At 38.5% G+C, this 72,089-nt stretch overlaps 1 protein-coding gene across 6 annotated transcripts; it reads right to left on the reverse strand.

The window, feature by feature from the left end:
* Positions 1-3,660: 3,660 nt before the first annotated feature.
* Positions 3,661-33,753, reverse strand: MGST1 (microsomal glutathione S-transferase 1). Of its 6 annotated transcripts, none has more exons than XM_021690495.2 (5): positions 25,495-25,547; positions 25,323-25,383; positions 18,957-19,104; positions 16,500-16,594; positions 3,661-4,266 (listed from the first exon to the last, which is right to left on the reverse strand). In XM_021690495.2, the coding sequence occupies exons 3-5, from the start codon at positions 19,080-19,082 to the stop codon at positions 4,020-4,022; spliced, it is 468 nt and encodes a 155-aa protein (XP_021546170.1). In that variant the 5' UTR covers positions 19,083-19,104; positions 25,323-25,383; positions 25,495-25,547; the 3' UTR covers positions 3,661-4,019. The 6 variants fall into 6 exon arrangements, with proteins under 6 accessions (XP_021546170.1, XP_021546169.1, XP_021546168.1 ...); XM_021690494.2 differs by having other exon boundaries at positions 25,319-25,383; positions 25,495-25,546; XM_021690493.2 differs by lacking the exons at positions 25,323-25,383; positions 25,495-25,547 and adding an exon at positions 33,697-33,753.
* Positions 33,754-72,089: the final 38,336 nt, after the last annotated feature.

The following is a 72,089-nucleotide window of genomic DNA, read 5'->3' on the forward strand; positions in this document are numbered from 1 at the left end:
CAAAGGCAGTCCTAAGAGGAAAGTATATAGCAATACAAGCCTTTCTCAAGAAGCAAGAAAGGTCTCAAGTATACAACCTAACCCTAAACCTAAAGGAGCTGGAGAAAGAACAGCAAATAAAGCCTAAACCCAGCAGGAGAAGAGAAATAATAAAGATCAGAGCAGAAATCAATGAAATAGAAACTAAAAGAACAGTAGAACAGATCAACGAAACTAGGAGCTGGTTCCTTGAAAGAATTAACAAGATTGATAAATCCCTGGCCAGACTTATCAAAAAGAGAAGAGAAATGACCCACATCAACAAAATCATGAATGAAAGAGGAGAGATCACAACCAACACCAAAGAAATACAAACAATTATAAGAACATATTATGAGCAACTCTATGCCATCAAATTAAATAACCTGGAAGAAATGGATGCTTTCCTAGAGATGTACCAACTACCAAAACTGAACCAGGATGAAATAGAAAACCTGAACAGACCTATAACCACTAAGGAAATTGAAGCAGTCATCAAAAATCTCCCAAAAAACAAAAGCCCAGGGCCAGATGGCTTCCCAGGGGAATTCTACCAAACATTTCAAGAAGAATTAATACCTATTCTTCTGAAACTGTTCCAAAAAATAGAAATGGAAGGAAAACTTCCCAACTCATTTTATGAGGCCAGCATTACCTTGATCCCAAAACCAGACAAAGACCCCATCAAAAAGGAGAATTACAGACCAATATCCCTGATGAACATGGATGCAAAAATTCTCACCAAAATACTAGCCAATAGGATCCAACAGTACATTAAAAGGATTATTCACCATGACCAAGTGGGATTTATCCCTGGGCTGCAAGGTTGGTTCAACATCCACAAATCAATCAATGTGATACAATACATTAACAAAAGAAAGAACAAGAATCATATGATCCTCTCAATAGATGCAGAAAAAGCATTTGACAAAGTACAGCATCCTTTCTTGATCAAAACTCTTCAGAGTATAGGGATAGAGGGTACATACCTCAATATCATAAAAGCCATCTATGAAAAACCTACAGCGAATATCATTCTCAATGGGGAAAAACTGAGAGCTTTCCCCCTAAGGTCAGGAACGCGGCAGGGATGTCCACTATCACCACTGCTATTCAACATAGTATTGGAAGTCCTAGCCACAGCAATCAGACAACAAAAAGAAATCAAAGGCATCCAAATTGGCAAGGAAGAAGTCAAACTCTCACTCTTTGCAGATGATATGATACTTTATGTGGAAAACCCAAAAGACTCCACCCCAAAACTGCTAGAACTCATACAGGAACTCAGTCAAGTGGCAGGATATAAAATCAATGCACAGAAGTCAGTGGCATTCCTATACACCAACAACAAGACAGAAGAAAGAAAAATTAAGGAGTCGATCCCATTTACAATTGCACCCAAAACCATAAGATACCTAGGAATAAATCTAACCAAAGAGACAAAGGATCTGTACTCAGAAAACTATAAAATACTCATGAAAGAAATTTAGGAAGACACAAAGAAATGGAAAAACGTTCCATGCTCATGGATTGGAAGAACAAATATTGTGAAGATGTGAATGCTACCTAGAGCAATCTACACATTCAATGCAATCCCCATCAAAATACCATCCACTTTTTTCAAAGAAATGGAACAAATAATCCTAAAATTTGTATGGAACCAGAAAAGACCCCGCATAGCCAGAGGAATGTTGAAAAAGAAAAGCAAAGCCGGCGGCATCACAATTCCGGACTTCCAGCTCTATTACAAAGCTGTCATCTTCAAGACAGCATGGTACTGGCACAAAAACAGACACATAGATCAATGGAACAGAATAGAGAGCCCAGAAATGGACCCTCAACTCTATGGTCAACTCATCTTTGACAAAGCAGGAAAGAATGTCCAATGGAACAAAGACAGTCTCTTCAACAAATGGTGTTGGGAAAATTGGATAGCCACATGCAGAAGAATGAAACTGGACCATTTCCTTACACCACACACAAAAATAGACTCCAAATGGTTGAAAGACCTCAATGTGAGACAGGAGTCCATCAACATCCTAAAGGAGAACACAGGCAGCAACCTCTTTGACCTCAGCCAAAGCAACTTCTTCCTAGAAACATCGCCAAAGGCAAGGGAGGCAAGGGCAAAAATGAACTATTGGGACTTCATCAAGATAAAAAGCTTTTGCAAAGCAAAGGAAACAGTCAACAAAACCAAAAGACAACCGACAGAATGGGAGAAGATATTTGCAAATGACATATCAGATAAAGGGCTAGTATCCAAAATCTATAAAGAACTCATCAAACTCAACACCCAAAGAACAAAGAATCCAATCAAGAAATGGGCAGAAGACATGAACAGACATTTTTCCAAAGAAGACATCCAAATGGCCAACAGACACATGAAAAAGTGCTCAATATCGCTCGGCATCAGGGAAATCCAAATCAAAACCTCAATGAGATACCACCTCACACCAGTCAGAATGGCTAAAATTAACAAGTCAGGAAAGGACAGATGTTGGCGGGGATGCGGAGAAAGGGGAACCCTCCTACACTGTTGGTGGGAATGCAAGCTGGTGCAGCCACTCTGGAAAACTGTATGGAGGTTCCTCAAAAAGTTGAAAATAGAGCTACCATATGATCCAGCAATTGCACTACTGGGTATTTACCCCAAAGATACAAAAGTAGGGATCCGAAGGGGTACGTGCACCCCGATGTTTATAGCAGCAATGTCCACAATAGCCAAACTGTGGAAAGAGCCAAGATGTCCATTGACAGATGAATGGATAAAGAAGAAGTGGTATATATATACAATGGAATATTATGCAGCCATCAAAAGGAATGAGATCTTGCCATTTGCAACGACATGGATGGAACTGGAGGGTATTATGTTGAGTGAAATAAGTCAAACAGAGAAAGACATGTATCATATGATCTCACTGATATGAGGAATTCTTAATCTCAGGAAACAAACTGAGGGTTGCTGGAGTGGGGGGTGGGGTGGGAAGGATGGGGTGACTGGGTGATAGACACTGGGGAGGGTATGTGCTCTGGTAAGCGCTGTGAATTGTGCAAGACTGTTGAATCTCAGATCTGTACCTCTGAAACAAATAATGCAATATATGTTAAGAAAAAAAAAAAGAAGAAGGAGGTAGAGGGAGGGGAAGAATGAAGCGGGGGAAATCGGAGGGGTAGACGAACCATGAGAGACGATGGACTCTGAAAAACAAACTGAGGGTTCTGGGGGGGAGGGGGGGGGAGGATGGGTTAGCCTGGTGGTGGGTATTGAGGAGGGCACGTTCTGCATGGAGCACTGGGTGTTATGCACAAACAATGAATCATGGAACACTTCATCTAAAACTAATGATGTAATGTATGGGGATTAACATAAGAATAAAAAAAATAATAATGAAGATTGTCTTATTCACAGGAGATACATGTTGAAGTATTCAGAAGTGAAATATCATGATATCTGCAACTTACTTTCAAATTAATCTGAAAAAACATTGAGTGATAGAGCAAAAGCAAATATGCAAAAATGTCAACAATTGGTAAATCTAGAAGAAAGATATATAAAGGTTCATTGTATTACTTTTCCACTTTTTTGTAGGTTTAAAACTTTTGAAAATATAAGTTGGGAAAAATTGAACCAAATAAAACTATTCTTTAAATTCTTTATTTCATGTGTCCGATTCAGCAATATTGCAATATAGGTTTATCACACATGCATTCACCCTTTTTGTAGATTTCAAATATTAAATGTTGAATGAATGTTACAAATTATAATCAGAATTTACAACAAGGCACTTAAAGAAGAAGTCAAAAGATTTAAGAATTATGTGAAATTTTGAGTACAAATATAGAACAAGAATAAATGATATTGGTGATGTTAACATTCAGATTGTTTGCCCCATCTTAATTTCTCTGCTCTCCTCCCACTTAGAATCTAAAAAAGCATTCATTATAAATTGGAGGTACAGAATTCTTAGAAAATAATTGGATGAGTTGTATGATTCTCTTTACAAGTACAATTGGCTTTTCAGCAACCTGTAAGCCATTGAAAAAGTAACTCCATATCCAACAAAGAAAGCCAACGCCCGATTTGGCTGGGGAAGGGGTGTCAAATACGCGATCGTGTGGTAGATCCGTGCTCCAACAAAGAGTCTGAAGTGCAGGAGGGCCGTAGAGAGATCTGGACCACTCAAGGAATACAGAAGGCCAATACCAAGAAATGGCACAATATTTTCAAGGTCATTCAGGTGAGCTCTGTAGGAAAAGATGATTAGAAAAACACTGATTTCAAAATCCGTAGAAATCCATTCATTTTTCCCTTTCTTCTAAAACTAAATATAATGTTAGTGGATCTTAAAAATGCAGATTTATTTTCTTTTTCAAATTGCCTTGTTTCTTTAACCATTTGGCTTTTATTTAAAATGTCTTATTATTTTTGGTTCTATCTTTAGCGTATCTCAACATATAACAGAGAAGACACTTTTCACTTTGAAGAACATCAAAATTGCATCTGTGTCATAAAACTCATTTCAGTTTTGTAGATATGAAATATTTTTTCTTCTGAGGTTCATACAATAGCAATTCAAGGGTCTTCTTAAAACTCTTCTTTCCAAAAGAAAGAACTTTTGGTTATAATCTTTCATAAGACTACTCCCTCACTTCTGCCAGTCTACAGAATGGTTACTCAGACAATCCTTGCCCATTCACCCCAACTACTAGGTTGCCAACAATTAATTTACCAATTCAATACCAAGAATCTTATGCTCTCAACTTCAAATAACAGAATACATAAGTAGCCTTTCAAATATAGGTAAAATTTTAGCCAATCTATCCTCAAATTACAAAAAGAATTAGCTAACCAAGGGAGCAAAGTACAAAGAATACACAAAAATTATAGACCATAGAAAGATATGTTTCCTAAATTTTATCTTTATACCATAGCTAGATGATTTCCTCCAGTTCATGGCATCTTGGGTTTCTCTGGCTAGGGTTGTGAACAGAAGGCCCATCTATTATTGACTTGATTTTTTTTGAAGTGTTTAATTTTAAAATCTAATGTCCCTGTTTAAGTAGCCAGATTTAAAACTGCTTTAGAATCTAGACTAGAAATTAAGATTTTTGAGAGAGCTTATCAGCTATTGATAGGTATTTTAAAACAAAAAAAAATTAGTTTTATGTCACTTTCTTTTCTTCTACCAAAAAATGATTACATATTGCCTGCTCAATAATCACAATTGTCTCCCCCTCCTTTCCTTTCTCCTGGTTTCCATAGGTTCCTGACAAAGATGGTGACAACATAAAGGTTTGGAGAAGGTGACAGTCACCTAGATAAGTAATGGTTTTGAAAGATTTATATAAAGAATGACCTGTTTCTAAGTAAAAGCAAAAGACAGAAAGATATGAGTGTTCCCATCCCCACTCCATCATGGAACAGGCTACTGAGAGCAAGGTGGGCAAGAAGGGACAGGAATACTATTTCTTACTAAGGAAGGGTCCAGTTCACCAATTACACCAAGGCTATTTGTTTTGGTCCTTTGAATTCTCCTGCCGGACTACAGATACAACTTCACTTCCAATCTTGGCCATGTTAGTTTTCTCCCTCACAACTTTCTAAAAGGACAGACATTTTAAAGTTGGGGAAGAAGTTTTAAAAGGGAGACCCCATGGAAAACAATATCTACTTCTTTTTTTTTTTTTTTTTTTTTTGCGAGAGAGAGAATGAGAGAGAGCACGAGAGGGAGGAGGGTCAGAGGGAGAAGCAGACTCCCTGCTGAGCAGGGAGCCCGATGTGGGACTCGATCCTGGGACTCCAGGATCATGACCTGAGCCGAAGGCAGTCGCTTAACCAACTGAGCCACCCAGGCGCCCAACAATGTCTACTTCTAAGCCTACTTAAGCAATTGGCAAACAGAATGCAGTTTTAAAACAGAGAAGAAAGTCAAGGACAGTAAGAAGTAATGTGGTTCACTGGGGGTTGAGGGAAGGAAGGTCGGAGGAGGGCTTCTTTTGACCTTACTAGCCCCTCATTTTTTTTTGGCTTCCCTCTATCTTATTTCTCCTCTTCAACTCTCTTTCCCTGTCCTCAGTCCTCCAAATGATCTTACAGATAACACTGCTCCTCGTCCTAGGAAGGCCTGTTTTCAACAGACCCTCATCTTCAATGCTAATTCATGACATATTCAGTGCTAATTCACACCATCTTTTTAGACCCTGGCCAGGGCATTCGGTTTCCCAGCTCTCCCAGTGAGCACCTGCTGTAGTTCAGTATCACCTGTCCACTGGAACCCTTTCTCTGCTCAAACGACAGAGTTCATCTTATGATGGCACAGCTTCTTTCATCTTTCAGTCCTTTCTAGACTGCTTTCAAAATCTATTAGCAGGTGCTAATTTCAGTTTTCACAACCACTTTCTATCTGGGTCTATCCCTTTCCCCCCGTGATGATTCCTGCTCCCATTTTCCTTTCTCTTTTAGACAGATGCCCCTTTGTATAGGCTTGTTCCGTGGTTGACCGTCCCACCAACCCTTCTCTGTGCTCATGATGCTCCAGTCACACCTCCCTGCCTCAGATCAGAACCACCTGGATTTCAGCATCATCCACCTGACCTGGACCAGTGTTGCTACGCATCTTTGAGAATTGTCTGGGGGTGGCCAAGTACAAAAGGAACCTCATACCAGACTCTTCCAGACCCCCTTATCTCAGCCAAAGCTCTTCACGCTCAACATAGAGCAGTGTGCCCAAATTCCCACAAAGAAATTGTTCCAAATTGCCATGATCTCTCTCCTCTTCCTCTTCTCAAATCCTAATATCCTTCAAGCTCTTCCTTCATGCAATATTCCTAAATATTTTAAGAACTTATACCTTGTCCCCCACAACTTAACATCTAATAAGAGGCTGCCTTATATCATTCTCTAATTACTACATGTGTGTTGGTCTTATTTTCAAGGGAAAAGTTATAAACCCCTCAAGGGCAGGGAAGTTCTTTTATAGTACCCTAACACAAGAAATGACAGTAATGTCCACACAATGATTTCTCAGTGAATGCTTTATTCAGGCACTGGGGCCAGAAGGGAAGCCATCTAGTTCAGCTCCCAGCCCAAGGCTCAGTCCCTTGACAGAATCCCCAGTGAGTGTCACCTATATTCCATTAAACACTCAGTGAAAAGGTATTATTTGCCTTTGAAGGTAGTATATTCTAAACGTCTCTCCTTTCCCTTATATACCAAACCCAAGCCTGCCTTCTTTTCCTTTTGAATGGTTCTCTTTATTTCTCCAGCTGCCTTGATTACTTTGCAACTTTCTTTTCATCTTGTTTTACTGAATGGATATATGGTCTCATATTCTTTCTAGAACACGGTGAGATGGGATTAAATAAGTACATACGTAAAATGTTTTCTAATCATTTCTGATTTTTGTCTGTCCAGAATGCAAGTCACTTACTTTAAGCCACTTATCTTGATATTTCCACATATATTACTTTATGTTTTTACTTATTTGCCCCATATGTGTATGTATTAATTTTCTCAATATTGCATACCTGAAAGCATACCTGTCACTTCATTTGTAGCCCCATTCAGTCCCTGCCATTGGGATATACTGATAGAAATAGCTTTATATGTGGAAGTAATGGAAAAAAAAATCCAGGTTAAAAATCAAATGAGATTATGGAAACTCGTTATCTGAAAAGTATCTCCAAAAGCGAACTGTTACTAGAAACTTTTTGATGGTGTCGATAAGGTGTCAAAAAATACAACTGGAAACTGGACACCTTGTCTTTCTTGGAGACTCTTCTGTTGCCACACTGAAAAGGCAGTGTCTGATCACCAGGGGGCGCTGTGCACACAGTCGCTGCACCTCTTCGAGGACACGGATTCCTTTCAGAAAGAACTAAGGTAAATTGTTCACAACCTGACTAGCTTCAATAAGGGCTTTCTCCTCTAGAAGTACAGTCAGTCCTATTGGCATGGGGGGGGGGTTGGGATGGGAGGGGAGAATGGGGAAAAATCTAAAATCTCAAAATTAAAATATCTTTTGTTAAGCTTTCACACGTGACACTTGGATGTTCCCTTCAAACTTACCAATGCTATTGAGCATCTAACTGTTATCACTTTCAAGTCCTGGGCAATGTTATGAGTATAGGGTCATGATCAGCATCATGTATGTGATTATCTGCTCTAGAAGGGATGTACAAAAAGGTAAAGACAAAAGTTTTAAACTGCTTAATGTCTCTTTGGTGGTTTTGGCAACTCCACAAAGCTGTACTCACCTTTTCTACTGTTTATTCGTTTTCATCATAACACTTACAATTTTCTGATACTGTTTGAAATTTTCACATTCTTTGTCCTGAAACCATTTTAGATCCACATTCTTGGAATCGTCCATTTTTAAGACTGGCTGATTTACTCAGTAGGACCGTTAATTTAACAAACACATAACTAAGTGAAGCAGAAGTTAACATTTTATTCAAACTACCTAGCACAGACTTCCTCTTAGGAGAAAAACATTCTTGTTTAATAAATAACTTGGAGTTAAATTTTTTGCATAATTTTGGTACTAGAAGAGCAGAAGAGTATATGGAGCCAAAGAAGAACCTGCAAAATGGTGTGATGGTGGGCATTATTTGAGGGGAAGAAGGTACAGTGCAACTTCCCCAGGGACAGGATGCTGAAGGACACTGTCAAAGCTGTCTAACATACAACGTGAAATGTTTGTGTTGCCATAATGTAAACACTGCACCTCAATTTCATCAAGTCTTTTTTATCCACATTTTTAAAGTTGGTTTGTTGAGAGTTGAGGAAAGAGCCAAGTTTACATCAGCCTAACAAAATGTAGACTATGGAAACATGCACACGTGTAGAAACCCAGACTGAGAGTGAATCTTGAGATCATATACCAGAGGGAATCTGCAGAAATCTTGGGAGGGGCTTCAGACTTTCACAGGGAATCAAGAAAAGTGATAATGCAAATATGATCTAGGTCCTAGAGGGTTTAGAAACTCCAGCTGGTTCCTGAATTACAGAAATAAAATTCTTTTATTTCAGTATCCAGTTCACCTATTCATACTCACCAAATTGAAACAGTGCATCAAATATACTCATGATGTTTCCCATCTTAACTATTCACCACAAAACGAAATATCTGTATGTTTAAGTATGGCTATGAAAACACTTCACTGTTTCTTTAATTTTATATAATTTTACTTATTCCTAGAAATGTGCCTAAATTGAACCACGTTTGGATGAGCATTAGAAAATACTATGTGAGAAGATGGTATATAACTTTGATGTTTCAGATGTTAGAAAAAGGTAACTAATAGATTGGTAATAGAATCCCAATATAAAAAATTCTGTGGGGGAAGTGGGTTACCCAAGATGGTGACATAGGAGGCTCCTGAACTCCCTTCCTCCCACAGCCACATCAAATGTACAGCTACACACAAAGTAATTATCTCTGAAAGAAATCCAGAAACCAGCTAAGTGACTGCTACACATTGAGCAAATACCCACATTGAAATGGGTAGGAAAGGCTGAGACACAATCTTGCCATAAACCCCGCCCCCAGCATAGTGCCATACAGTTGAAAGGGAACTCCCAACTCCAAGCTTCTTTCTGAGGAGCAATTGGTTTGGACGCCACATTTAGTGCCCAAACATTTAGGACTCTCACCAAAGGATGGGACCCCAAAATATCTAGCTCTGAAAATCAATGAGGATTGCACTCCCAAGACCCATAAGACTTACAGCAAACAGAAGAGAAATTGTTAAGGGAAGCACAAGACTTGCTGTGTGTCAGCACAGAGGGAGCAGGCAAAATTGTCCATCTCCCAGTCTTTTCTTGAAAGGGATCCAACTGCATACTTTGAAATCTACTGCCTAAGTGTCAGCATGCATGCATCTAGGGTTGGGCTTTGATCCTTCCTAGAAACCAGGGAAGCCAGCAGACATGTCCCCCACCTTCTCCCTCTAGCTTGATCCCAGTGACAAGAATCTCTCTGGAAGGAGCTCATATACCTGTATGCACTCCAGTTTTTATGGCTGCAGCCCTACGGCTCGGTCTCCAGATCACCATGCCCTTATAGCTAATAGCACTACCACTCATGAGTCCCATAAAAATACAGCAAACAAAGAATCATTCTCAAAAAGCCCAAGCAGTCACTACAGCTATCCCTCCCCATGGCTATATCTAGGTCCAGCACAGAGGGAGCAGACAAAAATGCCCAAATCCAGGATCTCCCTAGAAGGGGCTTAACTACATACTTTTCCCACTGCTACCTGAGCATCCAGCTTCCAATCAGCCTATATCTACATCTTGACTGTGTTCCTCCCTTTGGAACATGTGACAAGTCTTGGCACACCCAGAACAATTGGGAGCCAGTAAAAACAAAGAAGGCAGCTTGGACAATCACAAAGGTCTAAGAGACAACCAGAGGCTCAGGCCAGGATGACTGACAAGTTTCATCTCCTACATGAGACCACTCTGTCAAAACCTGGAGAAGTGGTTGTTTTATCTAATGCAGAGAAACCAATGCAGAGCCAAGGAAAATGTAAAAATAGGGGGATATGTTTCAAACCAAAGAACAAGATAAATTTACAGAAACAGATCTTAATGAAATAGAAATAAGTAACCTAATAGAGAGTTCAAAATAATGGTCAAAAGATGCTCACCAAGGTCAGGAGAGAAATGCATGAACAAAGTCAGAATTTCAATAGCAAAAGAAAATATAAAAAAATATCAAAAAGAAATCACAGAGCAGAAGAATATAACTGAATTTAAAAATCCCATAGAGGGGTTCAACACAGGCCAGATCAAGCAAAAGAAAGGATCAGCGAACTTGAAAACAGGGCAATGGAATTCATCTAACTGGAGGCACAAAAAGAAAAAAAAAAGAAAAAGAGTAAATATGGTTTATGGAACTTATGGAATACCATCAAAAAGATGAAAGTACATATTAGGCAGGTCCCAGAAGTAGAAGAGAGTGAAAAGAGGGCAGAAAGCTTAATCAAAAAAATAATGGCTAAAAACTTTCCTAACCCAGAGAAAGAAACAGACATCCAGATGTAGGAACTTCAGAAGTAACAAAAAATGAATCCACAGAGACCCACACTGAAACCCATTATAACTAAATTACCAAAAGTTAAAGACAGGAGAGAATCTTAAAAGCAGCAAGAGAAAAGTAGCTTGTTTCATACAAGGGAACCCCCATAAGACCATCAGCATATTTTTTACCAGAAACTACAAGGCAGAAAAGAGTGGGATGATATATTCTAAGGTCTCAAAATAAATAAATAATAAAAAATTAAAACTGCCAGCAGGAATCCTCCTCCACCTGACAAAGTTGTCCTTCAGAATTGAAGGAGAGAGAAAGAATTCTCCAAACAAAAGCTGAAAGTGTTCATAACCACTACAGCAGCTAGAAATGTTCAAGAATGTTCTTTAAGCTGAAACAGAAGGACACTAATTAGTAAGAAGAAAACACATGAAAGTATAAAACTCACCAGTAAAAGCAAGTATAATTAAATTCAAAATACACTAATGTAATGATGGTGGGTACATCGCATAACTCTAGTATAAAGACTAGAAGACAAAAGTAGCAAAAATAACTGTAACAAAAGACACAGAATGATGGAATGGATTAAAAAACAAGACCCAGGGCGCCTGGGTGGCTCAGTTGGTTAAGCAACTGCCTTCGGCTCAGGTCACGATCCTGGAGTCCCAGGATCGAGTCCCGCATCGGGTTCCCTGCTCAGCAGGGAGTCTGCCTCTCCCTCTGACCCTCCCCTTCTCATGTGCTCTCTCTCTCTCTCAAATAAATAAAATAAATAAAATCTTTTAAAAAATAAATAAATAAAATAAATAAATTAAAAAAATAAAAAACAAGACCCAACTATTTCTGCCTATAAAAGACTCACTTCAGCTTTAAGGATACACGTACTGAAAGTGAAGGGATGGAAAAAGATAGTCCATGGAAATGGAACAGAAAAGAAAGCAGGAAAGCCATACTTACATTAGATAAAACAGACTTCAAGCGAAAGACTGTAATAAAAGACAAAGAAAGCCATTATATAATGGTGAAGGAGGTCAATTCATCAGATGATATAACATTAGTAAATACTTATGCAACTAATACAGGAGCACCTAAATATATAAAGCAAATATTAACAGATCTAAAGGGAGAAGTAACAATACAATAATAATAGTAAGGAACTTTAATACCCCACTTTCAATAACAGATAGATCATCCAGCCAAAAATCAATAAGAAAACATTGGACTTAAACTATACATTAGCTTAGATGAACCCAAAAGACATTTAAAAAACACACCATCCAACAGCAACAATACACATTCTTCTCAAATACACATGGAATATTCTCCAGGACAGATCATATGTTAGGCCAAAAACAAGCCTTAATAAATTTAAGAAGTTTGAAGTTATATCAAGCATCTTTTTCAACCATAACAGTATGAAACTAGAAATCAATTACAAGAATAAAACTGAAAAATTCACAAATATGTGAAGATTAAACAACATGCTACTAAACAACAAATGGGTTAAAGAAGAAATCAAGAGAAATGAAAAAAAATATCTTGAGACAAATGAAGATAGAAACAGAAAATACCAAAACTTACGGGATAAAGCAAAAGCAGTTCTAAGAGGGAAGTTTACAGTGCTAGATACCTACATTAAGAAAAAGAAAGATATCATATAAACAACCTAACTTTAACCCTCGAGAAACTAGAAAAAGGAAAACAAATTAAAACCAGAGTTAGAAAAATAAGGGAAATAACAAAGATTATAGAGCAAATAAACGAAATGTAGCCTAAAGAGAAATAGAAGAGGCCAAAGAAATGAAGAACTGTATTTTTGAAAAGATAAAATAAGATAAATCCTTAGACTTACCAAGAAGAAAAAAAGGAAGAATTCAAATAAATAAAATAATTAGAATGGAAAGTTGAGACATTCCAACTGACACCACAGAAATACGAAGGAGACTAGTATGAACAATTACCAACAAAGTGGACAACCTGGAAGAAATGGACAAATCCCTGTAAACATACAACCTACCAAGACTGAATCATGAAGAAATAGAAAATCTGAGCAGACCAATTACTAGTAATGAGATTGAATCAGTAATCAAAATCCTCCCAATGAAGAAATCCAGGACCATATAGCTTCACTGGTGAATTCTACAAATCATTTAAAGAAGAATTAATACCAATTCTTTTCAAACTCTTCCAAAAAAGTAGAAGAGAATGGAACACTTCTAAACTTATTTTACCAGGCCAGCACTACTCTGATACTAAAGCTACATAAGGACACTACAAGAAAAGAAAATCACAGGTCAATATCCTGATGAACACAGATATGAAAATCCTCAACAAAATATTAGCAAACCAAATTCAACAGTTTAATTAAAAGGACTTAAAGAATCATACACTGTTATCAAATGAGATGTAAGGATGGTTCAACATCTGTAAATCAATACCACATTAACAAAAAGAAGGACAAAAATAGTATAATCATCTCAATAGATACCGAAAAAGCATTTGACAAAATTCAAAATTCCTTCATGCCAAAAACTCTCAATGAATTGGATATAGAGGGAATGTACTTCAACACAGTGAAGGCCATACAGGACAATCCCACAGCTAACAACATACATCATACATCATGAAAAGCTGAAAATGTTTCCTTTAAGATCAGGAATAAGATAAGGATGCCCACTCTCACCACTTTTGTTCAGCATAGTTTGGAAGTCCTAGCCAGAACAATTAAATCAAGAGCAAGAAATAAAAGTCATCCAATTGTAAAGAAAGAAGTAAAATTATCTCTATTTGCAGATGACATATTATATCGGAAACCCTAATTCCACTAAACAACTGTTAGAACTAATAAATGAACTCAGAGAAGTTGCAGGATATGAAATCAGTACACAAAAATCAGTTGCATTTTTTACACTAACAATGAACTATCAGAAAGAGAAAATAAGAATTCAATTTACAATAGCATCAAAAAGAATAAAATACTGAAGAGTAAATTTAACCAAGGAGGTGGAAGATCTATGACTGAAAACTACAAGACACTGACGAAAAAAATTGAAGACACAAATAAATGGAAAGATACTCTGTGTTCACAGATTGGAAGAATTAATATTGTTAAAATGTCCATACTATCCAAAGTGAACTACAGATTCAATGCACCCCCTCTCAATCCCAATGGTATTTTTTTTAGAAAAATAGAAAAAACAACCTTAAAGTTTGTATGAAACCACAAAAGACCCGGAATAATCCAAAGCAATTCTGAGAAAGAAGAATAAGGGCTGGAGGTATCACACTTCCTGATTTCTAACTGCATTACGAAGCTATAGTAATCAAGGCAGTATGGTATTGGCATAAAAGCAGACACACAGATCAATGAAGCAGAATAGAAAACCCAGAAATAAACCCATGCACTTATAGTCAATTAATTTTTTACAAAAGAACCAATAAAATGCAATAGAAAAGGGTAGTCTCTTCAATAAACTGTGTTGGAAAAACTGGATTTCCACATGCAAAAGAATGAAACCTGACCCTATTTTATACTATACACAAAAATTAACTCAAAATAAATTAAAGACTTGAACATAAGATCTGAAACCATAAGATTCCTGGAAGAAAACATAGAAGGTAAGCTCCCTGACATTGGCTTTGGCAATGATTTTTTTGGATTTGACACCAAAATCAAAGACGACAAAAGCAAAAAAAACACATGGGTCTATATCAAACCAAAAAGCCTCTGCTCAGCAAAGGAAACCATCACTAAAATGGAAAAACAATCTACGGAGGAAGTATTCGTAAGCCACATATCTGATAGGCGGTAAATATCCAAAATATACAAGGAACTTATATAGCTCCATAACAATAATAATAATAGTAATAATAATAACCCAATTAATAAATAAGCAAGGACGTGAGTAGTCACTTTTGTCCAAAGAAGACATCCAAAACCATTGATTTTTATTCAAAATCATCCAAAAATCAATGGTTTTGATTAGCCTCCCCTCTCTCAGGATGGTTATTGTCAAAAGGACAAGAGATAATAAATGCTGGCTGGCAAAGATGTGGAGAAAAGGGAACCCTGTTGGTAGGAATGTAAACTCGTATAGCCACTATGGAAAACAGTTTGGAGGGTCCACAAAAAATTAAAAATAGAACTACCAGAGGATCCAGCAATTCCACTTCTGGGTATATATCCAAAAACAAAAAAAAGAAAAGAAAAAGAAAAAGAAACCATTATTCCAAAGAGGTATCTGCACTCCCATGTTCACTGCAGCATTATTCACAATAGCCAAGATCTAGAAACAACTTAAGTGTCCAACAACAGATGAATGGATAAAGAAAATGTGGTATATACGTGCAACAGAACATTATTCACCCTTAAAAAAGTTATGTACAACAACATGGATGAACCTGAAGGGCACTATGCTAAGTAAAATAAAGCAGACGGAGAAAGACAAATGTTGTATGGTATCACTTATATGTGGAATCTAAAAGACAGGGAAAAAAAAAAGTCAAACTCACAGAAACAGTAGAAAGGTGGTTGCCAGGGGCTGCGGGGGGAAATAAGGAGAGGCTGGTAAAAGGGTACAAAATTTCAGTTATAAGATGAAGAGGGTCTGAAGATCTAAAATGTAACATGGTGACTATAGTTAATAACACTGTACTCTATAATTGAAATCTGCTAACAGATTAGAACTTAAATGTTCACATAAAAAACCAAAGGGGGTGGTAAATCTGGAGGTCATGGATGTGTTAATGAACTCGACGGGGATAAACGTTTCACAACATATATGTGTATCAACTCATGATGCTATGTACTTTATATGTCTTACAATTTTATTTGTTGACTATAGTTCAGTAAAGGTGAAAAAGAAAGTTTGCAATTTACATGACTTTATGGCAAGGATTAAGAAGTATACCTTCAGAACTAGAATTCAATTTGCTTTTTTAAAGCAGAGTATTAATTATATTATTAGGAGGCTCTGTGGATGGTATCTTGGTGTATTGCTTTTCATTGTTCATTGAATTCTCAGGACATTAAACATAATACCTATAAAGGAGAGAGAAAAAGGAAGGCAAGATTTCCCACATTCATATTTTGAGTCTTATGCAAAAGTATCTTCAACGTTTCACACAAGCTGACAGTCTCAGCTCTGGAGAAAGATGACAAAACTGCAAAAATCCACCATCCTCATTTTACCTTCTACCTGTAAGCCTTTTTGAAAAATCCCTACAGAGAACAAAGTCATTAACCCCAAGGAAGTAGGAAATTGGCATGTGCAATTGCAGTGAGAGTTGGAGACTTCTAGATCCCTAATTTTCTATAATTATTATATGGACTAGTTAAGATCACTGACTTTTCTCCCTTCTTACGATCCCCAACATCCTCACTGAACTCCTTGACCAAAATTCTTTGATCGAGTAAATAATTTCAGGAGACAGTGGGTTTACCTCCGTACACGTTCCACTCTGTCATCTGTCCGAAGATACTTCTTGGCATTTTCTCCCTTGCCAAAGCCAGCACAGTCTTCTGGGTTGGCAAAAACCTATTCCAAATTCCAAGAAAAAAAATGTATTTCAAATGCCAAATAACATGGGAGTATTCTACCTGATAAGTTACTTGCATTTTAACGGAAGAAATACAGGCATCCAGGTTGGCCCTTATGAAAAGGAAATTTGGAGCTCAAACACGGGGAGGGATCTAGACTTTAAGCTTTTCCTGACAGTGCAAAGCATTTTTTAAAGAAAAGCATAAATAAGAACTTAAATAAAAACTAATGTATAAAAATAGTGAAAAGGAAGCAAAAATGGAAAAGAGAGCCTAATTCCAAGCCATCATTGACTATTATTATGGTGAACTGGCATCTTTTTATAGTGATGTTGATGAAACTTCCCTCAAGAGTATTAGCATTCCCAACTGGTTGGCTCATATGAAAGTCTTTAATTTACTAACCATGGATGTTAGAGAAGTATAGGAATGAGGGGCAGGAAGTATATTTGTATATTTTGTTCTTTATTAGGATATGTGTATCTCTTTTCTTTGGCTGAATTGACAAACACTTTGGGTTGAATAATATAGTGAAACATAAGAAGTTGAACGGCATTCCTAAAAATACCAAGTACGTGTTCTAGGCATATGTTCATTTATTCCTTCCTGCAAATTATTAGGCTGTTTGATATGATCTCCCCATCCCTTGAAACTTGAAAAAGGCATTTAAAAAATATTTAAGTATGTTCCACTGTTTAATAATTTATAATAAAGAAAAACATGAACTACAAAATTAGCCTAATTTAAGCTTAGAAAGCCATAAATATTACATTTTTTTCTGAATATGACATAAGCATTTATTTCAGATAAAGATGTTGAGAACTGATGGGAAGGGACATGATACAGCATCAGCTCTTGAGATCAGCTCTGTCTGTCTTGTTTCTAAATAAATGCTTGGCACATGCTAGATGTTCAATAAATATGTTTCAAATAAGTAAATGAATGTATTACAGTGGAAAGTGTGCATGGGATTTGAGTTTAAAGCAATCCGAATTAGAATCTCAGCTTCACTCTTTATTGGTGTATAACCTTGGGTACGCTATTTAACCTGTCTGACTTTCATTCAGGTCCTCATCTATAAAATGGGGGGACTAATTCTCATTTCACATGATAATACTAACAATTCCATGATTTTGCACATACAAAGACTATCACATGGCTCCTGGCACTCCATGAATTTGAGTTTTCTCCTTTTCTTGTAAGATGGGGTACATTTCTGCTGTGCTTAGTGCTACTCTGTTTCTAGAGGACACTGTGGACCCAGTGGTAGGAAGCCACTTTACAGCCTGCTGCTTTGACACCTGGACCTCTTATATTTAAGAGACTTAAATACGTCTGTAGGTGCCCCCCCATTAAAATGCAAATATCCTTGGGGAGGAATTATACCTCAAGAGAGTAACAGGGAAATACCTTAAGGATGACTATAACCTCTAGATAAAAGGAAGTCTCTGAAGGATAAAAACTCGTGTGTGGGGGCGCACCTGGGGGTGGTTCAGTCAGTTAAGCATCCGACTTTTGATTTCGGCTCAGGTCTTGATCTTGGGGTAGTGAGATTGAGCCCCATGTTGGGCTCTGCACTGGGCGTGAAGCCCGCTTAAGATTCTCTCTCTTCCCTTCCTCTTCCACTCTCTAAATAAATAAATAAACAAATAAATAAAAAAGAGAGAAATAGGTGGTTTCCAGGAAGAAATTGCTGACTAGGGACAAGGACCACACCAATGAAAATAGTTTTAACTTTGTCAAGGTAGCTTTGTTCTACCCCCACTTACTGTGTTATAAACCCTGCTTGAGTATAGGATATAGTTTCCAAAATCTTTCTACTACCTTCCCCAAGGCTCAGTTTAAGAAAAAATCATTCTTATGATGCTGGGCAGAAATAGCATCCACTTAAGAAGTCAGAACTACACAAAATTCAAATGCCTTGCCCCAGTCATAAAAGGCTCTACTGATAATAAGAACTTAATTCTATTCCCAAAGGTGTACCCTTGACCTGTAATAGAACTAAAAACACCAGCTAACTGTCTGGAAAATGACTATTTTCTAAACTCTAGTTGGCAAAATTAACTTCAAAATCACAGAGTTTTCTTGAAAACTTTAACACTCCAAGAATCTCATGTACTAAGTAGCATGACAAAAGGTAAAAGCCACAAGGAAAAAAACCACTTACTAGCTTCCCGGAGAAAGTACCTGTTCCATAAATATATCAGATGCATCTATACCAAATGATGACATAATTCATTTGCAACATTAAACAATGTGCCATTGGGCTTTACCAAAAAAGTTTTTTAAAAAGTAAATTAAGAAAATTGTTTTCCAAAATGCCACACCTTAAAGGAAATTATTGCCTCCAAATGTCTTACCTTTCTTGTCAATCTATAGAATGCAGTTGCAGTACTCATAAACATCATTTTTGAAAGAATAATCGTTGTATAGGAAGCATAGGCCTTGAATACTTCATTTTCCATTAGCTCAGTGAGGTCAACCATTTTTTCAATTTTGGTCTGGAATCTTAAAAAGAGTTTAGACAAGAGAGGAAAGGCAGACATAAATACCTCAAATAACCTGACAGTCACTTGGTGTACTTATATTGCAGCATTAACCATATTGTTCTTAAAAATATCTTGGGTTATTATTGCAGGAGAAATAATCTTTTCTAAAATTTCAAAATAAACAATATATTGTGGTTTTTTTCTGTTCTATAACGTTAAGCTTGAAGATATCAAACAAGCATGGAGTGAAAATGAAAATGTAAGGGTATGAGGAGCAAAAGTAAATGGGCAAAATGCTGTAAAGATAGACTAAAATCCTATTTTTGCATCAAGATGAACCACAAGTTGGACACAAAAGACCAGAGTTTATGGATTGATCTCTTTAGAAACATTAAATTATGTACATAGTGGCACCATTAATGTTTGATTCGAAATGCCTAAGTGTGGGGTGCCTGGGTGGCTCAGTCGTTAAGCGTCTGCCTTCGGCTCAGGTCATGATCTCAGGGTCCTGGGATCCAGCCCTGCATTGGGCTCTCTGCCCGGCGGGGAGTCTGCTTCTCCCTCTCCCACTCCCCCTGCTTGTGTTCCCCCTCTCGCTGTGTCTCTCTCTGTCAAATAAATAAATAAAATCTTAAAAAAAAAAGAGAAAGAAAGAAATGCCTAAGTTCTGGGGCACCTGGGGGGCTCAGTCAGTTAAGCATCTGACTCTTGATTTCAGCTCAGGTCATGTTCTCAGGGTCCTGACATCGAGCCTCGAGTTGGACTCTGCGTTCAGTGTGAAGTCTGCTTGAGATTCTCTCTCTCCCTCTTCTTCTGTCCCTCCCCCCTGCTTGCACTCTCTCTCTCAAATACATAAAGTCTTAAAAAATAAAATAAAATAAGAAACACCTAAGCTCTAATATATGTCCTGCTTTAGAAACCCACCTTACAGCTTTTTGTCATTTCAATAGTATTTAAGATCCCAGGTTACAAGATCTGAATTCCAGTCCCACCTTTTGGTTATTAACTTTGATTGAGAGATTTGGCCTCTCTGAAACTAAATTTCTTCATTTCTAAGATGGGAATAGTAATAGTTCCTAACTTAGCGGTTTGTTGTCAGGATTTAATTGAGATACCATGTGGAATATACTTATATTTAGCACAGCACCTGGCCCGTGAAGAACCCTCGATAAAGTTTATTATATCCTTATGATCATCATTATCACCATGATTATAGTCATCATTCATACCAACACAAGTGAACAAGGAGAAGCAGGATAATGGAAACAAAATGCCGGGCAAATGCAAAGGAAGGAAGTGGCGTTTGTGGGACTCTCATAGAGGGAATAAGGGAAGGAAGGTAGTTTTATGTAACTCTTCACATTACTTCACCTTCCACTGAATGTAACTGTCTGTCTGGAGTTGGAAATATAATTGGGAATGTACCCAGAAGGGAAGCTAAGGTATACTGGTGATACTCAAGTCAAAGTGGGTAGGGATTTCAGGTAAAGCTTAAAATTTAAATTCCCTACCTTACCTGGTAGCCATTCTTTTTAACATCCTCTTGTTCTGTTATCAGCTCTGCTGTCTGTTTCTTCTCTCTTTTCCACATAAACACACATCTTTTCTCACACCCAAGCTTCAACACTATTTAACCTACTTAGCATGGAGTTCGGTTTCTTGGACAAAATGTCCATTCCTGCCTTTGAAACTCAACCCCTGTATGCAACCTTATCAGACTGACATCGATCAAACTCTGATCATTCTATCCATCTACCAATAACCTATAAATCTATATCTCTTTCTCTACTCTGTGACTGGTCATATAGCTGTCTACATATTGCTGTGAATGTGATATAAACAACACACATATACATATATGCTTAATTTTATAATGTCCAACTATGCCCTATACTTTTTGTGTGTTACATAATCTTTGTAACTATTCTAGTATAGTCCTCATAACTATATGCATTTTACAGATGAAGAAAGTGTGAATCAGAGATGTTAAGCAGCCAAGCTAGGACACAAACCCACGTCTCTGACTTCGTATCTTTACACTACACTGCACTGTCTCCTTCAAGAGACTGTAAAGTGCTTAATGCTGATTCAACTAACACTGACTGAATGCCTGCCTGTGGCTGGGGCACCTCACATCTGTTATCTTGCTTCCTCTCCCAGTGATGCTACAGGGTAGATACTATTACTCCCATTTTTCAGATGAAGAAACCAAAACTCCTATTTTTTTCAAAGATTTTATTTATTTATTTGAGAGAGAGAGAGCACGAGCAGGGGGAGGAGCCAAGGGAGAAGCAGACTCCCCACCGAGCAGGGATCCCGACGTGGGACTCGATCCCGGGAGCTCAGGATCATGACGTGAGCGGAAGGCAGATGCTTAACCGACTGAGCCACCCAGGCATCCCAGTAACTCCTATTTTGAAAGGTGGGCTGAATATGTACTTCAGATTTAAGCAAACAGAAACTGTATGTTTCAGTGTAAAAAACAAAACCAAATGCATATGATACATTAATCCACCTCCACAAGTCAGCAGTCTTGAAAGCACAGAATGTGATATAAGCTCTCAGTGCAAGGTAATACTTTTAGTACCATTTAATGTATCTGCTCTTGTTCTGGTAGCGGGGGGGGGGGGGGGTGGGGAGGAAGTCAGGAATAAACTGCGCTATCCTTCAAAGCTCATGTAAAGTAATTAGCTTAATAAGGGATCCTTAAGTCCTATGCCTCTGGACAGAGATCTGAAGAAACACAGCAGGAATGTTAATTTAAAAAAATTAAGAAAAGTTTATCAAGTCGGAACTGTTGTTATTTAACAATAATTTTACAACTAAACAGTTTCTGTAGGTCGCTACAGATGTTTACAGAATGAAATGTATTTAGCAATGGAATATAAGTCCAGAGAATGGTTTTCTTTTGGTTAAAAACTGGTCTTGAAAAAGTAGAGAAAAAGCGGAAGCCTTCCAGAGCTGCTGGTGGGAAAAGAACACAAAGATGTCAGCAGTTGGAGGAAAAGGGCAATGCGGGGTTTTTTTCTTTCAATGTGAATAACACATTGAAAGCGTACCTCACAGCAAGAGTTTTTCCAACACCAAGAATGTAGCTTAACTCCTGGAGTCTGTGGTTTGGGGACATGGGCCAATGCTGAGCCTCTGACTTCACATCCTAAAGGTCCATGAACCATTTCTCAGAGACTAATATCTTCCACTCCCAGCATACCGGAGGGCCAGGTGAGGAGAAGGTAAGGCATTGAGAAACAGAAGTGATTTGGGGAGGGATGTGCTCTGGTGAGCGCTGTGTATTGTGTAAGACTGATGAATCACAGACCTGTACTCCTGAAACAAATAATACATTATATGTTAATTTAAAAAAAAAAGAAAGAAACAGAAGTGATTTACAGCATGGAATAAGATGGTGCTGGCCTAGACTTTTTTTCAAAGCTGATTTGTCAGGACATTGCCTTGAGCCTACATCACGGCAGGGCACTGCAGTCAATACAAAATTAATGGGGCGCCTGGGTGGCTCAGTTGGTTAATAAGCATCTGCCTTCGGCTCAGGTCATGATCTCGGGGTCCTGGGACAGAGCTCCGCTTCTCCCTCTCCTTCTGCCCCTTCCCTTCACTCGTGCTCTCCTACTCTCTCTCAAATAAGTAGATGAAATCTTTAAGAAAAAAAAAAAAAACCCACAAAATTACTGAACGCTTTTTACTAGGGGAGGTCGCCAGGAGGGAGGAGAGCAGTGTAGTAGTGTTAATAATTAAGAGGGTAAATTGTTAAGTGTTTTGAGTATTCTAGGAACGAGGTATGAATAATCTAAGAAAAGACAAAACATGAAACTTGGTTATGAATTAGAGAGAATAAAATGTTACAATGATGAATTACATTTGTCCAGGGTATCGTTCCCTTCATTGTCCATCACTGGTTGGCACAGCAGAGAATACCTCCATCTTTTTCACCAGAGAGCTGGGCTCAGTCCCCTAAGGTGGAGGTGACGCCTCTGAAGGGGCAAAGAGCGAAGTGCGAAGCACACAGAGACTCTGGAGCTAGACTAGAGTCTGGGTAAATTCGGCTCTGCCATTTACTGGTTGTGGTTTAACTTCTCTGGGACCTACTTACCTTACCTGTATAATGAGGTTAATAATACTTCCTATCTCACAAGATTCTTGTGAGTATCAAATGAGCAAAGTCTAAAGACATTAGAAAAGCACTGGGAACTGGTAAATATTATATAAGTATTTGATAAGTAAATTCCCACTTTGGCACTGTTCTAGGCACTGAGGAGATCATTTGAGGGTTTTCAAAAAGCTTACCTATTATCTCACTTGATCTAGAAAATTCTAAGGTAGTCAGAGCAAGCAATATTTGTCTCTGCCTTTAACATGTAAGGAAGCTGGGGCGCCTGGGTGGCTCAGTTGGTTAAGCGACTGCCTTCGGCTCAGGTCATGATCCTGGAGTTCCGGGATCGAGTCCCGCATCGGGCTCCCTGCTCCGCAGGGAGTCTGCTTCTCCCTCTGACCCTCCCCCCTCTCATGTGCTCTCTCTCTCTCTCTCTCATTCTCGCTCTCTCAAATGAATAAATAAATAAATAAAATCTTTAAAAAAAACTAATAATAACATGAAAGGAAGCTGAAGTCTGAAGAGGTAGAGTGAGTAATGTGACCCAAATTCACAGTGGAGGGGCCAAGACTGGAACCCAGTTTTCTCAAGTGTTTAGCTCATGGGCTATCCACCATCAAGGCTAAAAATTCTAGACCACTCTGGTTTCTGGGGGCCTTTTTCTGTCCAATCTCATATTCTTATCTTGCCCTCCTCATCCAAATACAGCACCTACCCCTACTGTATCTATTACAGTTGAGTTTTTTATCTCTCAACCATGGAATATTCCTCTTCTCTTTATAGGCTCTGGGCCAAAAAGGGCAAAGTTCTCTTCTTATTTATGGTGGCCTTGCAACATCAATATTGTGAAACACACAAAAAATCTGGTCACACAACCCCGAGCCATGACTCCTCAATTTCATACCTTCTAAAACAAATGTAATACTACCACAAGATTAAAAAAAAAAAAAAGATAATTCAATTATCTTGGCCTCCTATGCTTCAGAGCCTGGGTGCTGAGGAGAAAATGCTGGGGGCTCTGGGAGAATGTGAGGTAAGGCTGTTCTCAGGGGCCTCTGCTGATCTCCTTTCCCAGCCTCACTGATAAACTCCACTCTAAAACAAACCCTTAGAAAAAATTGTACTTTTCTGCCACCAAGAGCAATATTCAAATTGGGACTGATTTGCCATTTAAAAAAATGACCAAAGTTCTACATAGTCCTCTTATTTGGGGAACAGCAAAGGACAGCAAACCCTATTACTATCTTAACTCCCAGTATGGTAAGCCCCCGGGGGGGGGATGCGAAAAGGGTCTGTAGTTTGTCATTCACCACAAGCTAAGGCCCTGAAGAACTCTAGTCTTAAACTGCAAACAGTGGAAAGGCTGTAAACTGGAGGATCTGGGGAATTTTCCACGTGCCCCTATAACAATGCTTGATTATAAGCCACTTGGCACTCTCTTGGAGAGAAAGCAGACAGAGGGCAAAGGAGAAAACAAAAGGGTGCCCAGAATACTAAGAGGCCTTGGGACTATTTCGAAGAAAGCAAGGAGATGGGAGATTTGCGTGCACCTTCTCTCCACTGCCCCGGGGCCGCCATAACAGTAATATCCGAGGCCTCTCCTCCCAAATAAGAGTTTCCCATGGCTTCCTCCTCCAGACTGGGGGGCTGGCTATAATATCACAAAGTTTAATCTATGTCCTCCTGCACTTTGTTATTGTCGTTATATCATTATCATTAAACTTGCCAATGTTCCTCTTGCCTAGCAAAGTGAACCACGAGGAGCAAATCCTTCTCGTACTTCAGTAGGTGCAAAGGCCAACCTGCCCAGGGCCGCTGCAGGATTCCACACCCTTCGGTTGAACAGAAGTTGCCTAACCTATAGCGACTTCATATATTATACAATTTGCACAAAGAGCGTAGAGCACACAGAGACTCTGGAGCTAGACTAGGGTCAGGGTGAATGCGACTCCACCACTGACAGGTTGTGATTTAACGTCTCTGGGACCCCAGAGTTCCAGGGGGCCCATTCAAGGTGGACGCTCGCGTGGCTTGAGAATAAAAAGTGAGTAACTCACTACGTAAACATAAAGGGACTTATTCTCTTAAGTTTCTTTCCTGGAGTTTGACCACGGGGAAAACTTACCTACCAGGGTACAGGAACTCAACTCCGTTTCAGAGGCGACGGATTGAAAAGCCAGAGCTTAGCAGCTACAGAGAGCAAAGAAGTTTCACGCCGGCAAAGCCCACCCCCTCCACCCACTTCGCTCCTTCCCGCCCACCGCGCACCCTTTCCTTGCGCGTCCCTTCCCGGGCACGTACGGGGAGTCCGAGTAGGGGTGCAGCGGCAGCGAAGCTGTCCCAGCCGGTGGCTCGCGCGGGCACTGCGGTGACTTTTACCGCTCGGGGAGAGGGACGCAGGGCACCGCGCCCACTCTGGCCAATTTCCAGTTAATCCGCTCTCCGGCGCTTCAAGCCTGACTCCCAGCCTCGCCAAGCACCTCCCCTAAATGGCCTGACTTCTTTTTCTTTTTCTTTTTTTTTACAGATTTTATTTATTTATTTGACAGAGAGAGACACAGCCAGAGCAGGAACACAAGCAGGGGGAGTGGGGGAGGGAGAAGCAGGCTTCCCGCGGAGCGGGGAGCCCGATGCCGGTCTCGATCCCAAGACCCTGGGATCATGACCTGAGCGGAAGGCAGATGTTTAACGACTGAGCCACCCAGGCGCCCTTGGCCTGACTTTTTTGTGCAAGAGTAATCACTGCCCACCCGGTTCCTTCTTTGACCCCCTGCGGCGCCTGGTGGAAGCCTTTCTTTCCGGTTCCCCTATTCAGTGGGGAGGAGATGTTGGCAGTTAGTATCAGACCTGTGTGTCCTTGGACTTTGCAAGCACGCGAGTGGGAAAGCAAGGAAAAAGCGGTTAACTTTTATTTAGCTGGAAACAAATTTTTTAAAGGTTTAATGTTGAATTTTGAAAGCTTTAGAAGCTTTATAGAAGATTTAAATCTCTAGGGGGAAAAATGATGAGAAATCATTCATAAAATTACCTTCCATTGAACTTCACTTTCCCTGCATCCGTGGCTGGCAAAGCCTGGCTCGGACACAATGTAATGTTCAGTAAAGATCACCTATAATCTTCCAAACCTGTAATCCCAAGCAGCTTGCTTCCTCACTCTGTCCCCTCATGTTCAGGATCCAAAATGGAAATGGAGGGGATTATATTGGATCAGTTCATTACAGGATCAGCTCAGTATGGTTTTTGCAGGGACATTCAGGGGAGTGTTTTAGGAAAGTATGGTTATTCTAACATCAATATCTAGATTAGGGATATTTCTTTCTTTTTTTTTTTTTAAAGATTTTTTATTTGTTTATTTGACAGAGAGAGACATAGCGAGAGCAGGAACACAAGCAGGGGGAGTGGGAGAGGGAGAAGCAGGCTTCCTGCCGAGCAGGGAGCCCGATGTGGGTGGGACTCGATCCCAGGACCCTGGGATCATGACCTGAGCCGAAGGCAGACGCTTAACGACTGAGCCACCCAGGCGCCCTAGAGTAGGGATATTTCTAAGCTTCCTAGTCCCCACAAAAATATTTATGGATCTAGCTTCCATGGTTTTATCTAAAACTATTTAAGGATTTATGTTTTCAATCTATGTTATTTCTCTCTTGGTACTACTTCTCACATTTACCACCTGCTGTGTAGTATACTTCCTTTTTTTTCTTTCTTTCTTTTTTTTCTTTTTTGTCCTAATTTTATCTCCTTCAGGTTTTAAGGGGTGCCCTCAGGACTAGCTAGCTAAGATTTGATAGACAAGTCTGTATTCTACCAAAAAAGGAAGTAAGACTTACCAGCTTGCTCTGGGAAGCAGAAATTAATCACAAACCTGAGAACAATTTCTATACAAGCCTATCAGTAGAGTACTGGGAAATCTAGCATCAGAAGATAGTAGTGCTTCATTTTCAGGTCTATATCTTTTGAAAATTGTGTTTATTTACTTATCTCAGTAAAGTACTCTGGAACCTGGCCTTAACACTAACTGGAATAGGACAGACTTTGAGATGAGCCTGTTCTGAATTCTCACCACAGGAGTTTAGTATTCTTAATTTATTATGAGGTGACACAGCCCAAACCATAACATTACAGAAAAAGGTACAAAGAGCTATTATTAAATAATTTGATCTACAGAATTCCAGTTGAGCAGTTCTAACATGTTTTTGAAAAGAAGGGAGGACCTGACTCATCTGATGCTCTAATTATAAGATGTATTCAAACTTAACTAATCAATGAATAAATCTTGAGTTCCTGCTGTCAATAAACCATGAGCAGTTATTGCCTGTCTGTTATATGTATGACACTAGCTTTAGTACAACATCAGCACTTAACAGTAATACATTTAAATCAAAAGACATTTATGAAGTGAATACAAGGCATTTGGCTTGATGTTAAAATCTGAAACTAAGATAAATAACATCAAATAACTTTGCTCAAGGAGTTTATAATCTAGTAAACACAAAGGCCAAAAAAGTACAAAGGCCACCAAACTTGAGGAAGAAAATATTTCAATTGAGAAATGAGAATGATAGTCGGGGTAGGAACTAGGACAGTAAAGAATTTACACTTTCTATTCATCTTTGTTATAAGCTCTTAGATGAGTACAGACAGAAAGAGTTTTTATCCAGCTTGTTTTATTTCAGGTAAAGGAAAGGGTTCAGACTTTGAACCCTTCTCCTCACCATCATTTTAAGTCTATAATAAAATCTTTCCGGAAAATTCAACTCAAGCTTTAAGACAAGTAATTCCCTAGTAAATATTAAAACAGTTTAAAAGGTCAATGATTTGGGGTGGGAGAGCAAAGGTCATTCAGCAGAGTAGCTGCCATAACAAAGAAAAGGGGGATCAGATCAGAAAGGTCTAGAAGAATAAAGCATTTACAGCCTAGCAATTCTTGCCTTTTAGAAAACCCACAAAGGAGAAATATCAGAAAGGATTGTCATTACCACAAGACAAGGCTTACTGTAAGTGGGAGGGGATCAGGTGCCCATCATTTCTTGTAATTATCTTAGATCTTTGTTTTTTTCTAAATCCACAGAAAAAGTGCCCCTGTAACCTGAAACTAAGAGTGCATATCCTTCATGAAGATTTGTGTAAACATGCATGAGAACTTTTAAAATTAAGGGAACCAAAAAGTGAAAATAGGCAACATTCTAAGCATACAAAATTTTTTAAAGGTTTTATTTATTTATTTGAGAGAGAGCACAAGCTGGGGTAGTGGGACAGGGAGAAGCAGACTCTCCATTGAGCAGGATCCTGATGTGGGACTCGATCCCAGGACCCTGGGATCATGACCTAAGCCGAAGGCAGACGCCTAACCGATTGAGCCACCCAGGTGCCCCTAAGCATACAAATTTTATTTTAGAATTATAATATGCTTTTTAGGGCACCTGGGTGGCTCAATCTCTCTCTCAGATAAATAAATAAAACCTTTAAAAAATACATAATATGCTTTTTAAAAGGATACCAGATTGTTTATCTCTCCCAACAATCCTATAACAGAGTTCTTATTTTTCCTATTTTACTTATATGCACTCTGAGATCCAGAGTAATTTGGAAGCTTTACCAACTTCAAAAATAAACTCTGAGCCTAATACCTACAGGAGGTAAAAGTAGCCACAATGAGAGGAACAGGACTAAAAAATAATAAAACTCATGAAGCTAGTCAAGAGAATATGGCAAAGCTATAGGATAGACAGGTAGATCAAAAGAACAGAATAGAGTCCAGAAATATAATCACACTTAATTGGTCAATTGATTCCCAACAAGGTGCCAAAGCAATTCAATGGATAAAAGAAAGTTTTCCACAAATGGAGTTGGAACAACTGGATAGCCATATGGAAAAAAAAAATGTACTTCAACTCTAGTTCACACCATACATAATAATCAATCCAGCATGGATCATAGACCTAAAGACTAACACTAAAGCTTCTGGAAAAAACAGGAAAATACCCTAGGGATAGGCAAAGATGTCTTAGACAAGACAGAACAAGCATTATCTATAAGAGATAAAAAATATTCATAAAGTGGACTTCATCAAAACTGAAATCTTCTAGTCAAAAAATATCATTAGGATACAATGGAATATTATGCAGCCATCAAAAAGACTGAAATCTTGCCATTTGCAATGACATAGATGGAACTAGAGGGTATTACGGTAAGCGAAATAAGTCAATCAGAGAAAGACAAGTATCATATGATCTCACTGATATGAGGAATTCTTTTATTTTATTTTATTTTATTATGTTACATTAGTCACCATACATTATATTATTAGTTTTTGATGTAGTGTTCCATGATTCATTGTTTGCATATAACACCCAGTGCTCCATTCAATACATGCCCTCTTTAATACCCATCAGCAGGCTAACCCATCCCTCCACCCCCTTATATGAGGAATTCTTAATCTCAGGAAACAAACTGAGGGTTGCTGGAGTGGTGGGGGGTGGGAGGGATGGGGTGGCTGGGTGATAGACATTGGGGAGGGTATGTGCTATGGTGAGCGCCGTGAATTGTGTAAGACTGTTGAATCACAGACCTGTACCTCTGAAACAAATAATACATTATATGTTAAAAAAAAAAAAAAGAAGATAGTAGGAAGGGAAAAATGAAGCGGGGGGAGTCGGAGGGGGAGACTAACCATGAGAGATTATGGACTCTGAGAAACAAACTGAGGGTTCTGGGCCGGGCGGAATGGGTTAGCCCGGTGATGGGTATTAAGGAGGGCACATATTGCATGGAGCACTGGGTGTTATACGCAAACAGTGAATCATGGAACACTACATCAAAAACTAATGATGTACTGTATGGTGACTAACATAACATAATAAAATAAAATTTTAAAAAAATATATAATTAGGAAAATGAATAGGCAAGCACAGATTGAAAGAAAATATTCTCAATACATTTATCTGACAAAGAACTTGTATGCAAAATATACAAAGAATACCTATAACAATAATTAATAGACAAAAATATACAATTAAAAATAGAAAAAATATGCAAAAGATTTGAATAGACACTTTACAAAAGAAGTTATGTAAGTATCTAAGAAGCAGATATAAAAGTGCTCAATGTCATTAGTATTTAGAGATATGCAAATCAAAACCACAATGAGATACTTCTTCCCAAACATCAGAATGGCAAGAATTTAAAAAAAAAAAAAAAGACAAAATCAAATATTGATGAGGGTGTGAAGCAAATGGGATTTTTATACATTGACTGTGAGAGTATGAAATGGAACACCCACACTAGAAAAACTGGCTTGTAGTTTCCTATAATGAGGACATATAGACACAAAGAGAATTGTTTAAGAATTTTTTTGCAGCTTCATTTATAATTGCCAAAACCTGTGAAAACCTAAATGTCCATCAGCAGAAGAAGAGAAAACAAATTGTGGTAACATTCATACAGAAATACTAACTAGGTCTCAAAAAATAGTAAGAAAGTACTGACACATAGTAACATGGCTGAATTTCGATACTATGTCAAGTAAAAGAAACATTTACATGAAGTTCAAAGACAAGTAAAACTTTTTTTTTTTAAAGATTTTATTTATTTATTTGAGACAGAGAGAATGAGAGAGAGAGAGCACATGAGAGGGGGGAGGGTCAGAGGGAGAAGCAGGCTCCCTGCCGAGCAGGGAGCCCGATGCGGGACTCAATCCAGGGACTCCAGGATCATGACCCGAGCCGAAGGCAGTCGCTTAACCAACTGAGCCACCCAGGCGCCCAAAGACAAGTAAAACTAATCTGTGATCACAGAAATGAGAAAAGTGGTTGTTTGTGGTGGGAAGGGGTGCCAGTTGGCTGAAAAGGAGCATAAGAAAATTTTCTGGAGTGATAAAAATGTTCAGGATATCAGTTACATGGGGGTACACATTTATCAAAACTCACTGAACTGTACACTTAAAATCTGTGTACTTTACTACATACAAATTGTACCTCAATAACAAATGAATTTTTAAAAGTTGTATGAAGTCTATGGAAGGTGGTAATGAGCTAAGCCTAGAATGTTCATGTTCACCTCTATCAATTCCATCTTAATATTGGGTTGGAAAGTACTGAAGGAAAATGTAAATATATTTCAGAGAAGACTGAAATCGTCATTTATTTCTGTTTCTCCCTCTTCCACTAAAACAGTAGATATTATTTGCTTTTCCCAGAAGAGGGATATTCTTAAGTACAATTGTCTGCCAAGTGTTAAGAAGGACATCATCCCTTTCACTGAAGCAGTCAAAGAGCAACACCTAATCTTGCCAAGATTCTCTGGCAAATGTCTCAGGCAACATGGGGACATAATTCTCCATTTCTGGATTAATGTTAACTTTTCCAGCAGATACCACTACAATCACTCATGGACCCTACTATATAGGCCCAGGGAAAGCATCCTGACACTCCAATTGAGTTACATAATTTAGGTTCATTCAATCAATCCCTTCAGTGTAGATGATATATTGGAGGCTTTAAAACACTAAATTCACCGAAGCAAACCTGAAAATATTATTTCAAGTTTAGAAAATAAGCACTATGCACCACTTGCTAATATCCCCATAATTGCTTTTGCTTCTTTCACATCACATAAGCTTACTGACAACAATTACCAGAATGTACTAATAAAAGTTACCATCACTTCTATAATGGAGCCTCTTTTAGGGATATGAGAGCCTTCCATGTGCTGAGAGAAATCACTTGGCAAATCTTGTGGAACCCGCTTTTTTTCTGCCAAACCTGTTTAAAATTCTTCTTTTTCTCAGTTTTGATTTAGTAACTTTAGATCTCTGTATTATGTTGTGTTTTGCACAGAGCTATTGATTTCAGCTAAGGAACCGTGAACAATAATTATTTTGCATGACTAAGCTCTGGTACACCATTGTCAGACAGGCACTTTCCAGCACCAGTAGTTTCAAAATTTAGAACAGAACTGTCAAACAAGCAAATGCCTCCACCAAAGACTTCTGTTTTCAAGCTACAGGCTTGAGTTCTATGATGTGCAATAATAGAGTGAATCTTTGTGTTCTTGTGAAAGCTCCTGATTTGACAGTCCTGGAAACGAAAGCCTGTTTCTTTCTAGAACAGATATATCAGTGATAGCAACAATACAAATTTTTTTTTAAGATTTTATTTATTTATTTGTCAGAGAGAGAGCAAGAGAGAGCACAAGCAGGGGAAGCGGCAGGCAGAGGGAGAAGCAGGCTCCCCACGGAGCAAGGAGCCTGATGCAGGGCTCAATCCCAGGACTCTGGGATCATGACCTGAGCCGAAGGCAGACGCTTAACCGACTGAGGCACCCAGGCATCCCAACAATACAAAGGTATGGCATGAGATCTGGAAAGGGGAGGCTCAGGCATGGAGATTATTAAATGCTAAGAAAGACCGTATATAGTCAGTTAAGCAGCTTACCCCACACTGAGAACATCTGATTTGGCTCATCATGGTTGGACATCTTTCCAACCATTCCAGAAAATTTTTATGGGGTTAACCAATTTGTACCAACTAAAATTTTTATCCTAAAAATAATGTAAATCTAATACAAATGTTTCTTCATGTTTTAAAAAGCCCAGGAATGGAGCATGTCACAGAAAACATTAGTAGACGGGGACATACATTTTCTATAAATTAAATGTATTTTACCCTTTCAGCACAGCCAGGGATGGCCCATCAGGAACACAGGCCAAACAATTTCTGTTTAAAAGTTGCCCTTTTACTCTTTACATTTTTACAACACTTTTTTTCCAAGGGTCTTATCTTCCACTGATAGTTTGATTCTCAAAGCAACACTTTAGGACAGGCATTACCTTCTTTGCATAGATTTAAAAACTTAAGAACAGAGATTAAATGACCTTGAAATGTCCTACGACCATGAAAAATAAAGGGAAGGATGGGAAGCATGACAAAGATGCATCTTAGATGCCTCTATCTTTAAATACTTCCTTTTTATTGACCCAGGCCAGTGTTCAGGCTCTTCAAAATCAATTCATACTGATAGATTTATTAGTGCTGCTTTATAAATCAGAATTCTTACTTATTAAGTAAAAAGAGAAAGTTCTGCCTTTCTATAGGTCAGACTACTCAGATTTACTTTACAAAGTAGTCCCTTTCTAGGTGGAAAACCAAATGAGAAATAACAAATTGTCCAGAATGAAGGAAATATTTCCCCCAAGCTGTAGTAGAACTTGGAAAATGATCTCAGGTTCCCTCCAGAGGGTACCCTTCAAGTGACCACAGAGAAGTTACTACAATTGTTTAAGGGGATTCTCCAATTTTAGCCTCTCTCCGCACCAGTATATTCTATCCACCTCTGCATGTCTGGATTTTCTGGAGCACAACTCTGATAAGCCACTCCTCTACTAGAAATTCAAGATAGGATTCAAGAAACAATGATCTCAACTGGTCTACCTTTCCAATCCCATCTGCAGTATGCATTATATGACAGTAAAAGTAAAATGTTGGGAGGTGGACTGGGTCTTCTTACCTCATTTGGTCAACTTCTGGGGTGAATCTTGTAATACTGATGTAAGTTGGACCTGCACCCAGCCATTTACAGTATCCAATGGAGTACTTATGCAGAACTTAAACTTCTGTCTCTGAAAAAAGTATAAAGGATTTGTTGGAAGTTGTTAAGCAGACATTTTGAAAATAAACAACAGGGGTGCCTGGGTGGCTCAGTTGGTTAAGCATCTGCCCTCGGCTCAGGTCATGATCCCGGAGTCCTGGGATCAAGTCCTGCATCGGGCTCCCTGCTCAGCAGGGAGCCTGCTTCTCCATCTCTCTCTCTACCACTCCCCCGTTTGTGCTCTCTCTCTCTCACATAAATAAATAAGATCTTTAAAAAAAAAGAAAAGAAACACCAAATTTAGTATACATATGTAAAATTATGAAATTTATATTAGGCAAAATTTTTAGTTTACAATTTCTTGACACCCTCAAATGTAGTTGGCAACTAAATAAAGAGAATTTAAGTAAGTCTATATAAGATAGAAGAGAGATAAAAAGTGGAGAGGGTTACTAGAGCAGAAACTTTACAAACCAGAGCCAATAGGTCAGCAGGAGCCCTAGGACAAAGGGTTGAGAAAGAGACAAGATGGCTGGTGAAGAAGAGGAATTTCAGAGTAAGAACAGATGTGGCTCATAAGGATTTTCATCAGGATTTCAGACACAGTATGTAATGCAACCTTCCTCCTCTTTCTTTTCCCATACACTCTTCAGGAAAGTATTCCACTCTCTCTAAAAGTCCTAGGGAGTTGATTTTCTTTCTGGAACTCCTGAGAGGTGTTGAGCTGGACTCCAACAAACAGATTGAGAATGTAGAGGCCCCTTGAGCACAGCCATGTTTTGGTTAAACCACTAACATACAATGAACATACAGCAGGCTCTGACCACAGTTCCAGTTCCTTCTTGGGAAGAAAATGGCAATAATTGGATTCAATAACGCAATAACTGGCAATAAGTTGATCCAGAATAATTTTTTCTCCTGCACATTCTACTCTAGTTTTGTCCAGCAAAACCTATGCTGCATCATCCTTTAGAAACTTTACTGTGAAGGGGCGCCTGGGTGGCTCAGTCGGTTAAGCGTCTGCCTTCGGCTCGGGTCATGGTCCCAGGGTCCTGGGATCGAGCCCCGCATCAGGCTCCCCGCTCAGCGGGAAGCCTGCTTCTCTCTCTCCCTCTCCCACTCCCCTTGCTTGTGTTCCTACCCTCGCTGTCTCTCTGTCAAATAAATAAATTAAAATCTTTAAAAAAAAAAAAAAGAAACTTTACTGTGAAGTCTCAGTCTTTACTTGGGCACCTGCTCATAGTGCAGTCCATATATATATATATATATATATATATATATATATATATATATATGGAAGTCCATAAATGATCTCTCTGGAAAGGTTTTACTTTCCAATATGATCTTTAAGCACTGACGGGCTACAGACAATGATGCTCTCCATGTCTGCCATCTCTTTGTAAGATCAGTGACCATCTCAGCTCTCACTTACAGAGGATAAAAAAGATAGGGATGAGGTTTAAACCCCCTATTATGATAAAGAGAGTTGCTTCCTGCTTCCCATGAGATCTGAAAATAGATTGCTCTACATCGACAATGACAGGAGACTTTCTGTCAACACTGTGAAGCTTCCATCCTTCAGAATCAATGTCAGCAATGGCTTAAGAATGCCAAAATATTTTAATAGCTTATGGGGCCAGTATACAAATTATTGATATCTTAACTGTATGTGGAATTCCAGGACAGGCAGAGAAAGCAGAAGACTAGGGAGAGAGTCTATATGTATTGCTTACTCTGGGGTTGGTTAATTGACACACGTTCCACCTGTTTCCATTGCTGTACTTCTCCTCTGTTGTCTTATCTGACAATATCTTCTTTTCACCTCAGTTTATCTAAAATTTATATAGTCTAACCTAGCTTCTATTTTCCCATAATTCTGAGGCTTTTACCAAATTAAAAGTGATTTCCTTCTCTACTGAACTTTTGTAGGAGATTATATTTACCTCCTTTACGGTATGTTTACATTATCTTATAATGTGATTACTTTTGTAATATTTTAACACTCCTACTAGTCTATTTTAACCCACCTTTAAATATGCAGTATATAAACATAGGGCCCCCACATTGAGAAACAATGTGTCTGTGCGCATGTGTGTGCATGCGTGCGCGCACGCGCGCGCACACACACACACACACACACAGGGACTGGAAGGAAATAAACAAAATGGTGATAATTGTTTTTTCTGGCCTAAAGGCATCTGTATGATTTCTATTTTCTTCCTTTTACTTATCTCTATTTTTGAAAACTGTCCGCCATAATATGTATTACTTTTTTAATGTAAAATACAATAATAAATATATTTGATCAGAAATTCAAATATTTGATTACTTTCCTTGCCAAAGGTACATTAGGCTTTTTTTTTTTCACAAAATACTCTCAAATGATATCAATAAAATACAAAACACTTATCATCTAGGGTTATTTGCAGGAAGGAGAAATGATTTTGGTTCTCATGTTCATATAATGAAACAAACTCTAGTAGCATCAGTTCAAGAGGGTTTCAAACTTTTTTTAAGTATAATTCTGTTTTTAAATGAAATCTTACCCAAAACCTTACAATTTAAAATAATTTACACCAAGGTACAGGTTTCTCAGATGGTCCTAAATCTCTAGTGATTAGGACAAATGTGTATTTCCTTGGTTAGGAAATCCCTAAATCACTCTAATGGAATATTGGGGTTCATCTTGTCCAATCCTCTTACTTTACCAGAGAGTAAACTGAGGCACAGAGCGGTTATAATATCTGTCAAGATAAATCAGTTGGTAACTAGAACCTACATTTTCTAAGTCTAAGGTTCTTGCTGTTATGTCATACTGTCCTAATTCCTGATTGCAATTATTTTAGAGTGTGACATTTCTCTGATTCAATTCTGGACTGTGACATACATCTCATTTGAATTCTTGAGTCCTTACCCTTTGCTAGTCTTCAATGTCTAGAGTCTTGCTTTCATTCCAGACCTTAGAGAAGGCTTCCTGCCAAAAATGTCTGTTACTCAATGGTTACAATGGTTATTTTCTGACTTCCCAAGACTTGTCTTTAGTACCTGGCCTGTTATCTGACCAGATGCTCATTGCTACATTGCTCCTCTTTTGACAGACAGTGAAGATTTGTTTGAACTTGAAGGTACATCTTTTCTGTCTATTCCATATTTGGCCTGACTTTGAAGTTGAAAGCACTCCAGCTTCCATGTGCCTATCTCTAAACTTACCACCTCCAAGCTGAGCAACACATTTAGATTTTTCCACTATTCTGCTTTCTCTTTCTTGCCCAATCCATAGGGAAAATCCCAGAGTACGTTCTGTCCTGGTCTTCTAAAAATTATTGAAGTGATATACATCTTTCTATTTTTCTTTCATGCACCCAAGTCTACAAAGTAATGGTATAAGACAACAAATGACTGAGCTTTTCTCTAAGATCAGGAAAAACACGAAGATGTCACACCACTCTTACTCAACATTGTACCAGAAATCCTAAAGCAGTCAGGCAAGAAAAAGAAACAAAAGTTAGCAGAATTGGAAAAGAAGTAAAATTGTTTCTATTTGCCAATTACATGATTTTATATAAGAGAAAATCCTAAAGACTCAACCAAAAAACTGTTAGATCTAATTAATGAATTCAATAAAGTTTCAGTATACAAAATTAACATCTTAGCATATAAAAATCAGTAGTATTTCTCTACACTAACAACAAATTTTCTGAGAAGAAAAATCAATACTATCTATAATAACATCAAAAAGAATAAAATACTTAGGAATAAATTTAACTTAGAAGGTGAAAAAACTCTATGCTGAAAACTATAAGACATTGATGAAAGTAATTGAAGAAGATACAAATAAATGAAAAAGTATCCTATGTTCATGGATTGGAAAAATTAATATTGTTAAAATGTCAATACTACCAAAAGACATCTATAGATTCAATGCAATCCCTATCAAGATTCCAATAGCATTTTTTACAGAAGTAGAGAAAAACACTCCTAAAATTTATATGGAACCACAAAAGACTCCAAGAGTGATCCTGAGAAAGAAGAACAAAGCAGGAGGCTTCACACTTTCTGATTCAAGCTATACTGTAAAGCTACAGTCATCAAAACAGTGTGGTACTGGCATAGGAACAAATAGACAAATGAAATAGAACCAAGAGCCTAGAAATAAACCTAAGCATATCTGGTCAGCTAATATTTGATAAGGAAGCCAAGAATACTCCATGGAGAATAGATAGTCTTTTAAATATATGATGTTGGGATATTTGGATATCCACATGTCCAAAAATGAAACTGGACCTATATCTTACACTACTCACAAAAATTAACTCAGAATGTATTAAAGACTTAATGCAAGAGCTGAAACCATGAAACTGCTAAGAGAAAACATGGTAATAAACTCCTCACCATGGGTCCTGGTAATGATTTTTTGGATATGACACTGAAAGCGTAAGTAACAGAATAAAAAATAAATAAGTGGGATTACATCAAATTAAAGAGCTTTGCACAGCAAAAGAAACCATAAACAAAGTGAAAAGACAACATACAGAATGGGAAAAAAATATTTGCAAATATGTATCTGATAAGAGATTAAAGAAAAAAATATATAAACAACTCATATGACTCAATAACAAAAATAATAATAGGTAACCCAATTTAAAAATGGGCAAAGGATCTGAATAGGCATTTCTCCAAAGAAGATATATGAAAGGTCAGCAGGTACTTGAAAAGATACTCAACATCACTTGTCATCAGGGAAATACAAATGAGATATCATCTCATGCCTGTTAGAATGGCCATCTTCACAAAGACAAGAGATAACAAATGCTGGTATGGATATGGAGCAAAGGGAACCCTTGCGCACTGTTGGTGAGAATGCAAATTGGTGTAGCCACTATGGAAAACAGGATGGAGGATCCTCAAAAAAATAAAAATAAAACTACCTATGATCCAGCAATTCCACTTCTGGAAATATATCCAAAGGAAATGCAAACACTCACTCGAAACAAACACTGTATGATCTCACTTATATGTGAAATCTAAAAACAAACAAACAAACAAAAACCAAACCGATAGAAAAATAGATCAGACTTGTGGTTACCAGAGGCAGAGGGTAGAAGGAGGGGAAATTGGAGGAAAAGGGTCAAAAGATGGATAAGTACTAGGGATGTAGTGTACAGCATGATGACTGTGGCTAACACCAGTGTATGATATACAGAAAAGTTAAGAGTATAAATCCTACGAGTTCTTGTCATGAGGAGAAAATTCTTTTCCCTTTCTTTTTCTTTTTGTTGTATCTATAATGAGAAGATGGGTGTTGTCCGAACCTATCGTGATAATTATTTCCCAATATATGTAAATCAAACCATCATGCGGTATACTTTAATCTTATGCAGTGATGTATGTCAATTATTTCTCAATAAAAATAGAAAAAAAAATTTAAAGAAATACACAGAGATTGACCTGGATTTTTAAAAAAAAAAAAGGTAAAGTATTTGTAGAGGTGATTCTTGCAAGATTATTTTTCGCTAGAGTTTAAGATGAAATTATTTTATAGAATATATTAGGATAATTTTAGTCACACATCCTTCCATATTTCTGCCTTTGATCTCATTCATGGGTGATCACATCCTTCTCTTTATTTATTAGTCATTAAGTGAGACTTAGGTGAAACCCTGAAGTAGGCAAGAGTTATCTGGCAGTAAAGGTCATCCAGGCTTTTCTCTGCACCTAGAAATATATGAAAATGTCTGCAATGCTATTCCAGATCTAATAATCAGCTGTCCTCTTATGAAACAACGTGGTAGCTGCCTATGACCTGAGGTTGATTTCAAGAAGTTTGGGCTCCTCTCCTGCCTAGTTCTCTCTATACATTTGTTAGCATTTTTTACATTCCAAGTATCAGAATACCCAAAGCAAATTCAATTAAAAGGGATTTATTAACTCACATAATTGGTTAGTCCACAGGTACATCTAGTTTCTTTAAGGGCTTAGATCAAGTTTTATGGAATGAATTTGGAGTCTCCCCATTACTCAGCTTTGCTTGCTTGGTGTTGGCTGCATTCTAGGCAACTTCTCCCCTCATGTTTGCAAGGTAGTCCTGTCTCCAGAAATGTATGAAGTCATAGAGGTAAGCTTCCTGACCCTAATTGGTGTTAACTGGACCACACATCCATCTCTGAAATGAGGTAGATAAAATACATTGGTGGTGAATTTTAATGTGTCAACGTGGAAGGTGTTTCGGGATGAGATTAATATTTAAATTTGTGAACCTTGAATAAGAAGACTGTCCTACATAATGTGGGTGGGCCTCATCGAATCAGTTGGTGACCTGAAAAGAACAAAAAGTCCAGCCTCTGAGAGCAAGAAGGAATCCTCCAGCAGACTGCACGTGGTCTTCATCTGCACCATTGGCTCTGCTTAGTCTCCAAGCTGCCAGCCCACACTGGAGATTTTGACTTCCCAGCCTCCATCCTCACACAAGCCAATTCTTTATAATAAATCTATTTATCTTTTATTCTATTTATCTATCTATCTATCCATCTATCCTACTAGTTCTGTTTCTCTGGAGAACCCTGGAGAACTAATACAACTGCTGTGTGGGTCTACCTCCAGAATTGGGGATGAGAGAGAACCTCATCCAAATGTTGACTGGGAAACGAGGAATGGTTTTAGGAAGGATGTAGGGAGTCTTGGCTTCTAACAAGACAATGAACAAATATCCACTTAGGCTTAACAATTTTTTTTTTATGATCTTTTGTCCTCTCTGCTTCTTTTTGTAGCTCATTCTTTAGACCAAGTGACTAGGTTTGAATTTCAGTTCAGCCATTTATTAGATATATGACCTTTGATAAGTTACATGACCTCTCTGTTCCATATTTTCTCCTCTACTTCTCATTCAGATATAATAATAGTTCATTCCTACTTCATAGGAATGTGATGATTAAATAAATACATAAACACACGCAAAATTATTAAACAGCACCTAGAACATAGAAAGGATGCTATTGCTATTACTATGCTATCACTATTATGACTATTTTTATTAATCGTAACCTCCTTTGATCCTTACTTGTTCCCTATTTATTGAGTTCCTCGTTTCTCCACATTACATCATTCACTGCTCGCAACTGAACTTTCCTGACCTAGTTTTTCCAGTTCTTCCTGGCTCCTCTATTGTAATTAACCTATGGCAGTAAGATTTTTATCAACGCGTTCTTTCTGTAATTTGCAAAACTGAACAGACAACCTAGAAGCGTAGATTTTCAGAACTTGTGGAGATCATCTAGTCCAGTAGTTTCCAAAGTAGGGTGCACAGGAGTTTTGATTCATTCAGTTGAGGAAGAAAGATGTTAGGATTTATATTTTATGTATTTTAAATGTAAAATTTAAGGAAAAAAATGAGCTTGTTATTTAGCGAATGGGTTCATAATAGCATATATTTGTGTGTCCATATATATATATATCTTATAATACATATAAGCTATAGGGTAAATGCTCATTTTTTTTTTTTTACTGATAGAGTAGTATAATCAAAAAAGCTGAAAGACCAGTGATCTCACTTGCTCCTCTTACTCCACAGAGGAGGCAAGTGACCCCAAAGAGAGAAACAACTTACCCAAGATCTCAACTGTGAGTAGAAGAGTCTGGTTTTCAATGGGTGACAGTGTGAAATGACCATAGCTAAGTCATTTAAACCCATAGAGTCTCAGTGTCCTCATCCTTAAAGGGGATATTATGGGCCCTGCCAAATAAAATTGTTCTGAGTATTGAATGAAATGAAAGTGTATTAAAGAGGGTAGCACAGTGGTTGACCCAATGTAAGGGCTCAATTAATGTTAGTTCTCTTCATTTCATGTCTCAGGAATGAGGTCTTTCCATTGACTGATAGTGCCTTTCCAGAAACTGGAATAAGTAATACTGTGTTATTAGGTGCTAATAAAGATATACGTTACTAAGGAAAATTTTTGCAATTCAAAATATTTTTTAAAGGATGCAAACACTATAATAATAATAATAATAATAACCTTAGTACCATAAGAGACTGGTAGCTGACGGATATAGGGGTAAGGTCTTCCTTTGCTACCTTCCCCACAAATCAAACCATATGGGTCAACACTGTTGTTAGTACCAGAATTCTCCTACTGGAGGGGTTTAGGATCAGTGATCTGTTTGGAAGGGGAAGCCAGGGACTTGTCCTACACCTGGTTGCATAGAAAGTACACTATTTATTTAATGGGTATTTACCTGCAGTAGCATTTTTTTTTTTTTAAAGATTTTATTTATTTATTTGAGACAGAGAGAATGAGATACAGAGAGCATGAGAGGGAGGAGGGTCAGAGGGAGAAGCAGACTCCCTGCCGAGCAGGGAGTCCGATGCGGGACTCGATCCAGGGACTCCAGGATCATGACCTGAGCCGAAGGCAGTCGCTTAACCAACTGAGCCACCCAGGCGCCCCTGCAGTAGCATTTTTAAGGGGATTGTTCTCTTGCCCCACCCTCACCGCCATCATCACTGGGTCTTGTCGCATATGCCCATATCCTTAGCCTAACAGTCTTTCCATTCCTTCTCAAAATCCTATGCAAACAAAAGTAAATCTTTCACCTTCATATGTGTTCTAAATAGCCGCCATCCTATGCGAACTCTTCACTTTCAACTTAGTAAGTCTTCCCATCCCTAAATCAAAACTAATTAGCTTTGTTTTTCAAATTGCTGACGCTGGGGGTGTTCGCTCTAACAAACCTGCATGTGATTAGTGATATAACGGCTGGTGCTGAGCTTGGGCAAATATTTATAGAGTAATCTATATTGGATAGGGTTGAATAACCTCTTGGATTAAGTGTGAGAGTCTGCCAGGCAATGCTGCAAAATTGTGCTAATTTAATGGTACAGTCCATTGTTCCGTCTGCTGATACAACCTCTACAGACCCTGATACAAATATAATCAGGGATATTAGGGCACGGTATGGTTCCTTTATTGGCACCCGTGGCAGTAATATGCCAGAAGAATCCAAATATCACTTTGCAAATATAGATTATGTGGTAGGTAAATGGAGGCTCACTCAGGGAGAAGATTAAATATACACACAAGTAACATAGTGAGGGGCCTAAGGTAAGTAGTCACCGGATAAATAGTTGTTACGTTATTTGTCTCTTAGCTACCAAAGGGACAATTTTGCTTTTATTTACTCTCAGGAACAGTAAGCTGATCTGAATTAGGCAAGCCAGTTTTAGTGCTAAAAGAGGATTTCTTCTCTATCAAGCTGTACGATATTAATGCCAACTTCTCATAGGGACAAGCAAGTAAATCTGAAAATATACAGTCAATTCTCAATAGTTGTCCTCAACCTGTCGTCTGAAAGGAGATTCAGACCTTGGGAAGGAAGAAATGAAGGCAGTGATTTTTTAAAAGTCATGCAGTTAAGCAGTGGCCAAAAGGAGACTAGCATTCCCAGCCCAGTGTGTGAACACACTGCCCAGTGTTTTCCCAACCAGGGCATAGGGACCTATTAAAACAAAATGCTATAATATTGACATACAAATGACTTTAGTAAACTGGGTCACTTCCTTACAAATATGCCTTACTCATACTGTTACATAAATGTTAATTTAATAAAGATTCTATATTTGATACATATAGGTAAAAAGACCTTGCATTATTTATTTGCATTGATTAATTGCAATTGCACCCATTTTTAAATACAGCTTAGCTATCTTTCTTAGACACTGCAACTGGTTAGGCTATATTTAGATATGAGGAGGAGGCAGAGTAATTCTTAAAGAGTTCTATGTTTCTTACAACTGACTTGACTGACAGTCCTTAAGTGCTATTTCTTTCAAAGCAAATATGACTCACAGCCCTTAGGTAGAGTGTGTGCACAGACCAGAAATATTGATCTGTCCACATCCTAGAAACATTAAGACACAATAAAAAGAATTTTTAACTTAATTCTGAATAATGCAATAGCAAAAACATACGAACAATGCACAATCGACAATGGTAATGTATCTGTAATGTTTTATAATGCCAAGGATTTAATTTAAACTCGCGAAACAGAAACTTTCTTTCCAGCCCAAACTCACCCCCTTCAGCTTCACTGTGACAGTTCTTAGAACAGTAAGTGCCTTAAAAAAAAAAAAAAAAACACTTATTCAAAGATATAAATAAATATGCATCATTTAAGTCATTGGGTACCAGGTCCCCACCTCGTAGTAACTCTAGTCACCAGCTAAAAATTTAGAAATGAGAGCAACCAGGAGGTGGTCTGGGAAGACTTCCCTTCGGAGTTTGCTTGATAATGGAATGAAGAAACGTTCCTGATTACTCCACATCAACACTGGCCAAAGGTAAATGGAGGAAAAGGCAGGTTGCAATAATGCTCCCCAAATAATGTACTTGTGTGGAAGCATATGTCAACAGATGAAAGAAAATTGGGTGAGAGGCACAGAGAGCTGGTGAGGGTAGGAAGAAAAAAGACTGATGTGTCACCAAAGGACAGTTTCCATGCTTGCTGACTTCTACTGTTTCCCAAGGCTGCCTTTCTGCAAATCATGGCCCCAGTCTCTCACCCACTCTTTCCCCATACCTCCCTGGAGATTGCAGTGATGTGCTTGGCTCTCGTCCTGTGGAGCAGAGTATCACTTGGGAAAATGTACACTCAGTCCTCACCTATGGGCTGAGACTTACCCCATACAATACAACCAGCCCAGGCTTTAGGCAGAAGGAATTTAAGGGCTCATATTTGAGATGTTTTATCTCCATGTTAAATCAGGTTGTTTGCTTTCACAATGTCAACTGTGATGAGTGCAACCAAGTTTCTGTTGGGCTGGGTTCCTGTCCCTGAGCTATATTTATTCACCTGGTCTTACACCTAGTTTGTGCCCCATCCCTGCATGGAGGCTCTTGACATCTACTACTGAATGTCTGAAGAGCTGTTTCTTTGGATCTCTGCCAGATGTCTCTATAGAGACAGGCCCCATAGTAACTACCTACTCTGTCTCTGCTTAGGGAGACACATGGGATTCCGTCTCATCTTGCTTCATATGCCAGCTATTTTTTCTCCTTGGCATCATCTCCCAATTTTAAATTCTCTTTTCATATTCACATTCTCGTCTTCCCGAGTCTAGACCAATCATCTGGTTACCATTGTGTTCTAGAAGCTTTGGTATGTCTCTGGACTCTTGGTTATGACCTTCTTTTGTCTGGGTCAACTCCATACACCCTGAACATTCTGGTCCAAACCAGTCTAATTCCAGGCAAGAATCTGTGTTTTCAAGAAGCTGATTATTACGGTTATTCAAGCTTTGGGAACACTAGGGCAATTTTTCCAGAGCATAATTTGAGACTGACTAGAATGATTGTGGTATCTCCATGTCTTAAATGAGTGAGTAAAGACTTTAACACAGTTCCCAAACTGTAGGAAATGTTTTTGAACAGAATAGGGATACATGTTTCAAGCAGTGGGCTACTTGCTGATTGTTTTAGGTGGAGCAGTGCATTTCAAAACTAAAATCATCCTTTGACATCTCTGGAAAAATCGTTCAAGACAGCCAATAATTAGAATGAAGCAAGATTACAGCTTAAAAATAGGTCAAATGAAAAGGACATAAAATGAGAGCTAAAACAAAAATAATTCCATGAAACCTGGGAAGAGGGCCACTGAGTTTACGAAGAAGAATATTCTGGCTCTAAAAACTATCAATTTACCCAAAGAGAGTTCCAGAATATGCTTTGCAGAACCATAACCTGTAAATAAAGAACTTCAAGGAAATTAAATGTATGTTGTTATCTCTGGTGGCCATTGGTGCTTTTCTGCCCTGCGTGTTGCCACCATTCTGCAGCTGTGTTTTTTCTGGTAATGTTTGACAATATGGTTTGTTACATAAAGCCTTTGCAGTAGCTTCTCTCATTTGACATTCTCCCTCCTCTTTCTGCTGTTAGCAAAAGCTAATCATCAAATACACAAAAGTGTCCAGAAAAAGGCAAGTATCACATATTAATTACACACCGCAGGTTTATGATGCAATTCTCTTTCTCAAGAAAGCACTTAGAAAGAAACAGGAAGAAAAAGAGCAAAAGGAATGAGCAATTGTCTCTAGCCTGGTCTTACCATGAGAATTGGTTCATTAAATATTTCTGAGGACGGCAGAGTCATCTAACTCAATAGAACCTCCTAGATGCTCTTCCTAACATGTAAATCATCGACGAACAAGAGAAACCTACAGTGGAGCCGAAATTTACTACCCCAGGATGTGGCCCGAGCTGGGTTGGTTCTCTTCCAAGTGACAAGCCCTGCCAAACGTTTAAACACCTGCTGTAGTTACCAGGACACATATTCCCTTAGACAACTGAGAAACAACTCATGGAATAAACCAATAAGTAAAATAAAGTGCCAAATACGCCCTCAGCAGAGGCTGATAAAATAAAACATTTAAATAAATTCTACTGAGTACTTCCAAATGGCACACCTGACAATGAAGAGAATGCACAACGGTGGAAGCCATAGAGAGAAAAGCAATATTGAGCCATCTCTCTATAATTCTCAAAAGCACAACCCAGATCTAACCTCACCCTCCTCGTCCACAGCTAACGTGACTTCCTGCCCTGGCGGGGGGCCGGGGTGGGGGGGAAGAAAGGTGAAATAGAGGAAAACAATAGCAACAACAATAATAAAGTTTAGAATTACATGTTGCAAGGGACTTGGAATAAAGAACGTTGTCCTCCCTTATTTATTTAGGTGAAGAATGATGCTTTTCTCCCTTTCCTTGTTATTTTTTTCTTCCTCCCGTACTTAACAACTGTACAAAAGTCCCTGACTTAAGAGGTAGGGCTTAGCTAATGAGGTGTGTCAACACAATTGGAAGCCCATTTCTAAATGAAAATGGCACTGTGCTGTGAGTACAAACCCTTCAGGTTGGAGAGAGCATTTATAAAGCAGCAGGGGTGCTAGCTGGTGCTTTCTGTAAGAAGGGGCCTGTAGGTTTACCACAGCTAGGGGAGAGAGAGCCTGACCTAGAGCTATGGGCGAACGTGGTAATTCTCCCCCAAATTAGTCATATTTCTCCAGGTTACCTTCAGAGATAGTGAGTAAAGGCAGATATAATCCCTCTCCTAATTGTAAACCAGCACCAGCCTAATTATATTCCCATTTACCCCAGATACTCTAAAATCATAGGCTTTCTGTTTGCTAATTCCTCTTATTCATGGTTTTATGACTCCAGAGGAGACTTTGGGGAGTACGAATTGAAAAACAGTGCAGTGAGTTAGTTCCACATAGACATTAACTATGAAAAAGTAATAGAAGAGAGGAGAAAAGGGGTGGGAAGGAAAAAAGCCTCATACGTAGCTCGATGATTTCAGTCAAGGCTGGAGGAGGAGGAGGTGAAGCCTTGACAGGTAGGCATGGGGGTGAAGGTCATAGATGCAAGAGTGTAAAGCAGTGTTCTAGCCACCTGGCCTGTATATCCTATCTTTTAAACACCCATCCTGGGATAAACTCCACTCCCTTTGTCTTAGAATGTGTTCATATTTAAGATCTATGTAATTGTGTTAAGGAGAGCAGTGATGTAAGGAGCACTGTGTATTATATAAGATTGATGAAAAAAAAGAAATTAGGATAAGGTTTTTAGTTTGGTAAAAAGTCTTGTACCAATATAAATTTCATCATTTTGATCATTGTTACTGTGGTTATGTAAGCTCTGAACAGGACACCTGGGTGGCTCAGTCAGTTAAGTGTCTGCCTTTGGCTCAGGTCATGATCCCAGGGTCCTGGGATTGAGTCCTACAGTGGGCTCCTTGCTCAGCGGGGAGCCTGCTTCTCCCTCTGCCTGCCACCACCCCTGCTTGTGCTCTCTCTCTCTATCTCTCTGATAAATAAAAAATAAAATTTAAAATGTAAACTCTTAACATGAGAGGAGGCTGGGTGGAGGGGTATATGGGAACTGTGTACTAATTTTGCAACTTCTCTGTATGTTTATAATTAGTTCAGAATAAAAAATTTATTAAAAAAATATCTATGTAACTGTGAGTATTTTTATGTCCGCTTATTAACATTAGCTCTGGGAGGGACCCACAACCAAAGCTTATGCGGTGATGCTAAAAGTCATAAGATGTTAGGAGCTGGGAACTAGGACAAAGGGTGAAGGTCACAGTGGTAAACGAGTTTATTTAAGTCTTTCAAGGTAATGTTATCTCCATGCTCCCCTCTCCAGTCCTCACCCCACGTGGGAAGTGTGGTTATGTAATGATATGCTGGGAGGAAGTGTGTGGCGGGGTAGGGTGGGAATAAAAAGAGAAAGAGAGAGCGATCATGCTACATAATTCTTTATTGAAAATGAGTGCTCTTAAAACAGGCTTAAATGCTTTATTCTTCTGTGGCCTTTTGATGCAAATAAATAATAAAAATCTTCCAAGTTATTGCCAAGATCACACAATGTTTATCTCTTAAGTTTTCTCAAGGCCACAACCAAAAAGGAGATCAGAACACCCATATTACAGGATGTCACTCTCATGGAAGGTAAGGCATCAGCTTAGTCTTCAGTTGGGGAAATGTCCATTGCTGGTTCACCAGATCAGTACTAGTTCACAGGAGAGAAAAGGAGGATCAAGGTCGAACGTGGCCAAAGGAGCCAATTGTCTGAAAGGGAAGTTCCTTCCTTTCAGAACAATGGGCATTTAAGGTGGAGATACATGACTACAAAGCCGTGTGGATCCAGTATTTGACCCTCCACTGCTACAGATCGAGGATTTTAGTGGTCACCTCCCCCAGGTGACAATTAGGCCCACATTTACACCAAAAGCAAGCACACTCACAACCTCATAGGTAAGCCAAGAGCAGGGAGGACGTTCCAATCATCTTCACACCACAATCACAGCTGGAAGAGTTCCTTCCAAAGGGCTCAGGCAGCATGGCTTGAATTGATAATCCAGAGAAAGTCTAATAATTTCCCAGGAAAATTTTTGCTTTAAAGCAGACAGGTTGTTTGTGTTTTTGGTTTTTTTGTTTCTTATCCATGCTAGGAGACATTGAGAAACTGAATTTAAATTCAAAGGTTGCTTGGTAAATACAGAATCAGAGAAATGAAAATCACATGGCCTCAAGAGATGATATTTTCATCGAACTATGCAGCCTAGTGAGTCATTCCTCTCCACTGAACGGTTATGTTTGCCAATTTAATCACATTTTTGTGTTCTCTAGTAAAGTTACCCTCTTTCTTTTGAATGTCATTCTTTCCCTGGAAACACATTTATTCTCACCCTACTTTTTTTTTCTGGATTCCATAAAAATTCTATTATTTGTATTTATTATCACAATGCTCCCCATTTTTATTTAATCATCTTTTTTTTTCCAACCTCTAGAACATTTTCCCAACTAATTTGTTGATTTTTTAAGGTCTAGCTTAGGGCCTTTCTTGCCTCACCTGCCCTGATGACATTCTCAGGGACTTCAATATCTGATTCAGTTTGATACAGAACCATCACAGGTAAGGCAATGGATTAAGTGCTGGTATGTACATAAACATTTATGAGATATGGTCCTTGTTTTCTTCATATCACGTCACTGTCACACTGATGAGCCTGTTAGATTACTTCGGACTGTCCGACAGTAGGGTGTGCATGGGCACGGGCTCTGGAACAATGACTGCTTAGATTCACAGCCTGTCCTGACACTTGCTAACTGTGTGATCTTGAGCATCAACTTACTCAACTCCTTTGTGACTGTTCCTCATCTATAAAGTAAGGATGTTAATAACAGCTTCTACTCTGGGAGGTTCTAGGGACAGCTGAGTTAATATGATTAAATTTCTTGGAATAACCCCTGGTAAACAAACAAAAACAATGTGTTCACTAGTCTTATGCTCTGCTTTCTCAGCTGTTAAAACCTTCACTTCTACTTCTTTTCAACTACCTACAGGCACAGAGACACTTTGTATTTATTATCATGTGGGTGGTCTTCTTTTTCACTTCATTTGGATGGGCAATATTTGTCCTGTGTCCATTCACTCATTCATCCATTTATGAAACAGATCTTTGTTGTGTAACTTCTCTATGCCAGACTCTTTTAACATTAGAGATTCAAAGATAAACAAGATAGGAATAAAGCATCTAGCCTCATGAAGCCCTTAAAGAAGAGAGAGGTTTATATAAATTAAATAATAAACAAGATAATTACAAAAAGATGTGGCACAAGAGCTATGAAGAAAATGAAGAAGATGTTGTGGTAGCTATCAGAGGAGGGATACTGCTTGTGAACACACGTTTGTGATGCATTATGTGGTGGGAGATGTGGCAGGAATCTACTAATGGAAGGGCTTAGAGGCCATGTGTAGGAACTTGGATTTTGATCTAATCAAAACCATATTCTCAATATGGTCTCTGTATTGAGAGGAGAACAGATGGTAGGGGCAAAAAACGAAAATCAGAGTCCATCAGGAGGTCACTGCCATTGTCAAGGCTGTGTAGATGATGAGAGGTGAAAATTTTAAGATGAATTTTGTAGGTAAAGCAGACAGTACAACTTCCAAGTAGATGGGTGAACACGACAAGAGAAGCTGCTTTCTCAGCGAACCAAGAAGCGAGGCAGGTGGATGAGACTTCGACTAGGGTGGGAGTAAGGGGTGCTTGGAATCAATTTATTTATTTAAATTATACAGTAAATGGATTAAGGGAAAAAATTGGGTCCCAAATTTAAATCCACTAACAAGTGATGATACATGATCAAAAAGGCCTTTTCCAGACAGTATTAAAAAGTAGGTAATGTTTGTCCTTGGCTTCACAATCCATACTTCAAAAATATTATTAATAATTATTGAGAGCTTACTATACACTAAGTGCTTTTCATCTGTTTTCTCATTTAATTCACACAGAAGCCCTACAGGCATTTACTGTGATTATGCTTAATTTTATAGATGCAGCAAGACTGAATCTCAGGAAAACAACTTTTCCAATGTGATGGAACCAGGGGCAACACAGCTAAAACTGAACCCAGGCAGCCGGAGGTCTTAACCATTAAATAGAAGCACTAAATAGAACCACTATTTTATACCATTCATGATATTCCTCTCTCTCTCTTTCTTTCCCCACCCTCTTTTCTCCCCCCCCAAACACACATACACACACACATACCTCTCTTTACAATAAAAATCTTCCCTCAGGAAGAATCTATTACTCTCAGTCTCTCCAAACCCACTAATGACCTACAGAGTTTTGATGAATTATATCTTTCATTTCAATAGTAAAATCACTAATTGTGAATATCAAGCTTGAGCAAGGCAGTGGAGAGATGCTTCCTGAGACAGGGCAGCCTTACTGGGTCCTCTGATGGCGCATCGTAGCCAGCCCTGTGGATAAATGTGGCCTTAGCCAGGAAAGGATAAATGATAGATGATTTGGAAGAAATAAATGACAGGAGTGTTAAAATGTTTTAGGGCATGGGACATTCAAATAAATGCTGTTGGATGATTTATTTTCCAAAAGGTGTTATATTTACTGCTGAAACACACCGTCGTGTCTGCCAGAAATGTGGCCGTAAAAAATCTATGTGTATAAAAAATTTACACTGTAGTGAGCTGACCTCAACCTTTCATTTACCAAAGCCACTGCCTTAGCTCCAAGAACACATTTCCAACTTCCTCCTAGACTTCAACACTTGGCTGTCCCACAGCTATATCAAGCAGAATGGATTCAAAATTCTGCTCATTACCTTTTCTCCAAACGTCTAATATTTGAAACCTCAGTTAATGCATCATTAGTCATTGCCACTGATATAAACTTCAGAGTTTTCATGATCGCCTCCCTTACCTTCACTCAGCTCTCCAAGTCCAATCCAATGCAATAGCAAATGCAAGAATTTAATCTCCCTAATTATCTCATGCATCTACCCTTCTTTGCCATCTGCATTGTGACTCATGTAGTCCAAGTCTTCAACATGTCTCAAGTGCAATATCTTAGCCCAGGTTTTCTAAAAATCAGAGTTTAAGGCAGAGAATAAATGCAAACATTTTATTGAGGGGAAGGATAAGGAGCAAGAAGAGGACGCCAAGAAAAAAAGAAAAGCAAATATAAGATGATCTGTTATGGAACTGGCACAGCTTCTCAAAGAAATCCAGGGAATTTTTCAGTTCCACGAGGCAGTATGAAAGCATTGCTAGGAAAGATCTATGGGAAAGGAAGGAAAGGCAAGCAGATAATCTTCCATCTCTCACTGGCCAAAGTCCATCTCTTGGACTTTAACTTTCCCATACTTCCATCTTGGTTACTGGATCCCTCAGGACAGCCACTGGAGAAGTTGGAGCCTCTAGGTATCCACTCAGTAGGACCTAACATTACAGCTGCTGTGGCTCCCCCCATCGCAATGGGTGGCATGGCATTTGTGTAGAAGCCCAGCCCTCATCTCCTGGAGAAGTTGTAAGCAATTGGTGGTATTAGGAAATAAGGTGACTAAGACTGCAGCAGGGTATGGTGTGAGCTGTTGCTTGGACCCACCTGGACAGAAAGTAAGGCAATTCCCATTGGGGTGATGAGGCAAGCTGATGTGGGAACACAACTGACTGAGTCTGATAAAGCTCATTCAGTGCAGCTCAGTTCTGCTTTCACCCTCTAATAATATATGATCTTATATGTAAACAAGGTGCCCTCACTTCTCCCCCCAGAGGGGACATACAAATCCAGTCATCCAAGATTGTGCCAGTTGCCATCTCCTAAAACAACTGGAAGAGGTTAACAACCCAAGCTACATTCCCAGCTGCTTTGGCTGATCCTATAGCCATACTGACATGTATCATATCTCTCTTCTCCTATCTATTTCAATTTTTTTCATCCTTGACCAGAACTTGAGCTGGTCTGTATTTCTTACTGAGTGGGTGACCTTCCTTCTAGAAGGGTCTGAGCTCTAATTTCCTTATCCTTGTCAGGTTGTGATTGCTACAATTGCCCATTCACAATTGTAGGACACACAAGCACCAAGAAAAGGCTCAATAAATCCCCTCAGTTCTACATATGTTCCTTCCTGCTCTCATGTGTAGTAGAAGCTCTGGATCCTAAGAGTAGTTAGGGTCAATCACCCTGGCCTATAGAGTAATTCTTTTTTTGACATGGTCTACTGCACAGAAACCACATAGGGGCCAAGCAGTATTTATAGCTTTCAGTTCTAACCTCACAGAACCTAAATTTTCTAGGATAAGAGGTAAGTGGGAGAATGAAAGTGTCATAAAAAGAAACAAATCCTATTCTTATCCTTTCATTCTTCATCCTAAATATTTTTGCTATCAGGGACATGGCTCCACCTACTTGTTGCAGGTATAACAAATATACTGGCCTTCCCCCTCAAAAATTACCCCTAAGCTATTGTCCTAAATAAGCCTTCAACAGGCTATTCCATATTTTATCAAGTTTCCTACACATAAATTATGAAGAACACACATAAATACCTGGGGAGTGAGCCAAATATTTTACCTCCCTTACCAAAAAAAAAAAAATAGATCTCTTAGCCCAAGGCAATATTGTGTGGGATATTGTGTCAATGGATAAGCCTTTTGGTAAAGGACTGGAACGTAATGCCAAGTATGGGTACTGCGGGGAAGAAAAATAATCCCACTATTTTAGTTTCCTATTGCAGCTATAATGAATCACCACATTTAGTGATCTACAACACAAATTACAGTTTTGAAGATCAGAAGTCCAACATGGATTTCACTGGTCTAAGATCAAGGTGTTGGCAAGGTGCATTCCTTTCTGGAGGCTTTAGGGAGGAATCTGTTTCCTTGCCTTTTCCACTTTCTAGAGGCTGCCCACAACCCTTGGCTCATGGTCCCCTTCTTCTATTTTCCAAGCCATCAATGTTGAGCTGAGTCCTTCTCACATTGCCATCTTTCTGGTTCTCCTTTCCACATCTAAGGACCCAGTTAACATTGGGCTCATCTAGAAAATCCAGGATAATCTCTCTATCTTAAGGTCAGCTAATGAGAAATTTTAATTCCATCTGCAACTCTAATTCCCATTTACCATGTAAGCTAACATACTCATAGGTTTCAAGAATTAAGACATAGACATGTTTGGGGAGGGAGGAGCATCATTCTGTCTGCCACAGCCACATCCAGAATAATGCATTTTGTTGAACCACATAAAACTGTCACTTATGTCACACAAAAAATGGTCATATATTGACATTCATATGCTTCAATCTATTATCAGTTCTGGTAAGGATGAGTTACTGTCTTCTCCAAGATGGAAGGCGTTCAATGTAATTGACCTGTGATCATGTGGCTGGCCCCCAAAACATGGTGGCTTACAAGGGGTGCCAGTCATAGCTGCTGCTGAATTATACATTCCGCAGTGTTGGTTGCTAGATTGCCTTAGTAAGTGGAAGACCCTGTTGTTGAACTCATCTTAAGACTCCATTGCTGCCACCATGGTCACTCTGTTTATAGGCCCATTAGAGAAGTACTGGAGTATCAAGGACAATGCTAGATGAAAGTCACAGTATAGCACAACTAATCCACCTTGTATTTACATCCTCTGCTAAAAGACCATGATAGGCTTAGGTACCTCCATACCAAGTTAAAACACACTGTTAAAGCCACAGACAGCTTTAAAAGAGATTTGTATCTCATGCAGCTATGAAGGTTGTGCCAGAGGCTGACCTTGCTCCAGAGGAGGCTGAGTCAATTGGTGGTGTTAGGAGATGAAATGATTGATTGTAGCTGTCGCAGAGGCTCACGAGCCTGCTTAGTGACATTGCTGGGGCTGCTCAGGCCAGGGAGAGAGGCAAATAGTAGAAGCTGGGTTTGAGGACAGATGGACCTAGGTGGACCTGGGCTGATGCGCAACCTGGGTCTACTACAAAAACCATGAGGAGCCTCCTATGGCCTCTTTTGATCAGAATTGTTTTTACTAAAACATGTCAGTTCCCTATAGGTTTTCCTAAAATATTAAAACTCTACATGCCTAGAAGCCTACTTAGGAAATTTTCCTAATCTATCTACTTTCTCTAATCTTTTTTTTCTAATCTACTCTGCAGCTAAACAACAGAAACTTATTGTCTCATAGCTCTAGAAGCTTGAAGTCCAAAATCAAGGTGTTGGCAGGGTTGGTTCCTTCTCAGAACTATGAGGAAGAACATGTGCTATGCCTCTCCCGCCTGTTGTTTTAGTGGTTTGCTGTCCATCTTTGGAATTCCTTGGCTAATAGAGGCATCACCCCAATCTTTGTCTTCATCTTCACATAGTGATTAACCTGGATGTGCATCTGTTCCCAGTTTTCCCTCTTTTATAAGGACTCCAGTCATATTAGATTAGGGGCCCATCCTACTCCAGTATGACCTCATCTCAATTTAATTAATTACATCTGCAATAACCCTATTTCCAAATAAGGTCACATTCTTAAGTACTAGGAGTTCAGACTTCAGGATATGAATGAAGGCAGGGGTGGAGGGGCAGGAAGTAGGGAGATACAATTCAACCTGTAATCCCAGAATCCCAGTGACTTTGGGGAAGTCTCATAAATTTTCTGGGCCTCATTTTACTTATCAGTAAAACAGGAATAATAATGTAGATATAAAGCCTAGATTCAATGAAGATCAGTAACTATATTTTAGAGCTGCTAGGTAGAATAAGCAGAGAAAGAGAAGGGATTAGAACAAAAGAAATTTTGCCTAACTTAAATAAGTGTCTGCCTCTGAACAATTCGCTACTTTAGAGTAGACCCTGGGGTTAAAAGGTTGGCCAGCAAATAGAATAGAGCAAGAGTATAGAGGATGAGTATGGATTAGTGAGTTCTTCATTCATACGGAGTTTTTCTTTAAATAAGGAAAGAGAGAGCAAAAGCTAGAGCAAGCAAGAAAGAAAATGAGAACATATTACGTGATCTTTATAGGCCTGTTTCCACATCTGAAAAAATGCTTATCTCCTACAGGTATGAAAAGAGCACCATGAGTAGTAAGCTAGCTATCTCTGGAAATGTGTTAGCAGATACAGATTAGCACCGTTTATTTGAATGTATGTGCTGTTCTATTTCCTCCTCATGTTTCCTTTTACTTTTTTCATACATATCTTTCATCACACAAGAACTGAATTCAGATTTTCTGTCTGTATCCATAAATATTCTGCTGCGCTCCTAAATAATTTCCTTAAGATATATATGTATATAAAATGTTTCTTTACAAAATTTTTATTATGCAAGTGGGGAACAAAAAAAATCTTTAGGGTCAAATCATTCTCAGAAATCACTGGCATTGAAAATAATTTGTATTCATTAATTGAAACTGTTGGAAAACTGTATAGTAGAATCCCCAACAAAGGCATTTTGCATTATTCACAATGTTTAAATGAGGCTGTCAATCTCATTACACAATAAATAAGAAGGTTATAATGGCTTTGCATAGTTGCAACTATTAATGTTTTTAGGAGAGACTTCCTAATCTTAATTTAAATATTTAGAAGACCCTCAAACACACACACACACACACACACACACGGAGACACACCTGACAGAGAGAATGAGAGATGAAGAAAGTGAGAGCAAGAGGGATTCTTCCATCAGTCTTCCAGAAGATGACAACTGAACATCTCCCCATCTCTCCTATCTTCTGTCTGGGATTTTCAAGTCTCCCTATCAACTCCATCCAGCACTCAGTTTTATCTTTTGTAACTGATATTTATGGTCTTACATTATGCAGATTGCTGTACATGTAACCGCTCCAAACAAGAGTTCCTCTACTCAATGCTCAGCAAACCAATAAAAACTGACACTGAGGTTTTGCAGTGAAGAAGATAGGCTATTTATTGGTGTGGCACCACCCAGGAGAATGGGGAGCTAATGCTCAAAAGTCCCCAACTCTCTGATGACTTGGAAGTGAGAGTTTTTAAGGGCAAAATTTGGGGCAGAGATCTTCTGAGAAGGTGGAACCCACTGACTGGGGGCCCATAAGGTCCTATTAGTAGATGCTCTGGTGCCACTTCTTCTGGTGCCCTGGAGGTCTTTTCCATCTCAGGAGGCTTGGAATCTGAAAAATATCTTTATTCTTTACATTAGAGATTTCATTAAGTACATCTGGTGACTCTATCTTTAGGGTGGTGCTGATTAACACCTTGTAAGCTAGTGGAGTTGCATTCCTATAGGTTCCTTGATTGATCCAGCTGTGCCTGGGGTGATATGATCTCTAGTATTCATTCTTTCATCTGAACTGACAAGATGGACATTGGCTTCATAAGCAGAGTGAGAAAAAAGACCAGAAGTTGAGTACAATAAGATTATCTTATAATCAAACAGATTAAAAGCATACATGTACATAAATAACAATAATATAAAACAGAAGACACGATAGAGAGAAATAAGTTACAGAAATAAGTTACAGAAATGTTTCAAGTGAGGAAGAATCTCCCTGTGGACAGGGATGAAGGAGGACCAGGAAGAACATGATAGAGGAGCTGTTAGCTCCAGTAAAGGGCTGTCAGGTCCAGTAAAGGGCTGTTAGTAATGAGCAGAATTTTTGAAAAAGACACAGATACAATAAAGAAGTCAAACTTGACTAAAGTTGAGCCTATTTATGGAGTAGAGAGAGACAAAGTTAAGTGGTTGAAACATATAAAAATGCCATTTTTGTGAGCCAAAATTGCATGTTGCTGTCAAACTGTAGAAGATCTCAAAAGCCAAAATAAGGAGGCTGGGTTTATTTTCTTAAAAAATCGGGCAACCTTGGAGAGGAGGGTATAAATGGGCAATATTCTGAGAAAAAATGCCCTTGATAATCATGAGCTCAGGCTGAAAATAAGAAGAGCAGGTAGTGGGCGCCTGGGTGGCTCAGTTGGTTAAGCGACTGCCTTCGGCTCAGGTCATGATCCCAGAGTCCTGGGATCGAGTCCCGCATCGGGCTCCCGGCTCGGCGGGGAGCCTGCTTCTCCCTCTGACCCTATCCCCTCTCATGCTGTTTCTCTCTCTCTCTCTCAAATAAATAAATAAATAAAATCTTTAAAAAAAAAAAAAAAAAAGAAGAGCAGGTAGGAGGCCCTTGCAATGCTGAGTGCTAAGTCCCCAAGGCTCCACCAGACCTCATACCACTCAACAAGTACCTCCTCTTTCCTGCATCTACTTCCTATTCCCTGTACTTTCCTATTTATTCAACATCCTTGACCAATTCCTTTGGCTTCACCTGCTATCCCTGTCCAGTCATAGACTTCTTTCCTCTCCATCTGGATGAGCAAAACCCAGCTCAGCAGGGATATGGGGTCAGTCTGTCTAAAACAGCTATGGTGATGCTTAGTCCATTTAACCAGAATATTTGTTTATATGTCTCCCTCTTTTCCATGTGACCATGCTCTTCTGAAAGGCAGTCATAACTTTCTGTCTATGTGCCTAGAACCTAGCAGGGTGCTAGGCACATGCCAGGTGCTCAATAAATATTAGTTTAGTGAGTACAATTCCCACCACATCAACTCAGGAAAAAAAAAATGTGCTTGTTGTATTAAAATCTTCCCTGACCTCCTAGTGAACATTCTGATTCACATGTGGTTAGTAAGCCTATGGCCCAGTTTTTTGGGGATACTCCTAATCTAAGATAATTATAAGTATCTAAAATAATAAAATATAATTTAATCCCTATGGTATTGTTTCACGGAGCCTTATTAATGCATTTTTAAAATTTTCCTTAGGGCTTGTCATGCACAGTTCTGGGCACATATAGATGCCCAATAAATATTTGTATATTGATTGATTAGACAAGCATTTCAGAAATATTACTGACCAGTCCCTCAGAATCATCTAATGGTATTAATCTACTGTGTAGTCTTACTATGTGGGACACTGCACTGGGTGCCAAGGGGACCTTGGAAGGTCTGAGGAGTGTGCCAGAATCCCAGAAGTTCTTATGGCATCAGCCTGTTTGTACCACTAACCAAATAAAACTTAAAAATTGACCTGATGAGGTGATATAAAAGTCTCCTTAGGCTCATAATTTTCCAAGGCTCATTATACAATTTCACATTAGAGCTTTCAGCTCTTTAGATCAAAAAGTAATAGACCAAAAACAAACTAAGAATATAAGCAATATTTAGACCCCTGTGGGAAGACTCGTCCCCCTCTCAGCTAACTGACTGAACCAGAAAGCCTGATTAGTGTTACAATCACTTCATACTGGAAAGCATTCACTGTACATTAGAACAATCTAATGTTAACCAACATCGTACATTAAACCTAGATCATGTTCACTAGCAAGGAAATCATTTTTAATGGAAAGAATTCAGCTTTAATGTTCTGTAATGGGCCATTGATTAGTATACAAGAGGGTCAGAAGAACAAATTAGAGACTATTTGAGCAAGTGTAAGTAATATGGTTTTCCCAGGTTGCCAATTGGGATTCCAAATCCCAGAGCAGAATACTTACATGCAGATATAGTATCAGATTTTACATGCCTGTGGGATTATTTGAGAGCCCCAAAGCTCACTTTAAATGCCAGGTTGTGAAAATTTGCTTCAGTGAAGCGAGTTTAAGTCACATATGTCCTTTTGATTTTTATGGGATCTGAGCAGCTAAAAGCCTATTTAGTTTTTCAAAAAATTAGGTTCATGGCATTCTTTTTTTTTCATTTTCTGTACTTTAGTATACAAACATGGAAAAGCAAGATCTTTTCCTTTTTTTTTACACAGTCCAACATTCATGACAATAATTGTCTGAATTGCTCAATTCCCACTATGTTCCTGTTTGCATGCAACACACTTTACCAGCATTTCCTCAATGTGAAGCCCTCCTAACAGTTTCTTTTTTCAGCAGTTGTGAGAAAAGCTGTCTGAGGAGAGGGAGTAATTTTGGAATTTGATAGCAAGGCCCCTGAGGATATGAAAACTTGCTCAAAATGCATTGTACAACTGCCTTAGGCAAGTAAGGTATGCCCAAGCTATGAACATCTGGCTTGCAACTATTATTTACATAATGAACTCATTCTTTCCCACCCTCAGTATTTACCTCAGGATCCTCTGCTTTCTCCCTCAGGGAGTGCTCCAGAATGCAGCTGAGCCATCTACACCACTCTGGGCCAGCTGGTAGCCAGCATGGCCTCTACTTCCTTACCTCGCTCTTCAAGATCAAGCACATGCTTTGCTCCTCACGTTTTTCCTTTAGGACTTGCACTTCCATTGTTTCCATCTAAGGTATTTTTTTTTTCCTGAATGTGTACATTTCTCCTTTAAGCAACAACCAAAACTCTTCTCCTTTCTTTTTTATAACCATTCTTTACCTATTACCTCTTTACTTGCTCTGTTTAATTTTGAATCGAGATTATAACCTCTATAAAACAAAAACGTATAAAAGTCAGGCTTATGATAAAGTTATACAAAAGAAGCGTGTTTACCTAAGCTTAAAAATAAATTAAGAACAGGAACCAAAATTATCCCCCAGATTAATCTATAAGAACAATGGGATCTACAAATACAATGGAACAAGATGACAATCTGATTCTGAAGGTAAGATAGAATAGCAAAGAAACAAGACTTTTCAAAATAATCTTCCATTAGAAGAGGAGGAGAAGGAGATATATCCTGACACCAACACTTCTATTAAAGTTATAATAGGAACAGGTGGCATTTGCATGGGGTTGGATACGTGGAATAATGGAAAAGATAGCTTCCAAAAATAATCCCACACAAATAACCTGGAGCAGGAATTAGAGATCAATGGCCGGGGGCGGGGAATAATCGTTATTAAATCAGTGGGTCTAGGACAATTGGTTATCTACATGGAAATTAATTAGATTTGATTTTTAACCCATATCATATCCAAAAATCAGTTACTAATTGTAGATTTAAGGCAAATATGAAAGGTAAAACTATGGAAATTATAGACTAAAATATAGAATATCTTTACAACCTCACAGTGCAGGGATTTCTTAAATGATAATAAAAGTGGCACACCATATAGTAAAAGATTGGTATATTGCTACATTGAATCTAAAAACTTGAATTCATCAAAAGACATAAGGAGTTAAAAGGAAAAATCACAGAGGGGTGCCTGGGTGGCTCAGTCGGTTAAGTGGCTGACTCTTGGTTCCCGGTGAGGTCTTGATCTCAGAGTCCTGAGATCCAGTTCCTAGTTGGGCTCCGTGCTCAGCATGGAGTCTGCTGAAGATTCTTTCTCTCTTCCTCTCCCTCCGCCTCTGCTCTTCCCCACATGCTCTCTCTCTCTCAAATAAATAAGTAAATAAAATCTTTAAAAAAAAGAAAGACAAATCACAGAACAGAAGACTTTTGCTACACATATTTTTAACAAAGGATTTATATGTAGAACCAATAAGCAAAAGACAACATAATAGAAAAATTAGCAGAAATGTGGATGGGCATTTCACAGCAAAGGCAAATAGCCCCAAGCATATGCAAAGATGCTTATCCTTGGGGAGGTGCCTGGGTGGCTCAGTTGGTTAAGTGGGGTAAATGTCTGCCTTTGGGGCTCGGGGCTCCTGGTCAGGATCTGGGCGGGGAGAGTGGATTGAGCCCCCTGTTGGGGTTTCCTGCTCAGCAGGGAGTCTGCTTCTCCCTCTTTCTCTGCCCCTCGCCCTGCTCTTGCTCCCGTGTGCTCTGTCAAGTAAATAAAGTCTTTAAAAAAAAAAATCCCTATCCTCATTGGTAATCAGAAAAACGTAAATTAAGATCACAGTAAAAAAGTGAATAATTGATATTGTGAAAATTAAAATGATGATAAATTAAAAAATTAGGGGCGCCTGGGTGGCTCAGTTGTTAAGCGTCTGCCTTTGGCTCAGGTCATGATCCCAGGGTCCTGGGATCGAGCCCCGCATCAGGCTCCCTGCTCGGTGGGAAGCCTGCTTCTCCCTGTCCCACTCCCCCTGCTTGTGTTCCCTTTCTCGCTCTTTCTCTCTGTCAAATAAATAAATAAAATCTTAAAAAAAATTAAAAAATTAAAATTTAATCAAAAACAAGGTGAGAATCTCTAACACACTGCTGGTGATGATTTAAATTGTTACAGCCACTTAGAAAAAAGTTTATTCTGATGGTACTAAGGAAAATTGAACATAGACATATCCTATTATTCATCAGTTCCATTCCTAAATATATATGCCATGGTCTGAATGTTTGTGTCTCCCCCAAATTCATATGTTGAAAACTAATTCCCAAGGTGATGATATTAGGAGGCAGGGCCTTTGGGGGGTGATTTAGGTCATGAGTCTGGATCCTTCAGTGATTAATGCCCTTTAAAAGCAACTAGAAAAAGCTCGCTTGCCCCTTCTGCCATGTGAGGACACAAAGGAAACGTGGCCATTTTTGAAGCTGGGTCCTCATCGGACACTGACTCTGCTGTCACCTTGATCTTGGATTTCCCAGCCTGCTGTGAGAAATAAATATTTGTCTATTAGCCACCCAGATTACAGTATTTTTGTTATAGTAGCCCAAACAGACTAAAGACAGAACATACCACAGAGAAACTCTAATCTTTGAGGAAGGAGACTTACATAAGGATATTCTTAATAGCCCCAAATAGGAAATGATCTCAATGTCCATCAACAGGACAAACCATGGTGTATTCACACAACAAAATGAGACGTAAGAATGAACATTAATGAATTACTATTATATGCATCAGATGAGGCCATTGGCCCAAGGACCCCTGCCCTGGTGTACCGTCCCTGTTCTCAGGGTTGAGACTAGATTACCAGTATTATGCCCATATTCCAGCACTTACAAAAGGGGAAGAAGATGCAGAGACAGCAATTTCCTCTAAGGGAATGACTGGAAAGTCACACACATCACTTCTAATCATGCTACCAAGAACTTAGTCATATGAGCATACAATGGGTGCAAGAAAGACCAGAAAACATACTCCCTAGCTAGGCAGCCAAGTGCCCTTTTAAACTCAGGTGGAAGTTCTATTCTTACAGAAAAGAAAGGGAGTAATATGATATTGTAGACAGAGCTGTAGCCGTGTATCAACTCTACCCAATCCCATTCCCTCTACTCTCTTTCTAAACGTAACTTCTATTCCGAAATTCCTGCTTATCATTCCCATTCCTATGTATGTTTCCATACTAATTTTTTTTTTTTAGTTTTTAAACTTTATATGCATGGTGTCATACTGAATATATCATTTTGCACATTTTCCCCCATTCACCCTTACGTTTTTGAGGCTTTTTCCTTGTTAATAAATGTAGGTCTAGTTCACTCAATTTACCTGCTGTATAATGTTCATATGTGAATTTAATACAAGCTCTTTCTTAATTCTCCCATTGGTGAAAGTTGGGTTGCTTCCAATTTTTCTCCAAAGTCCAGAGCTCAGAGAAAAGGTGTTAACGATGGTCCAGGATGGGGATAACCACACTCTGAGTTATGTGCTGTGTCGTTACTATGAAAATTAAGAAGGTGGAGGATATTCAGGAAAGGAAAACTTGCTTTTAATCTCCTTCACAGGCACTTTTTCTTCCTTGTTTTCATAAATTACAGTTTTCCCCAAAGTTTTGTCCTCTTCTTGTTCTCTAATCTCTCCCCATGTAATACTGTCTGCTCTAGTGAATCAAAGTATATAGACAGCCTTTGGAAGATTTCTGTCTTCCTTACTGCTTAGAATTCCTCGCTACTCCCTCTTTCCCTCCCTGTCCTTCCCCTCCCTCTGCATCCCTCTTAAAACCACCCCCCACACCCCCACAATATACCAATGGAGAGCAATTCATCTCCCTACCCCCACCTCATTTAATTCTGCACTGAGTTTTTGAGAGTGGGGCATATTTAAAAACTAAAATAATAATACAATTTGAAAAACTGTATATCTAAGCTTTATTAAGTTCTTGACAAAGGCTCTCTGTCCCTCCAGCCTGTGTGTGTTTGTTGTTATTTGCGGTGCGTTTCTTTGGAATGGGGGGGGGTGCAGGGAGGAGTGGAAAGGGAGTGGTCATGTTTCCACCTACAAACATGAAGGTATCTATTTGTGACATCCTCCTTTGTGTGTGCGTGTATGAAAACTTGCTTTATGCATCTCCTCTAAGCATGAATTAGCACTAATTGGTTTATATACTTGTTGTGTGTTTCAGCCACTTTCACGCTTTGAATCTTGGGCTTGAATGTAGTTGACAGAGGTAGCACTAATTAATTAATGCTACTTTATTTTGCATACCTGGAGTAGGATCTTGGATATTAATGCAGATTTATGTAAAAATAACCAAATTAATACTGCTGTGACACTTCTTTTAATGGGATCAGAGCTTATTTCTAGATAGAAACAAGTTAAAGTAAACATCTGCCTCTAAGAACTATTTTTCTTCAGCCAGGGTTGATTTTGATCTGTCTCACAGAGTTATTTAAGGAAAAAAAGTTAGAAAACCTCTTAAAATATAACATGCAACTTAAATGCTAAGGCAGCAAAAAAAACTTTTTTGGGTGGGAAAACAAATCAGAGAGTGAAAAAAGGATGGATTCTCTTTACTGAATCATAACTTAGCTTGAAACACAATCTAGAAATCCTTGACACCACCAGCTTTTTTATAGCTCATGTATTAAAGACCACAATCCACACAGCAGTTTATCCTCTCCTGGTTTCCTATAGGACCTTAATCAAACTGGCTTCCTACGGTCTTGGCCCAGACTAGCAAGAAATCCATCTGGTAGTGTAAGGCTGGGACACTCCTGCTGCACCCCCCATACCACACCCACATTGTAAGTCCAAAGAATCCACTGTCTTTTACTTAAGCAACAAAGAAAGATATACAGCAACACAAAACAAATAATAAAGCTTCAAGGACCTCAAAAATCAGCCTGGAGGATGATGGAAGCTTTGGAGACAGGATCCAATTAAATGGCATAATGCTTCCTTCTTCCACTTTTTGATCAACACTCCCGTGCCCACAAAACAACACACACACACACACACACACTTTGCTTGCTCTAAGAACTTAATTAATATTATTGACCTATTGATTGTAAATAAGAGGGGGGAAAAAAGGCCTCCAGAACATATGAGATGACTTTTTATAATGATACATTTACATACTATTGCCACAAACAGGCAAGATTGAGGTGCCCCAAATAATATTTGAGGATATAGAAAGATACGTTGGAAAAAAAGTTTAAAGGGTTTTATTGGTGAAGAGGAAGCTATTAAGGGATGTGATGAATCACTAAGTAGATTATATTAGCAGTAGCCATAGTATCTTAAACTTATATGGAACTCTCGATTTAATGACATTTGTGGTAATTTATTAATAATTAAACATAAACTGTACCTTGATTTCCTATCTCTTTAAAATACATATAAAGTTTATCCCAGATGTTCATCTACTTTTTCCAACACATCTTTGTTGATTTATGTGGTAGAATAGTCTTCTTAACAAGACTAGGGAAGGGAAGAAAGAAATAAAAATTTTATTGAGTGTCTACCATGTGCCAAGATACACTACATATGTTATTTCATTTAATCCCCACAACAATCATTTGAGTATTATTTTACCATTCCCAATTTTTAAATGAGAAATCAGAGGTTTAGAAAGCCAAATAACATTTTTAATGTTTCACTAGACAGTGGAAGAATTGGTATTTGAATGGAAGTCCATTTGGCTTCAGATTCCAGCAAGCTTCCTTTCCCCTGTGTTAATCTCCTCCCTAATGAATGTAGAATGTAACTGTGAAGAGATTTTCATGGGAAAATTCTCCCCCATGACCATAATCTGATTTCAAGAGTTATTTTAATGGAGAAAACTGACATCAAGTCTCATAGCAAAGCCTGCTAGTCACCAAAACCTTCAGGGAAACTTCTTGGAATACTGATCCCTATAGGTAGTTAGGCAATGGCTTTGCATCCTACTACTAAGTCATTGCCAGACTAAACCTTTCACTAAAATGTGGCTGATTGCAAGTGACTTCCAAATCCAAACAAGCATTTTAAGTCTATTTAATAGATCAATACAGTAATTCACTCCTGGGCCCCTGAAATCATGTTTGGACCTGATGTCTATGTAGTCAGATTGAGGTGTACACATTAGCATAGCATAATTACACAAATAACTTGTACTGAAAGATGTTAAACCAATTTAGATTGTGTGAAGGAGGCAGTATTTAACTCATTTCCAAGTGACTGGGACTAAATGGGTCATTATAAAAGCAATGCCTTCAATGAGCATCACAAAGGAAAATAAACCTTTTGGCCAAAATATACACTCCATCATGTACAGATGCTTCAGAATGCAACCGAGCAGAGGCTAGAAAGAAAAAAGTTAAGAAAACCTAATATAAGTTGAAGGGTGTTTTTTTTAGTCTTTCCCTTCTTCTTTTTAATCATTTCTATTTGACAGTGAAAGAATCTCCCAAGGGAAATAGTGGAGGACCTGTTGCTTGATTGACTTAAACTCAGTGGACAAAACACCAGAGGGGAATAATTTTGCCTTAATTCCCCAGAGGAATGGGTCTATGCGGAACTAATAATAATTTTCCATCTCTAATTTTGATGACACAAAAACCAGAGTTATGTGCTTATTTGATCTAGTGTTGGATCGGATTTTAGTGGCAACATTTCATACCAGCTGAAGTCTGTTAATTATGTGTGCTGGGACACCAGCCAAAAAACTATTACAATAGTCTGAAGGGAATAAAGTAAAAAGTTTTAACATGGATCCTTCCATGAGGAACAGAGAATTGGCAGTAGAAGGAAAATTTCATTACAGCTGAGGTGTGACTCAGTGACTCATTTGTCAGATGTCGAAGTAAAAGAAGATTCTCCATGAGAAAAACCAAAGAGATTCCTTTGAAAAGAGAGTTAAAAGGAAGTCCGTTGCTGATCGATGAATAACTCGAGCGTGCCCGTAGATGTAATGCTGGTAAGAGTGAAGCCATATAAACATTCATTCATTTATTCAATCATTCAATAAACAGTTGTCTTATCAGCAAGCACTTGGCCAGATGCTGTTAATTTAAAGAGGACTAAGACTCCATCCATGTCTTCAAGAGAGAAGGACAAAGTGGGCAAAGGAGATATAAATAGTAATGATGTAAGATCTTGAAGTACAGTGAAATAGAAGCACAGAGAAAGAACATGTCACCTGCCATGGATGGAAGCATGGGGACATCCTCCTAGAGGACAGGAAAGCTGAAATAAATCTGGAAATGTGAAGAGAACTTAGCCACCTGGAGAGGATAGTATTCACAAAATAGGAAACGTCATGGGCCAAAGGAAAGAAAGTAAGGCCATAGCTGTGTTGGGAACTATGAGGAGTTCGATGTTGAAGCAGAGAGAGCCCTGAAGGGAGAAAGAGAGGCCAGATTATGGTGAGCAATATGAGTCTTCTTTGGGAGCAAGGGCGTCATCCTGGAGAGTGACAGGGTAAAGAGAGGATGATGGCAGCTAAATAGAGAAAGGACTGTAATGTCACCAAAGTAGAGACAGGGTAATCAGTAGGAAATCTCTTACAATAATTATGGAAAAGGATAATAAAGGCCTGATTAAGGAACACTAAGGATAAAAAAGAAGAGACAATCTGAAAAATATCTGAAGGTAAAAAGGGTACAGCCCGATGAGTGATTGGATGTGAAAGATAGTGAAAGAGGAGAAATACCCCAAACCACAGAAGTTTAACTGAGAAAGGAGCAGTGGAAAAATGAAAGGTAGCAATGCTTAGCCACAGAGCCAGGATGTAAGCTAAAAGAAAACATAATAAAGATGTGTAGAGAGAGATGCTCTGAGTAATCCTGGTAAATCATGCCATTTCCCTGGGCTAATGACTTCATTTTTACTTGTCGTACTTCCATTGATGCCATTGAAGGTATTCTGAGCAAGAATCCCCAAAATGTGGATAATTTTGAGCTGAAGGCTCAAATGGAGATCTTGTGGTCCCAAGAGAAACTTTTGCCCCTCCCTTTAGTACCTAGAGGAATATAAATTGGAAATCTTTTCCAGAATTAGAATTATTACCAGAGGTAAATTTTATCGGAGTGACCCATTTGTATGACAGAGTGAACATCTAATTACCAAACATCTGCTCTTCTTATTGCCCTGTGAATTGCCCTCCTCCCCCCTTGAAGCCCCAGGCCCGTATCCCATTCTTTAGCACAGGATGGCAGTATATACCTCATTTTGTCTTTCTGCTTTTGAACCCCTAATGTAAGTGGGAATCCCATACACGTGAAATTAAATTTGATTTTTTTTTTCTGTTAGTCTGTCTCATGTCAACTTAATTCTTAGACAAGCTGGAAGAATCTTTGAATGGTAAATGAAAAATTTTCCTCCCCAACACCATCTAAAACATACCCAGGTTTATTATATTTGTGTTCTGGTGTTTTGTTTTGTTTGTTTCACTAGATAACATATATCTGTATGCTACATATAAAAGTGCCTAAGCACATTTTGGTTGATTGAATTTGAATCTACATCTGCTAGTACTTACTGTTCCATGCCTTCTTTAAAGTTAGATGCCAAGCAAGTTCTATAATGCTCTTTTAGGCCCATTATTTCCTTCTTTTTTCTTTACTTTTCTAACAGTGTCTCCAACAGACTGAGACACACTGAAAGTTTCTATCCAATCTGATTATCCTGTAGCACAATTCTGATATGAATCAGCATTTTCATTATATAAATCTCAATTTTCAGTTCGAACTACCAGTATTTAAGGCATTACATTTGGAAACTCTGACTCATTCAGAGTTTACCTGTAAGTACGAGCTAGGAAAATGATAAAAATCAGAACATAATTCTGGTAGCTATTTGAACAGATGGAATATCAACATGGCCTTTCTATTCTAATTTTTACTAATCTGCCCTGACATATAAACTTTTTCATTCATTTAACAAGTATTATTTGAGCACTACTTTGAAGCCATTGGATGTTTCCATGGGGGGTGGGGGGCTGGGGAATAGCAAAGCATCCTGCTATTATGGAACTTAATTCTACAATAGGGAAATATTCAATTAAATGTGTGTGTGTGTGCACATGTTTGTGTGGTATCTGTGTGGATAGATAGATAAATGGATGGATGGATGGATGGATGGATGGAAAAAAAAAAACTTAGGCAGAGTAAGGTATATTGGGCTGAGGGGGTTTCTTAGGATGTGGGACTTGCAGTGTTAAAACCAGAAAAATCCCAGGCAAACCAGGACAAGTTGGTCCCCCTAATGTGTGAGTGGGGAAACAGAAAGCAATTTTAAAGAGGAAGCTCAGTGCATGTATGATTGAGAAGATGGTATCTGAGCAAAGTCTGGTTGGGAGTGAAGAAGTTAGACATGTGGATATCTAGGGGAAAAGCATTCTAGACAGAAGAAAAAGCTGAGGAAAAGGCCTTACACTGGTGACATGTTGGGTGTTTATGGACATGGTGAAAATATATATCATGGACAGTGTCTACAAGGCAGCAAAATTAAAAGAGTGAGGTTTGAGCTGGAAGAGCAATATTCAAATCTAGGATATACTACTTCTTAATACTCTGGTACTAGACCTCTCCAAACTCTCTAGAGGAATAATTATACATTATTGGAAATATAAAAACAGTAAGTTTAAATAGTTAGTGATCAGATAAAATTATATTTGTGCTAAATCAACAAACCAAGTGAACTTGGACTCAAAATTCATTTTAGCTGTTTTTTAATACCCTTTGAGTCATTTAGACTCTGTCAAAATAAATAAACCTAACACGAAGCCAATCAGTATAATTTTTCTTCTACATATTTCTGCCTTTACCTTAATAATAAAATATGGGTGTGGAAATCCCAAAACCTTCAATAAATATTTGGTATGATCTTAATAATTCCAGCTTTAACTGTACCAAGACTAAGTCAATATTTCACACACACACACACACACACACCTAGAAACTTGCATATTCTCATCATTTTAGTTCTTGTTGATAGCTTATCTGGATAATTCACACTGAAGAAAATCTTTCGCTGAGGACTTTATACGAATTAGTTAGAGCTATTGTTTTCAGTAAACCATGCAATTGTATTAAATTTCATATTCATTTTGCATGTTGTGGACAGCATTTACCTGTTCAGCTAGAGTGAATACTTCAAATAAAACCAGATTTATGGAGCCCAAATCTTTCCTTCCTGGTCATTTTCTACTCAAGGATACATTTTGGCCTAACATGAACCAAATCACAACAGAAGTCTCTTTCTTTTCATTTTTTACCACATCCTAAGCAATTCCTCCAAGGGCTTCCTCAGAGTTATCTGCAGATGGGAAAGACAATTCACAATGCAATAAAATTTATAGCTCATAAAATTATGAATAAGCCAAACGTTAAAAAAGAAAAGTTAAACTAGGTTTAAAATGATTTTTATAATATCAGCCACATGAATTGACACAGAAAATGAATTGCAAATGTGAGGGAATGCAACAACTAAATGTTCTGTGCTCTCTGGGTGTTAAATGGAGACTGTCAGCACAACACAAAGAGATTGAGGAAATAGTCATTGATTTCTCTCAGTAGAGGTGGCCAAAGTAAGACCCAATGTAGATTCTTTAAAGCAGATTAACTGGGTATGACTATAAGTACACAAGCCAAAAAAAGGAAGTACTTGGAAATTAAAGGATGAAGTGAAATGAGTCAACCGAAATCATCTGTGTGGCTATTTTTGTTAAAAACATTAAAAATACAAGCAAATAAAGAATTAAACAATCTAAACTTTTCTTTCTCTCAGTACTGGAAGTTCTTTTTAAAAAGTAATATTAGAATACTTAGCAATATCAGAATAACCTCAGTCTTTCACTTCACTAACCTTCTTACCATGGATACCCTTGGCAACAAAGACATCAGTATCTAGAAGGATGGTTGATGAAAGCAGATACAAATATCTAATCCAGAACTGTCAAGCCCCCCCACAAGGAAGTGTCCTTGGTGGTCTTCTTTTCTATCTATACACACCTTTCCTGGATGACCTCATCTATTCTTTTCATTCTAATGATGATCTATACATTGATGATTCTTAAAACAACATCATTATGGCTCATATTCTTGTGCCCCAGGCTCATATTTCTTTTATTGATATCTGAATGTTTCTTAGTAACTTCAACCATATGCCTCTATTCAAGCTCAGTATCTGGTCCCAACCTGCTCTTTCTTCTGTATTTTCCATCCCAGTCAAATATTATTCACCCACATGTGTAGGGGGACCCAGGAAAGGGGGAATTAAGTCCCCTTTTTTGTATCCCTGGCCCATTCCAACCAGTCAGAATATTTGGTCATCAATACCTAAGACATGTCTTTTGAGATACTATTTCTGTCCATCTCTATTATTACTTGTTCATTCCATGCTTTCCTCCTAGTTGGCTCTGTATCACTGGGGTGTGCCCTCGGAAAATTCTGTTTCTGAAGCTCCCTTACCATTTGGCTTCTGCTTCAGTTTGTTCAGGTTCAGTGGCACATGTGGAAATTGGAGACCTGGAGAAGGGGGAGGATCAGGTTATTCCCAGCCACACAGTGACCCAAATATTCCAGGTTTATCAGACTTCAGGGTTTTGCTCATACTCTGGATAGAACTCTTTTTCACCTTTTCCATAAGGCAAGTTCCTACTCTCTTCAGGCCCAGCTCAAATGTCAATGGATTGTCTCCTCACCTCACCTCTTATATAGGCATCTTATATAGGTGTCAAGTAACATGCTTTGAGCACTTTGAAAACACCTTCAGTATAGCACTTAATGTACGAATGAAATTGGTTCCTCATCAAAGATATTATTAAGTCAAATAAAGTACATTTTATTTCTTATCTAACTTGACATTTAATGTTCAGTACTTTTTAAATCTACTGGGCAATCCCATCCTTGCTGCCACACCCATTTTCTTGTTATGTTTCCACTTACACTTACACTCTTTTTCTGTCTTAAAATTCTCCAAGATGTTTTGTATTGCCTTTGTTTTTCTCTCCCCACCCTTCTTGAATGGCATCAACTACTTTTATGTTTCCATCTAGCATCAGTAAATAGATGACTCAGTCTGTATCTCTGGTCCATGTTTGCCTCTACAACTTCAGATATGAATATACTGGATATCTCCTTCTGTATGATCCATGGCTTCTCAAAAACCTCATAACAAACTTAGTTCATTATTTTCCTCAAGCCCATCAAGTTTCCCACCACAACCCTCCACCAACCTGTGTCTCAGGAAATATCATTGTGAAATTTCTCCAACCAGAAGCCTGGGAGTCAAAATTGATTTCTCCTCCCCTAGCACAGATATTTAAATCAGCCAGAAATATTTGTAAATTTTCCCTCTTTCATAACTCACTAATGTGGTTTTCTATCCCCATTAAAACACCCTTAAATAGACACATGAAAAGATGTTCACCATCACCATTCGTTAGGGAACTGCAAATCAAAACTGAGATATCACCTTACACCTGTCAGAATGGCTAGAATAAAAAA

Source organism: Neomonachus schauinslandi, chromosome 5 (genome assembly GCF_002201575.2).
Source record: "Neomonachus schauinslandi chromosome 5, ASM220157v2, whole genome shotgun sequence".
NCBI classification, from domain to species: Eukaryota; Metazoa; Chordata; class Mammalia; order Carnivora; family Phocidae; genus Neomonachus; species Neomonachus schauinslandi.

Bases quoted from the DNA above. Each gene is read 5' to 3' on its own strand.
- MGST1 (XM_021690493.2), bottom strand. The intron at 16,595-18,956 runs GTAAGACATTTG...AATTTGGAATAG, and splicing joins TCTATAGATTGACAAGAAAG to GTTTTTGCCAACCCAGAAGA. The intron at 4,267-16,499 runs GTAAACCCACTG...CTTTTCCTACAG, and splicing joins AGAGTGGAACGTGTACGGAG to AGCTCACCTGAATGACCTTG.